The 72,089-nt window shown below is 33.0% G+C and overlaps 3 protein-coding genes across 3 annotated transcripts; all 3 read left to right on the forward strand.

The window, feature by feature from the left end:
• Nucleotides 1-986: 986 nt before the first annotated feature.
• LOC110648865 (putative caffeoyl-CoA O-methyltransferase At1g67980) lies at nt 987-2,665 on the forward strand. The gene is made up of 4 exons (XM_058140924.1): nt 987-1,435; nt 1,544-1,688; nt 1,778-1,963; nt 2,085-2,665. Exons 3-4 carry the CDS (start codon nt 1,810-1,812, stop codon nt 2,360-2,362), a joined length of 432 nt encoding a protein of 143 aa, XP_057996907.1. The 5' UTR covers nt 987-1,435; nt 1,544-1,688; nt 1,778-1,809; the 3' UTR covers nt 2,363-2,665.
• Nucleotides 2,666-17,761: 15,096 nt separating this feature from the next.
• LOC110648862 (alpha,alpha-trehalose-phosphate synthase [UDP-forming] 6) lies at nt 17,762-22,771 on the forward strand. Its single transcript, XM_021803223.2, has 4 exons — nt 17,762-18,007; nt 18,565-20,676; nt 20,754-21,027; nt 22,259-22,771. The coding sequence occupies exons 2-4, from the start codon at nt 18,674-18,676 to the stop codon at nt 22,544-22,546; spliced, it is 2,565 nt and encodes an 854-aa protein (XP_021658915.2). The 5' UTR covers nt 17,762-18,007; nt 18,565-18,673; the 3' UTR covers nt 22,547-22,771.
• A 25,585-nt stretch (nt 22,772-48,356) lies between these two features.
• Nucleotides 48,357-53,053, forward strand: LOC110653709 (MACPF domain-containing protein At1g14780). The gene is made up of 8 exons (XM_021809461.2): nt 48,357-48,747; nt 48,842-49,083; nt 50,488-50,680; nt 50,787-50,861; nt 51,132-51,315; nt 51,712-51,881; nt 51,978-52,042; nt 52,243-53,053. The coding sequence occupies exons 1-8, from the start codon at nt 48,511-48,513 to the stop codon at nt 52,862-52,864; spliced, it is 1,788 nt and encodes a 595-aa protein (XP_021665153.2). The 5' UTR covers nt 48,357-48,510; the 3' UTR covers nt 52,865-53,053.
• The last annotated feature ends 19,036 nt before the right edge of the window (nt 53,054-72,089 follow it).

Genomic DNA, 72,089 nt, shown 5'->3' on the forward strand with positions numbered 1-72,089 from the left:
AGCTGACTCCAAATTCTTGAAATAAAAACATAGTTAAATTGAATGGAGTTGAATTCTATTAGACACTAAGTTCATATTAATATTTAAAATTTATAAATCCTTTAATACTATTTCCCCTTGCGTCATTTTAACTCTCCCCTTCCTTTTCTTACTTCTCCCTCTAATAACTAATCACATTTTCATATTAGATTCGGATTTTTTTTATGTTAAACATAACCAAACCATCTTAAAGGGTTTCTGTTTAAATTTATAAACTAGTCAAACTAGTTTATAAGTTTTAAAAATAGGTTAACCCATATGTTTATAATAATATTTGAGCTTAAAAGTTAAGTTTATAAGCTAAAAAAAATAAGTTGAAGGACTCATCTTTTCATTTTGATGTTCACAAGCTAGTTAAACCAAGTATTTTATTATATTATTTTCATTTGATTTTTAACATTTAATCATAAATCTTATTTAATATCATTTTTAGTCATTTTAATAATAAATGTGCTTATAATAAGTTATTTTTTATTAAATATATTAATTTCTTATTAGTTATTTATAAGTACTTTAATCAAACATGTATTTGTTTAAAATTTTAAATGTTTATAAATTCAAATTAGCTTAACTTGATAAGTAATTTTTCATAAGTTATGTCAAATACCCTCTTAATTACCCCTTTCTTATTTTATCTCGATGTGTTATAAGTACTCTCTAACAAATGTAATTATTCTTAATTTTTTTTATTTTTATGTTGCCAAACATTCACATTGAGTTCAATTCGACATTGCGCATAAATTTAGAGGGAATTTAAATTTTATGCTTAATGTTATAATTATTTCATTTAAAAAGAAAGAATGTTATAATCAAATGGGATGATGGGTCTATTTTGGTTGTTTAGTCCTTTTCATCAGCAATAAAAAAAAAATTGTATCACTATAATAAATTATTATATTGGTCTATTTATACTTTGTAGCTCTTCTCTAAAACTATGTCCATAAGCATATGCCCCGACGACAATTCCCAAGATTTGTGTGTGATTTCTGAAGGCACGACTGAATTAGGCATGGCGCTTTTGCCTCCAAAAGGGATCCTCAAGAGCGAAGCTCTAAAGAAGGTTAGCCTTTTTTTAATTATGCATTGCCTACACAATTAATTAATCCAACCAATAATCAATCTTATCCTTCTTGCATGTAACAACCAGGATTATATTTCTTTCATTTTTCATAAATGCTCAATTGATGAAGAATTTTGCATAGATCAGTAGAGTTAATCTCCTAACGGGATCTTTAAAAAGAATAATTGAGATTAAGGAGTCGTTTGATCGATATTTAGAACGGATTAAAATTTTGAAAATTTTGTGACGGTACATATTTGAAACTAGCGTATATCTTAGAGAGCATAAGGAACTCAAAAATCTGCGAGAAGCTACAGTGGACAAGTATGGCAACAAGTAAGTACCATTTATGGTTCATAATTAATGCAAAAAATTATTTATTATTTAAATAGAAAATTAACTAGCTAAATTTTACAAATTAATGTATGGGATTTTGAATTGCAGGAGCGAGATATGTGTTCCGGTTGATGAAGCGCAATTCCTATCAATGCTTGTAAAAATTATGAACGCCAAGAGGACATTAGAGACTGGTGTTTTTACAGGCTATTCACTCCTTTATACTGCACTTGCATTGCCTGATGATGGCTTGGTTTGTTCTCTTACTTCCCATAGGATAATATCCTTTTTTTTTAAGGGATAATAACTAGTTTTGGACTAAGAAACTTGAATCTTTTGCAGTACTTTGATGACAGTGCTCCATTAGTTAGATCATGAGCTGTTGTGAACAGGTAATCGCAATAGACATAAATCAAGAAGCTTATGAAGTTGGATTACCATTCATCCGCCAGGCAGGTGTGGAGCACAAAATCAACTTCATTAAATCAAATGCCATTTTCGCGTTGAGCCAAATGTTGAACAATGCAAGTGTTTTCATGAGCAAAATTTTAAAAGATGATTCAGCAAGCTTGTGCGTACGTGTTTAATTACCTTATTATGGGATTTTGTTTGTTCTGGGATTGATCGATACTGCAGGATGATAATATAGCACAATTTGACATGGCATTCGTTGATGCTGACAAATCTGGCTGCAAGCAATACCATGAACAGTTGTTGAAACTAGTTAAGGTTGGAGGTATAATAGTTTGTGATAACACCTTATGGTTTGGATTTGTTGCTCAAGAAGAAGATGCAGTACCGGAACATCTAAGGAAGACAAGAAAGGTCATACTGGAGATCAATCAATTTCTGGCTTCTGATCCTCGAGTTGATCTCTCACAAGTTTCCATCGGTGATGGGATTACGTTATGTAGGCGTCTTTATTGAGAAATAATGTGTATTGATAATATAATATTTTTAACAGAGTTGTTGTGGCTAGAATATGATGTTTGACTACCATCATGGACTTATTAATAATTTTCCCCCTTCAATTTCTTTTACTAGTTTGCCATGTTGTGATGATGTTAACTGCTTTGCTGATTTAAGGTTTCTATTCATGTTACAGTGGTTTAATTGGGGTATTGTTTATGGCAGGTGTGATGCTTTTGCATTTTCTTCTGCTTATGTTGCTGCTGAATAATGCAACAAGTTTATTTTGGAGTTGTATTTATGATCTGTTCTACTAAATTGGCTTTCCTAACTCAGAATTGCAATCTTGGCTCTAGGAGAAATGACTTATCTGCTTAAAAACAAAATGCATGAGAGATATTAGTCATTTTCATATCTTAAAATTTTAATTGTAAGCACTAATGGGTTTTCATTCAATAGTTTTGAAGTTATTTTTTAAAATTGTAAGATTTTGAATTTAAATTTTAGTGGAGATAAATAAAAAAAAATAAAATAAAAAATTTAAATATGAATGCATTCTATTATTATTTAGTTTAAAATAAAGTAAGTATTACCTTATTATGAAAAATAAGATAATTTAATAAAATTTTACAATTTATGTTATTTAATTTTCGTAAAATGATGCTTTTTCTCTATAAAATTATCAATTATAGAAAATTTATTAACTTGACAGAAAAAATAAAATATATTGACATAAAAGGATATATATAATATTATTTAATAATGTTAAAATATTATAAATAAAATTAAACAACATATGTTTATTTAGTATTTTATATTTAATATATATTATTTTAAATAAAAAATTTAAGATGTTATGAAAAACATGATAATTTAAAATATTGAAAAAATTTTATTTTTTTCATTGAATTAATAAAATTTTTCGTAATTGATTATTTTATAAAAAATAGTATCATTTTATAAAAAACGTAATGGGTTAAATTTTAAAATTTTTATTTTCTATAACAAAGTAATATTTATATTATGGCATGCACATAAATTTAAATATACATACAATCGCACAATTACACAATATAAAAAAAAAGAGAAAAATAATAATACAAAATTTAAAACAAGAGAAAAAAAAGTTTTACGACGATGAAAAAAGCAAAATATAATAATTCGTAACTCTTAAACTCTAGCTCCAGCCATAATCACAAATTTCACTTTTCTATTCTAATTAAATCAAGTTACAATTTAAATCTATAAAAATATATTTAAAATTTAAGTCACATAAAAAATAATAATTTAATTTGTTTTAACTCAAGTAATACACCTGAAATATGATAAGTCATTAATTGATCGTTAAAGAGGGAATAATAAAAATCAGAAATGTGGCATAGATTTGTTCATTTGTTGATGTTGGGCCCAAGTCAATTGGGCTGTACTGCTTAGCACACAAAAATGAAAATCAAGAACGTATTGTCTTGTTTTTTCATGAGTCTCATGAGGGTAAAAAAATTATTTTGTGGAGAGTGAAGTAAATGAATTTTTTTTTTAATTTTTAAAAAAATTGAGATAAAATAAATTAATTTCTTGAAAACTTGAAATTTTTGAATAAAACTAGCTAATTTATAGATTCTAGAAGATGAAATTTTGATGATATCCAACAGCTTTTTAGTTTGAAGATATTTAGTGCTGTCCATTTAGATTAATTTAAGCAAAGAAATTATAACCATTAACCATTGATTTGTTGAGAAAATAAATATGGTGAATTCCTTGTTCTTCTCATGATTTTAAATCTGCTTCATATTCTTGGTCAATAATTTGAAATTCCTTGCTCTTCCTTGTTCTTCTTATGATTTTAAACCTGCTTCATACTCCTTTGTAATTCTTGGTCAATAATTTAAAATTGAGAATTTGAATAATTTAAATATCCTATTTTTTTCTATTTGATTGGAATTATATATTTTATTTATTTTACTTTAATTTGCTTACATATACACAAGTTTGCAGATAATATTGAAAATTCTAAGCAAGATAAGACCTTAATTAATTGAAAGCATCATCATCATCATTATTATTATGCAACAATTTTTTTTTTTAATTACATGACCAATAAATTGAAGACATTTTCAATCAAAATCATGGACAATGGAAACCCAATTAGCATCAACTATAAAAAGGTCGATATGAAGGTATAATGAGTGGACAGTGACTCTCTTCTTATAGTAAAATATGCAATTAATTCATGGTTTCAGCTCAAGTTGATCTGCCCTCTGACATTGGAGAAGCTATTATCTTTAAATAAAATAAAATTATCAATCGACCACTGTGCATTTGCCACCCCCCATCCATCTAATCCATCCCCAATTGTTAATTAAATTAAATCTAACTTTCTGTGATAGCACTTGATTGCTAGTTAACACCACGCTGCCTCCCCACCAATTACATTCATTCAATTATTTGAAACACAAATTTCCTAAATGAGTACACTTCTCAATTTTGATGGTTTTATGGCTGCTGGTTTTGGGTTCACCACTATTTAGTGGTGATGAAGGTCACAGTATTAAATTTTAATTAAAAAAAATAATTTATTAAAATTAAATAATTAATTTTTAGTATTATTTTAATTAAATCTATGTAACACCCTTGATTTTTTTATATATTATTATTGGGCTTCGTGTAGGTATCCTCAATTCGCGGAAATTCGACAGTTGTCCGGATCTGTGAATTTCCGGCCAGACAGACCAGCTACCGGAAAAGTCTCCGAATTGGATCGAGGTTTTAGCTACCCCACCATTGTCAGGCATCCCGAGCGCGTTCCCGAAGTCGGAATCGGCAAAGGTAAACCCGAACCTTGCTTTTTCGTAATTTTCTAGTGCTTAAATAGGATTAAAAATCCATAAAATATTCGTGGTAGCTTAGAAAATTACGATTCTTTTTGCAATAGCTTAGTAATATTTCTAAGGACCGCGGAGCAAAGTTTTATAATTTTTAGAGCTTGTTTGGGCAGTTTTTGCAAAAATGATCAATAATAAGGACTAAATTGAAATTTTGCGTATTGTGATGGATGACTGATTTGATGGGCCCAGGAGGGGCTGTGTGATATGATTGAACTGTTGATATATGGATTGTGAGTATAGAAGTGTGTTTTGAACCCTTTTGCAGCTTGGGTAGGTCCTAGGTATAGGGGAGACTCTGCCGGATTTTCGGCATGACTTAGGACGTGTTGGGTCTTTTCTTGATTTGTATTGAGTCATTTGTATTAAATGATTGTAAGAAAATTGTCGTGAGCAGATGACCTTCTTCCTCCGCCCAGCCGCCTCAGTGACCACCGTCAAGTCTGTGAGTAAAATATTAATTTTAATTATAATTTCGATATTATTATATATTCAGCATGCCCATGCATCACTTATATGCATATATTTATGTAGTTAAACTCTAGGCACGATTTATGATGCATTGATAACTGTTAAAGTGCCATGATGTTGTTGTGGTAATTTAGAGCAGTGTGCGTGCGTTGGCGTGCGTGTGATGAGGTGTGGACTATGGATAGGACGGGTAGTCACGGCTTGAGTTCTTCGCTGGGACCCGATCCTTCGAGGGGTAGTCACGGCTTGAGTTCTTCAGGGACCCTGGATTTGGTTTATTAAGCGAATGTCCGCTTGAGTTCTTCACGGCACGAGTTGGATTTAAGAGAGTCAGTATAGGGATCGGCTCCCATATGTTATGATTGATGCTACGAGTGCGTGAGTGCTCCAAATTACCTTTTGATGTTATGATGTGAAAATGATGTTGATGTTGCATTTCACTCTACAGGTGCATTAGTTTTAGATAGTTATAGAGATTATGGTTAAAATTGATATTTTACTCTCTGAGTCGACGCTCACTCTGTTCAATATTTTTTTCAGCACAGGAGGATTTTATTTTTAGTTAACCTGCTTTTCTCCTTCGCAGGTTGTTTATCAATATTTGTGTAATTTTATTTACTCCTAGAATTTCCGCATGTGTTAGAAGTATTTATTTGATTATGGTCTGTAATATTATTATCATGTTGGACCTGTAAACGTATAATGATATGTATGTTTGATGGATTGGATGAGGGAGCTGAGCTCCCATTTATTTTTATGAGGATATGAGTATGTGGAGAGTGAGCTGAGCTCCCCAATTGAGTATTTATTGTGTTTACAGGTCGGGTGAGTCGAAAACTCCCCGTTGGAAAGTCCATTTTATGGCCGGACTCTGTCCGTTTGTTTTCTTGATACTGGGCCTAAATGGGCCTTAGAGTTGGGTTAATGAACAGTTAGGCTTACTACGGGCCTCGGGGGCTTTAGGCTGGCCTAGGTCCTAGTGCCGGTCCGGCCCATAGGTTGGGTCGTGACAAATGTGGTATCAGAGCCAGGTTCCAGATTCTTAGGGAATGTTCATCTAAAGTGTTGGGAAGAGTCTACTAGGAGTCACATGCGGAGTATAGGATTCTGTTTCGTCTTTTCCTGTAATTCTTTGTTTCTAGATTCTACGTTATACCTCGGGAAATATAAGATTACCTCAGTTAGTGTCTTGATTTTCGTGGAGTACATAGAAACATGAAATAGATTTAGCAAACTTATTGAGATCTACCTTGGAAATACGTACTCCAAGAAATGTTATATTTTTGTCAGTATGGGTTTAAATGGTGTGCCCATTTCGTGTAAGACACGAGTACATAAAAGTGAGTCTTAAAAGTACAGTTGCCCTAGATAAGGATGAGGATACCACTACTGGCAGTCATCAGTAGATGACCCAGTCAGAATAAGATTGTGATAATAGAAGATTCAAGAGAGATAAGAAATTAGGAGACCTAGTCTGTCAGGACGTATCGTAGTAACTATACAATATTCTCGATGTCTGCTCTGTAAGCTGCGATTACGATGCAAACATGAGATTATTGTGTAGAGCTGCGTGCATCCCGTGGTGCTCCATAATGAGGGTGTTTGAGATGGCTTCGTTTTGGTACAGTTATGCGAGCGAGTTCTATATTTGCAGAGGAGTTGGGAACTCTGGCTAAGAGTTTAGAGTTAGAATATTGAAAGGTCACGGTTGGGTGATAACTAGAGTCGATGACTCGATTACCCAGACGAGCTAGAGTTACATCAAGAGTTGCCATCGGACTGAGGTTTGGACTAGTTGCAAAGTAAAGGTGACACTTATAGAGTGAGAATAGTATACCTTGTGTGTATCAAGATGGAATAAAGTACAACTCTACTACCTAGAGAAGGTCGAAACTATGAATTGATGATTTATAGAGCTATGATATGATAAAAGAGTCATTAACTTGACATGGTTACGGCAAGGTGGTAGATGTAGTACCTTTGTTGCGACAAGTTAGGATATAGTCCTATCTTTTGAGAATGGATCGAAGGTTATTCGATAATGATGACTTATGGAATAGTGTCCCAGATGGGACTGTAGAGTGTGGTAGAGAGTACTTGGCTCGGGTATCCTGGAGAGGATACAAGTTCATTATAGGAATCATATATAATCAGATCACGATGGATGTAAATCCTTTGAATTGGATGACGGGTTTGGGTGCGAAATCTTAAGTTTTGGAATTGAGTAAACATGGAAAATAATAATAATAATAATAATAAAATAATAATAAATAAAATTACTGAGAATCGGTTCTCGAGGTAGTAAGGGTATTATGTAAGCTAAAGGATAAGAATAGAGATCATACAATAAAAGTATGATCAGTAATTTCTTGAGTTCCTTTCTAATTTCAAATTATTCAAAACAATAGTATAATCTAATTATAATAGTGTTAAGAGTAATAAATTAGCGAAGATAAATCACAGAAGGCCAATGGATAAAGAAAGTGCATAATGAAAGTTTGGGCAATTGATTGCAGATGCAATATAATCTAAATGCTAGTAGAAGTACTAGCAAGAGATGACAAAGGACCAAATCTGAGTATAACAGACATATGATAACGCGATAGAGACTCTGAAAGATATAGTTAGCAAGTACAGCTATTATGTTAGGAAGAAGAATGGAACCAAGGATAGAATAGTCAAGTTCTATTTTGGGTAAGACAAAGGAAATAAATGAAAGGACAACCTAAAGAGCGCATAATAAAAGGAACAAAGTTAAGATATAGGATAGGCTAAGTGTTATTCTTGGCAAGGAGAATGACAAGGATGGAAAACCCAAAATGGGACCACATTAGTGAGAAAAGTGATGGAGGTATGGAATACAATAATAATGAGTAAATGTTAGAAGGTGTGCGATGGTATTGCGGACTACCTAAATAGGTATAGAAAGATAATTTAGTAAGCGATAAGTTGAATAAAAGTCAGTCTAAGGGATCAAATAGGTATGATGAGAGGAAAAGAATGATAGATAATGACACATAGGTTTTAGGTTAGACTTTTGAGATAGTGAGAAGGTAGTTAGAGGTTCGTTATGAATGTCAGGCAAACATTTTTAGTGTGATCAACAGAATCACTTTGTAGTGAAGCAATAACGACAGGACAATAGTAGTGGTAGAACGAAAAGTGACAAGTCTGGATGGTTGTAAATCACTAGAAAGTTCAAGGATCAAATTAATGACCCTAGATAAGGGTGGAATTAGTGTTGAAAGAATCTATTAGCGAGAGAAATCTTTCAGGATTCAACAAGGGTTAAGGGCACAATATAAACGATGATAGATATGAATCATAGGTCGAGTATAAGTAAAGTTAATAAATTATAAAATATTATGTCAGGAAGGACGATGGTACAGTAAAGGGTTCATGCAGATGATACCTTATAGGTAGAGCACAATTGTGCTAGGAGATGATGAAATTTGAAGAGAGACTAAGAAACATAGGTTAAACGTTATTATATGGACAATCGGGCGTAGTTGAATATAGAGGATATTTTTCTTTCTTTTCAAGTTTAGCTCGTGTTTTGATTCGAGCGTTATATAAGGAGCAGATCGAGGCAAGGAGACCTAGTTATTTGAGATTTTGATAGGCACCAAATCATATAAAATTTCATGATATGAGAATGACAGTAAGTACATACCTAGTGTTAAGTATGAAAGGACGATCAGAGTAATGACAGGAGTTAAATTGAGTTAGCTACTAAGGCTTGCGACTGTTTTAAACTATGAGCTAGATGAAGTACTATTTATGGATGAGTTTCAATAGATGAAATTTTTGTTGATGGGTAATTTGAGGTTGAAGTTTAGAAAGCTATGAGCAGTATATATGATTATATTAAGGAGAATGAACACGTGAAGTATCTTGTTTGGAATTAAGGCATGACACATATTTCCTAAAGCCGTGTTAGTTCAGATGGAACTTATAGTTTATGGGGCTCATATTCATCCAGGATAAGCAATTTCCTACTAAGGCTGATAGGGAATGATAATGTTCTGATAGTTAAGTTGGAAAAAAGGGGATACAAGAAAAAAAATTTTTTTTCTATGGGTAATTATAAGTGTTACATAAGGTGAAGAATGTGCTGGTAGGAGTAAATCATAGGGTTAGAATTCTTGAAGTAATGAAACTAGTATTCAAGATAAGACTAAGAAATAAAAAGAAAGTTAAAGTTGATGATGGGATAGATATCTTTGAAGGAAAAGGTGTAAGGATGAGATAGGACTAAAATTAAGGAATAAGTACAGCAGGTTGAAAAGATACAAAAAATACCAAAAATAGGAAAAGGAAAGTGGATAAGATGCAAAGGACAGGAAGAGAGCTCGATAGAGTCAGTTATAATGACGAGGATAAGGAGTGTCTAACCACTGCCCCTGTGTTAACACTACCTATGAGCGGTGAAGGATATACAGTGTCTTGTGGCGCCTCGAGTTGGCCTAGGGTGTGTTTTGATGCGGAATGGAAAAGTAGTGGCTTATGCTTCAAGGCGGTGAAGAGGCATGGCGTAACTATCCCACCCATGATTTGGAAATGGCGGTTGTAGTCTTTGCACTAAAAATCTGGAGACACTACCTGTATGGTGAAGTGTGCGAGATATACACCGACCATAAGAGTTTGAAGTACATCTTCCAACAGAGGGATTTAAACTTGAGACAGAGGAGATGGATGGAGCTTCTGGAAGACTATGATTGCCCCATCTAGTACCACCATGGGAAGGCCAATGTAGTAGCAGATGCTTTAAGCAGAAAATCTTCTGGCAGTTTGGCGCACATTTCAGCAGAGAAGAGACCGTTGATTCAGAAAGTACATGAGTTGATGGATCAAGGTTTAATCCTAGATCTTTCAGATGAGGGGGTCTTGTTGGCTCATTTTTCAGTGAGGCCAGACTTGCGAGATATAGTTAGAGTTTCCCAACATAGAGACCAACAATTAATGAAGATCATAGAAAGAGTAAGAGTACAGCAGGGTGAAGGTGGTGAGTTTGGATTTGCCAATGATGGCGCCCTAGTGCAAGGTTCTAGGATATGTGTGCCCAATGTGGACAACCTCAGGAATGATATCATGCGAGAGGCACACTACACACTGTACAGTGTCCACCCAGGTTCCACCAAGATGTACCATGATATGAAAGATAGCTATTGGTGGAATGGCATGAAGAGACATAGCAGACTTTGTGTCCAAGTGCTTGACTTGTCAGAAGGTGAAGTTTGAACACTAGATAACGTCAGGGAAGCTGCAAGAGCTCCCTATCCCAGAATGGAAGTGGGAAATGATCACTATGGATTTTGTGACTGGGTTGCCTCGTACCACATGAGGATATGATTCGATATGGGTAATTGTAGACCGCTTGACCAAATTAGCTCACTTCTTACCTGTAAAGACTACATACTATGTGGCACAGTATGCCCGGCTCTACATTCGAGAAATAGTCAGATTGCATGGAGTTTCGGCTTCCATAATATTTGACAGAGGGCCCCAGTTCACTTCTCGGTTTTGGAGAAAGTTGCAGGAGGCACTTGGCACACAGTTGAACTTTAGTACGGCTTTCCACCCTCGCATGCATGGATCCGAAAGGACAATCCAAACATCGGAAGACATGCTTCGCATGAGTGTTTTGGATTTTGGAGGTCAATGGGATGATCAGCTAGCTTTGGTGGAGTTTGCCTACAACAACAGTTATCACTCCAGCATAGGAATGGCACCCTATGAGGCACTATATGGAAGAAAGTGTAGGTCTCCTCTGTGTTGGACAGAAATGGGAGAAGCGAAGGTGCATGATGTAGACCTAGTGCAGTACACTTCAAAGATAGTTCCTTTAATCAGGGAACGATTGAAAACTTTTCAAAGAGGCGTAAGAGTTATGCACTGCACGGAGGGATATGGAGTTTGCAGAGGCTATGTATTCTGAAGGTTTCTCCGATGAAGGAGTCATGAGATTTGGAAAGAAGGGCAAGTTGGCACCTCCGTATATTGGACCTTTGAGGTTACCGATAGAGTTGGAGCAGCTTGCTCACCGGTTGAGCTACCACCCAACCTCTCTCACGTTCATCCCGTGTTTCACATCTCCATGCTCAGGAAATACATTCCCGATCCTTCTCATGTACTGCAGCCGGATGTGATAGAGCTAAAAGAGAACTTGACATTTGAGGAGCAGCCTGTAGCCATTGTGAACTACCAAGTGAGACAGTTGAGATCAAAACAGATCCCTATGGTTAAGGTTTTGTGGAGGAGTCGATCGGTGGAAGAGTGCACTGGGAGTTAGAACGGACATGCGTGCAAGTACCCTTTATCTGCTCAATGTATAATCATGTGCTTTATTCACCTTGTGTAAAATTCGAGGACGAATTTTCTGTAAGGGGGAAGAATGTAACACCCTTGATTTTTATATATTATTATTGGGCTTCGTAGGTATCCTCAATTCGGAAATTCGACGGTTGTCCTGGATGCGTGAATTTTTCGCCGCACAAACCAGCTACCGGAAAATTCTACTAATTGGATCGAGGTTTTAGCTACCCCACCATTGTCAGGCATCCCGAGCGCGTTCCCGAAGTCGGAATCGGCAAAGGTAAACCCGAACCTTGCTTTTTCGTAATTTTCTAGTGCTTAAATAGGATTAAAAATCCATAAAATATTCATGGTAGCTTAGAAAATTACGATTCTTTTTGAAATAGCTTAGTAATATTTCTAAGGACCGCGGAGCAAAGTTTTATAATTTTTAGAGCTTGTTTGGGCAGTTTTTGCAAAAATGATCAATAATAAAGACTAAATTGAAATTTTGCGTATTGTGATGGATGACTGATTTGATGGGCCCAGGAGGGGCTGTGTGATATGATTGAACTGTTGATATATGGATTGTGAGTATAGAAGTGTGTTTTGAACCCTTTTGCAGGTTGGGTAGGTCCTAGGTATAGGGGAGACTCTGCCGGATTTTCGGCATGACTTAGGACGTGTTGGGTCTTTTCTTGATTTGTATTGAGTCATTTGTATTAAATGATTGTAATAAAATTGTCAGGTGAGCCAGGACAGCCTTCTTCCTCCGCCCAGCCGTCTCAGTGACCACCGTCAAGTCTGTGAGTAAAATATTAATTTTAATTATAATTTCGATATTATTATATATTCAGCATGCCCATGCATCACTTATATGCATATATTTATGTAGTTAAACTCTAGGCACGATTTATGATGCATTGATAACTGTTAAAGTGCCATGATGTTGTTGTGGTAATTTGGAGCAGTGTGCGTGCGTTGGCGTGCGTGTGATGAGGTGTGGACTATGGATAGGACGGGTAGTCACGGCTTGAGTTCTTCGCTGGGACCCGATCCTTCGAGGGGTAGTCACGGCTTGAGTTCTTCGCTGGGACCCTCGATTTGGTTTATTAAGCGAATGTCCGGCTTGAGTTCTTCACGGCACCAAAGTTGGATTTAAGAGAGGCGTATAGGATCGGCTCCCATATGTTATGATTGATGCTACGAGTGCGTGAGTGCTCCAAATTACCTTTTTGATGTTATGATGTGAAAATGATGTTGATGTTGCATTTCACTCTACAGGGTGCATTAGTTTTAGATAGTTATAGAGATTATGGTTAAAATTGATATTTTACTCTCTGAGTCGAACGCTCACTCCTGTTCAATATTTTTTTTCAGGCTACAGGAGGATTTTATTTTTAGTTAACCTGCTTTTCTCCTTCGCAGGTTGTTTATCAATATTTGTGTAATTTTATTTACTCCTAGAATTTCCTCATGTGTTAGAAGTATTTATTTGATTATGGTCTGTAATATTATTATCATGTTGGACCTGTAAACGTATAATGATATGTATGTTTGATGGATTGGATGAGGGAGCTGAGCTCCCATTTATTTTTATGAGGATATGAGTATGTGGAGAGTGAGCTGAGCTCCCCAATTGAGTATTTATTGTGTTTACAGGTCGGGTGAGTCGAAAACTCCCCGTTGGAAAGTCCATTTTATGGCCGGACTCTGTCCGTTTGTTTTCTTGATACTGGGCCTAAATGGGCCTTAGAGTTGGGTTAATGAACAGTTAGGCTTACTACGGGCCTCGGGGGCTTTAGGCTGGCCCAGGTCCTAGTGCCGGTCCGGCCCATAGGTTGGGTCGTGACAATCTAATTTAACAAATTTCCATAAATCAATAAAATGAAATTTATCTTGAGTAATTTGTATTTTTTTTCATTTTTAATAAAAATTAATGTATTCGTATAACTTTTGAAATTATATTATTGTAAAAAAAAAAAAAACCCTTCATTGATTAAAGGGTCAGGAATTCCCAAGAAATAATACTAATGCTTAAGAGTTTATTAATTATTAAATCTATATTGCTATAAAAAATGATGGGTCTAAGTTGATATGGATTACGTATATCCATATTAAGCAAAGAAATCGAAGGTGAATTTAATCCAACAGAATTTATATGTCTCTTCCAAGGGAATCGTTATTCTTTAATTTCTCACCTCAAATAAGAAAGTATGGAAATTTATTTAGATGCCATTAATTTACCGTATCTTTTTTTTTTTACTAAAAATTTTTTGGTGAGAAATTTTTAAATAAATTTATTTTATAATAATATTATAAATTTTAATTATTTTTCATATTTATATAATTATAATTAATGATTTAATTAATTAAAATTGAAATATTATAATATTTTTAGTAAAAATTATTGTATGTTGTTAAATATAAATTTAAGTCCACAAAAATGGAAGGCAAAATAAAATAAAGTTTAACAAGGTTGGTGAGCTGTGAGCCTCTTTTGGATAGTCTGATTGGTGCAGGAGAAAAAAGAGTGTACATTTTTGTGTAAACAAAAAGGACCTATAAAAGGAAGTCAAGTATTGCAACAAAATATCAATATCATATAAAGCAACTTTTCTCAAGAAAAGTCAGCAGTGAGAATTCTTCAATGATGTGTTCAATATAACGAGCATATTTAATATGACTTTACAAGCCAATTCGGACAAAGATTATAAGCATCATATATAAATAAGTATCTTAAATATAAAAAAAAATATATAAATATATTAAAAATGAATTATTATTTATTTATTTATTATAATTAATATAATTAAATTAATTATCTTTATATTATTTATAAATGAAAGAAAATTTACAAATAGTAGCAGAATAAAAATTCATTATATCAGTGGTTAACTATATTAATTATTATATAATAATCAACTAATCACTCTTTTTTAAAAAATATTAAAAATACATGTGACAGGATAAGACATCATTATACTTAAATTATTACATTTTTAAAATTATATAAATAAAATTAAATATAAAATATCTTTTTTAATCTCTAAAATTTATTTTACTACCTAAACTTCTAACTCCTAACATTATATATAATTATTCTTTCATCAGTCAGGTTATGTAAGCTAATAAGTTAAAATTGTCATGATTTATATAAAAATAAATAAAAAATTAATGGTAAGTTGTTATGCGTGAATTTTTTATATTTTGTAATAATTTTATCTTTTATAAAATAAATTTTATTTTATAAATAATCACATTTAAATGATAAAGAAAAAATTTCTTTCAATAATAAATAAATTAAAGCGAAATAATAATAATAATAATAGAAAGCACTTTTTTATGTCCTTTTAAATGTTACCCAATACGTAACTATGCTGCCCCATCCGTTCGATTGAATGGGTACTTTAATCCAACGGTCACAATGCGTCTATGCATAGCATTCACCATGTACAGCCGCCACGACTGACAAATCCAGATTTTAAAACCTCACCTTTTTTCAGACAATTGTTTACTGTGACTGTGAGAAAGCCGTCGCCGGCTCAGCATCGCCGTTGTTCGAGTTTCGTTCGTCGTTTTCTTTAAATCCAAGCAAAAAATGAAGAGGATTACACGCGTCGTTTTATAGGAGCATCCACGTGTATCGGTATATGCTCCCACATAGTTATTCGTGCTTATCCACTTTAATTAAATTATTATTATTTTTTAATTATTTTGATTAGTTTCTCGTCGATTTTTTTATAATCCTACATGTGGCTCAGTGGGTCCCGCATCGATTTCGTGGCGGATAAGTCAATGTGACATCCAGCTATTGTTGTTTTGGAGCTGTGCTCTGGACTCCAAGCCTTAGCCAACTGTTTCGGCCGATACTATTGTTCGTATTGGTTGTTATAACACCGATACATACTGCTTCGGCTACAATCATCGTCGACCATGCGTTTCCCTCTGCTTGTCTTGAATAGAAGCAAGGGCTATTCTGCCGCTGAATCGCTGATGACTATGAAGCTCATGCAAACTAAATGCTGATGACTATGAAGCTCATGCAAACTAAAACCCAGAATAATCTATTCATCATCGAAACACATGATCTCAAAACACAATTCCAACTTATTTTCTTTTTTTTTTTTTTTCCTCAATTTGTTGGAAAGCCAAATAGAAACACATCAGAGAGCCAAACAGAAATGCATCCACGAGGCGGGAGCTTTGGCATCGGGTGACTCGCAAAAATAGAAGTCGTCTTTGACGGCGATATTGTCAATGGTAGTGTTGATGGTAGTAGTGTAGGCCATAATGTCCAGAAGCCTTCGAACTGGAGCTATGGCTTGGGGGGGCAGATTTTCTTCTACCTTAGTAAAGACAGCGATGGCCAGAGCCCAGGGGCTTTGCACACAGTGATGATGACAGCGTGACGCAAAACACACTCCGAACGACAAATGCAAAAGCAAAATTCGATATGTTAAAGTACTTTTTTAACGAAATTAATTGAATAGAATCAAAAGTCGAAGTTTTTTCTTAATAATACTAATTGCATCAAATTGTTTTAACCAAAAACGAAACTAAATAATTGAGAATATCTTTTACTTCATAAAATTTATTTAATTTATGAATAAAATTTATTTATAATTAAATTTTTTTATTTGATATATTTTATATTAAAATTGAAATTTATTTAAATAAAATAAATTTTATATTTAAAATAAATAAAATAAAATAATATATAATAAAAATAATTTTATTATTTAAAACAAATATAAGTTTAAGTTTTAAATTCATTTGAAAATTCTGATAATTTAATAAAATTTAATTTAATTATAATAAATTTTATGAAATTTGATTATTACAAAATTTAAATAAATTTTTATTTAAATTAAATATTAAAATTTTAAATTTATAAAAAAATTTAATAAAATTTTATGAAATTTATTTATATTAAATACTACTTTAATATTATCTTAATTGTTATAATTTAAAATATAAAATATATAATAAAATTTAATATTAAATTTATAATCCACATGTTTTTATCTTCATCAACAGTGAATTTATTTATATCTATAATAGTTTTAAATTAAATATATATTAATATATTTTTTAATCTAAAATATTTATATACATTGGAATCGATTGAATCTAGTAAAGATTTTTCAATTTGATTCGGATGTAATTGGTACGGGTGGACAAACAGCGATTCTTACGAGATGCAGCAAAATAAGTATATATATATATATAGAGAGAGAGAGAAAAACCTAAATTTCGAAAGGCAATTACAGAAATATGAAAAAGAAAAAAAAAAGGAAGGGGCTTGAAAAATGAAAATAGAAACATCCGTCCGGTAAATCGGGTCAACCGAGACACGAATCTCGCTGCAATCCCTGTGATCTTGAAATGCTGCCAAAGGAGCTCGGATTTTTTGACAGGTACGCCTAGGAAAACCCTGTAAGAGCAAATAATATTAAGCACGGTATTTACCTCTAGACAGCTAATTTCAGACAAAAGCTCTCTCTTATCTGTGGGCCCCACTTCGTCCGCATGATGTCTTATGGCGGACGCACCTAAGGACAAAGAATAAGAACCAGAAACACTCTTTCGGTGTTTCTCCATTGCATTTTTCCTCCACTAATAGCCGTTGGATCTACCCTTTTTGTAATCACATCCAACGCTCAGCTTTACTTATCAGCTTCTCCACGTCTCTTGTTCTTTTTTTTTTTTAATTTTTTTTATATATTTGCTAAATTTGAAAGTAAAGTTCCAATTTTTTATATCATTATCATTCCTTCTCTCTTAGTTTGGCAGTGTGTTTATAAGGGCGGAGATGAGATAGATTCAATTGGAGAGCTAACAGAAAAAAGCCACCAAATTTTTTATCCTTTTCCCACCTGAAAGAAAAAGGAAAAGAAAAAAAAAAAAATCCTAGCTTTAGCTGCTTAGATTTTTTTTCTTTTTGGCTTGGGTAAAATCAGATTTGCATGCTACCGTGCAAAAAAGAAAATGGAATTCAATTTTCAAGAACCTGGTAATTTCTTGAACTATTCTTGATTTTATTATCATTTTTATTTTGGGTGGTCTCTGTTTAAATTTAAGCTTGGTTGGTCACTTTCTTTTTTTATTTTTTATTCTTTCACTTCAGTCTCCTCCTTTTTTTTTCCCTTTAATTTATCAAATAGTGCAAGTGTTGTAACAATCTCTAGTGGGGATATCTGGTTGTTGCTGCAGTATATTTTCTTTAGCTCAATAATCTTGAATCTATTCCATTCCTTTATTTCTCTCTCCTTTTTAATCTTGATAGCTAGAAGCTTCCTGGTTCTATCCAATCCTTTGTATGATTCATTTCTATCTATGTACACTGAAATTTCCCTTCCCTTTTCACTTCCTTTTTCATCTGGTTTTCTCTCTTCTTTGTTTTTTTTTACATTGAAGTAGCTAGCTCTTTCTTGTTTTAGAGCAACTTAGCGACCTTGTTTGAGTAAATCGTAAAAAGGGTATCCTCTGATTTGTATCTCGCAGTAGTTGTTGTTCTTAATTTCTTGGTTTACAAGATCTTAGTAACTTACAAGCTTAAATTTTGTAAAGGGTTGTCTTCCAGTGCGGAAGATTTTGTTTAAATGAGAGATTTATTGCTCACTGTCAAACAAAGAGCATAAAATTAGCTAGATTTCGTTGCAAAAACTGACAAAAGGAAATGGTGTCGAGGTCATACTCAAATCTTTTGGAGCTCGCCTCTGGGGAGTCTCCATCGTTTGGCCGCATGAGCCGGCGAATCCCGCGGATTATGACGGTGGCTGGCATAATTTCGGACCTAGATGATGACCCGTCGGAGAGTGTATGCTCTGATCCATCATCTTCTTCGGTCCTGAAAGACCGAATAATTATTGTAGCCAATCAGCTGCCAATAAGGGCACAGCGAAAATCGGATGGTAGTAAGTCTTGGATTTTCACATGGGATGAGAATTCACTTCTTCTTCAATTGAAAGATGGATTAGGGGATGATGAAATTGAAGTTATTTATGTTGGTTGTTTGAGAGAAGAAATTCACCCTAGTGAACAAGATGAGGTCTCGCAGATACTTTTGGAGACCTTCAAATGTGTGCCTACATTTCTTCCCCCGGATCTTTTTAGCAGGTTCTATCATGGGTTCTGTAAGCAACAGTTGTGGCCTTTGTTCCATTATATGTTGCCTTTGTCACCTGACCTTGGTGGTAGGTTTAATCGTTCACTATGGCAAGCATATGTATCAGCAAATAAGATTTTTGCTGATAGGATTATGGAGGTGATTAACCCAGAAGATGATTTTGTATGGGTGCATGACTATCATCTTATGGTGCTGCCAACTTTCCTTAGGAAGAGGTTTAATAGGGTGAAACTTGGATTTTTCCTCCATAGCCCCTTCCCTTCATCAGAGATTTATAAGACATTGCCTATCAGAGAAGAGCTTCTGCGAGCCCTATTGAATTCAGATTTGATTGGGTTTCATACTTTTGACTATGCAAGGCATTTCTTGTCTTGCTGTAGTAGAATGCTTGGTCTTACATATGAATCCAAGAGGGGTTACATAGGCCTTGAGTATTGTGGTAGGACTGTAAGCATCAAAATTCTGCCAGTTGGTATTCATATGGGTCAGCTTCAGTCAGTGCTGAGGCTTCCAGAGACTGAAGCAAAGGTTGTGGAGCTCATTAAGCAGTTCGGTGATCAGGGCCGGACAATGTTGCTAGGAGTGGATGATATGGATATTTTTAAGGGTATAAGTTTGAAGTTGCTGGCAATGGAACAGTTGCTTGTGCAGCATCCAGAATGGCGAGGCAAGGTAGTGTTGGTGCAGATAGCAAATCCTGCAAGGGGCAAAGGAAAAGATGTGAAAGAAGTCCAGGCTGAGACTTACTCCACTGTGAAGAGGATCAATGAAACATTTGGGAAGCCTGGATATGATCCTGTCATCTTAATTGATGCACCACTCAAGTTTTATGAAAAAGTGGCATATTATGTTGTTGCTGAGTGCTGTTTGGTCACTGCAGTAAGGGATGGAATGAATCTCATACCTTATGAATACATTATTAGTCGTCAAGGGAATGAGCAATTGGATAAGGTGTTGAGACTAGAACCCTCTATTCTGAAGAAGAGCATGTTGGTTATTTCTGAGTTTATTGGCTGTTCCCCATCTTTGAGTGGAGCCATTCGAGTAAACCCCTGGAATATTGATGCAGTGGCCGATGCAATGGACTGCGCCCTGGAGATGGCTGAGCCAGAAAAACAACTTCGACATGACAAGCATTACAAATATGTTAGTACTCATGATGTTGGTTATTGGGCGCGTAGTTTTCTTCAGGATTTGGAGAGGACGTGTCGTGATCATTCAAGGAGGAGATGCTGGGGTATCGGATTCGGATTAAGCTTCAGAGTTGTGGCACTAGATCCAAACTTTAGGAAGCTTTCAATGGAGCACATTGTATCAGCTTACAAGAGGAACACAACTAGGGCAATTCTTCTGGACTATGATGGTACTCTAATGCCTCAGGCATCGATTGATAAGAGTCCATCTCCCAAGTCAATTGACATCCTAAATGGCTTGTGCACAGATAAGAACAACATGGTTTTCCTTGTTAGTGCTAGAAGCCGCAAGACACTCACTGAATGGTTTTCTCAGTGTGAGAAGCTAGGATTAGCTGCAGAGCATGGATACTTCCTAAGGTAAATTGGTCTGAATTTGAAATATTATTGGGTTTGTAACATGGTTTAACTTGAAATTGATGATCATATGGCTCCAGGTTGACAAGAGATGCAGAATGGGAAACATGCGTTCCTGTAACAGACACTGCTTGGAAGCAAATTGCAGAACCTGTGATGCAGCTTTATACAGAAACAACTGATGGGTCCACTATTGAGGACAAGGAAACTGCACTAGTATGGTGTTATGAGGATGCGGATCCTGATTTTGGTTCATGCCAAGCTAAAGAACTTCTTGATCATCTTGAAAGTGTTTTGGCTAATGAACCTGTAACAGTCAAGAGTGGACAAAATACAGTGGAGGTTAAACCTCAGGTTTACATCAAAAATCCTTTCTTATGTTGTAATGCTGATTTCAATTTTCCCTACTTGCTACAATTTATCATACTAATAATTGAATTAAGATCATGTCCATTGAATCTGTGGATAGGTTATTTGGTAGGTGTGCTATTGTGATGACTTGGGTTATATTGAAGTACAATCATTGGACAGTTTTTAATAATGATCATAATGACAAAAGACACAGACCCATGAGAAGCATTCATGTAAATTCCATCCCACTTTGATTTGGTCTGCTTGAACCAAGTTTTTATTGATTTATATTACCAGTATTGTGAGAGTTAAGGGTGGCAGCATCACCATTCTGGCAGGCAAATATCTGCCCGTCTATCTACTTCTAGATATCATATTTGAATGGCAGACTTCAATTTTAATAAAGGAACGGAACAAAGAAAGTTACTGGATTCTGAAATGTATTCTATTGCACTTATATAAATCCAGGAGAAGTTGAAAGCAATGCATGTTAGGCCTCTTTTTAGTAATTGTGTTGTTAATAATTTACAGTGTGTTACTTGAACAGACACACATGCAGATTAGAAATAGAGAGAGAAAAATGAACGCAAGAATTTTATGTGGTTTGGAAATCAATGTCAGTTGACAGTCACCTGCCCTTTTCACTATATGAGAATGAGAATATTACAGCTCTCTTTATATTTACTTAATCCTTATGCATTCAGGATTCCTAAATATAAATAGGAATTACATGAGGGGCATTTTGCCCCTTGTCAAGGAATTCCTCCCCTTTGGCAGGGGCCTTAGAAACAGTAAATTTCCCTTGAGCAAATACAGGCCATAACTAAACATAGTGTTCATACGGACGAGTGTAGTGTACTAGAAATGGGTAGTATAAAACAACAACAACAACAATAATAACAAAGCCTTAATCCCAAACTAGTCGGGGTTGGTTATATGGATCATTTTTTTGTCATCCAGCTCAGAAATAGGGTCATTCATCTCAGAAATAGGTAACATACTTGCATTTAAAAAGAGCCAAGAAATGGATAAAAGCGTGCATTTAATTGTTTAGTTTAGTTTCACATGACCAGTTTGCCATTCCTATTTTTAATGGAATTGTCTTGACTCCCTTTTGAACCCGCTGCATGGTCAGAAGAATTCACAACTCAACCTAGATAGAAGAACACTGATCTGAGTTATAAGCTTAAAATTTGGCAAACAGCTTTTAATGAGCTTGTATTTATGCATGCAGGGTGTAAGCAAAGGGCTTGTGGCTAAACGCCTACTTTCCTCAATGCAAGAAAGGGGAATATCACCAGATTTTGTTTTATGCATCGGAGATGACCGTTCAGATGAAGATATGTTTGAGGTAATTACCAGTTCCATGGCAGGTCCATCAATTGCTCCAAGGGCAGAAGTATTTGCATGCACTGTTGGTCGAAAACCCAGCAAGGCTAAATATTATCTTGATGATACCGCAGAAATTGTTAGGCTGATGCAAGGTTTGGCGTCGGTTTCAGAACAAACAGTTACCGTGTAAGCTGAGTGAAAGGCGTACTCTCTTGTTTTCTCTGTAAATTTAAGCATGTAGGTTGATCTACATAGTTTTTGCTATCTTTTCCCGCTTTTCTTTCATGTACAAATCGTCATAGTGTTACTTTAGAGAAGCTGTGGAAGCAGAAACACTTTTTTCCCCTCTTTCTTTATTTCTTATTGCATTTGACCTCTTTGTAGTGCAGTTGTAAATATATGTTTGTGCCATAAATCTTGAGCTTGTTGAACTGCAGTAATCTCTAGATTAATGTTCTTGGAAAAGCTACCTGTTCAAAATGTATCCCTGTGATGTTATGCTTCTGCCCGCTCAAGCTCTTCTGGCTATGTTCTTGGTTGCGGTTAGTACTTTTGGTTCACAGCAGGACAAAGGAAGGAAAGGGTAGATAAACCATCTAGTCCAATTATGTTATTTGTCGTATTTATGCTTGATTTTTCTCTCAGCAAGTTTTCTTGGTGGGAATTCGGCGCCTGTGTAGATTCTGGTGCAAGTGCTGTAAATTGTCTTTATGCAAAATTTTGTACGTCTACTGGTATGCCCTATAAGATTGTTGTTTTGTGCAATTGACTTGCTTCTTGTTGGGTTAGGCTTTGTCCCTTTTCATAGTTCACATATGTTTCTTTCTGAAATTTGTCGTTTTTGTGACATTGGCTTTGACAAAAACTATTTGGCATTAGTCTTTGTTCAATCATGGATTAATGAGAGGTTAGGCACTTTGTTAACCATCCAAAGTGGAATGCTGTATTGTCTTTCAGCATTTGTCGTCCTCATTTAAAATTAGTAATTCCTTGTTTCATACACATAGTTTGGATTGGCAGGAATTATGAACTCAGTCCATTTTTGTACTGGTGGGATCAAATCCCCATCTCAGGAATGGTGAACAATCAGAACACAAGCTAAGCTTAATTCCTTTCAGTAAATGAAAGCATATTACTCAAATTTAGTAGTAAAGTATAATCTTAGAGATTCTAACATTATATAATATTCAATCTAAAACTCAAATTTATAAATAGATTTTCAAGAATAAATTTGTTGTTTATAAAAAATTAATATTTTAATAAATATTGAATAGAGTTTAAATATGAGAAAAGACAACCTATTGAATTGAAATTGATTTTCTGCGCGTCGATTTTTTTTTTTGGACAGTGAATTTCAGTTAAATTGATTTACTTAATTCTTAGTGTATATATTTACTTAATTCTTAAAATATATAGACTTTAAGAATCTTTAGTCCAATGGTAAAGGGCTCATTCGATTTGTGGTTAGAGGTACCCCATACAAGTCCCAAGTTGCAAAATTGTGTAAGTTTATTGGTTTGGTCCAAGAAACTTCACAGCGGCCCTTTTCCTTTGGGCAGCGGCAACAAAAATTTTCATGGAAAACAAATGTTGTCTCTGAATTGCTTACTTTTTAGACTTCTTTCTTTTTTTTTTTTCAATAAAAACTGCTGTTAATATTTTTTTAAATATATTAATTGAAAGATAATAATTTAAAATATTTTAATTATAAAAACTCTAAAATAATAAAATTAAATTACTTCTTTTAAATAATATCTAAAATAATTTTTTTTTGAAAGTGATGCTGCAAAATTTTTATGTTCTCTTGATTTATCCGTTTGTTAAATTAATTAATTTATTTTATGAAAAATAATTTATATATAAAAAGTATTTTTTATGAAAAATATTTTTTATTATTTGATTATCACGTCAAACTAATAATATGTATATATTATGCATATATAAATATTTTTATATTTTAAAAAGATTTTTCAAATTTAAAAAATGATATTTTTTTTTAAATAAGAATTTTTTTAAAAAAAATAATTTAATTTTCCTTTAAACAAGAAAAATTTTCATTGACCTATGTTTTTAATACTTAAATGCTAAAAAATATATAAAAATAATTTTTTAAAAAATATTTTATGTGCAAGGCTAGTTGTACTTTGCAATGTTTATTGCCTGCTGCAAGTTACCTAATTTTTCTTTCTTCATCTTCTTTTTCCGCCCAGAATTAGCGGAGGGGATACACCCAAATTAAAATTCAAGTCCTGGAGGGCTAATCAATGCTGAAGAGTTCGTTAACAGTTTTAGAGATGGCAACCGATTTTTGTAGGTATTTAATTTAATTAAATTTTAATAAAATAAATTTAAATAATATATAATTAATTTAAAATATATTTATATTTAAAATTTAATATATATTATAGTTTCACATTGAGTTTAGATTATATATATTGAATACTTATTATCTGAATTAATTTATATAAATATTTAATTAGATATAAAATATATATTTTTTTATAATAATATTTATAAATTTTTATATATTTTATTTTATATAAAATAAAATTAAAATATTTTATAGAATTATTAATTTTTAAAATATAAATTATTTTTATATAAAATTTTAATTAAAATATATAAAATTAAATAAATTTAAATATTTTTTAAATAATAATAATAATAATATTTAATAATTAAAAATAAATTTTAATTAATTTTAAAATTAATTTAAATTTAAATTTAGGTAGCGTGAGTTTTATAAATATCTCTATCCATCGCCAGTTTCAAAGGTTCACATTCCAAGGTTCACATCTGTTGAAAAAACATTGGGAAAGTTTCTGTGAACACACAACAACCGCGTATCACATAATTGCTTGGTCTAAAGCATTTCGGCTTAGGTCAGTAGTCCTCCAAAATGAAAATTATTGAGACCATGACCCTGTCTTTTCTCTGATCGATCAACGCCTAGAAGATTGCTGCACATATTCAATGGTCACCACGTTAATTATTGGAGACCACAACTTGACTTCCACTTATTCTTCTTGATAGAAGAATATGAAATCAAACCAGAAGGCCATGATCGAAACGTAGATACAACGAAATGCAATTAAATTGGTCTATAAAAATTAATGCAAGGTCAGTTTCACCATTTCAGCACGCTAGACTAATTTCTCTATCCAGGACATATCCTTAAAATGATTGGTTGATCAGCTTTCGTCTGGGTGTCACATGCAGTACTCGTCCTTCTATTCAACCTGCGAGGTGAGAATCCTAAGTGTAAACGCTTAGTAAAAAAGTCCTGGATTCTTTGCCAAGTTCATGACATTATATTAATCCTTCACATGAAAATTCGCGTGGGGTAGAGTATGTCAACACATGAACATCGGTGTCTATGCTAAAACAAAAAGATAAATTAAACAAAGCGATTAAAGAAGTAGAAATTCTAACTCGTAACTGTTTATTTCAGACGTTCAGTGTCTCTATTAGTTTTATTCTTTTCGTTACTTCTAGGATGTGTCCAACTTTTGTTTGTACTCGTTTGGTCGAAAGACAAGTTTAAAAAAAAAAAAAAAAAAAAAAAAAAAAAAATATATATATATATATATATATATATATATATATATATATATATAAATAATAATAATAATTTGTTGGTCCTGAGTTTTCTATTTGTTTGTTTCGACATTAGTGACGATTTTTACTTTTTATTTGCTATTAAATATATATTTTTTTACTAACTTTTACATATTAAAATTAAATTTTCAAAAGGACAGCTTTTTTCTTCAATGTGAATAAGTGATGCAGCCATGAGTTTCAAATATCTAGTTAGATAGTCTATTTAATTTGTAAACAAACAACATAGTGAGATCTGTGGTTTATTGATTAGTTATTCTGATACTCAAATTAATAATGTGGATTGAGAGTCTCACGACCTGATCCTACGGGCTGGACTGTCACTTGGATTTGGATCAGCATAAAGCTCTCAAATCTCGTAATAAGTTTAACTGTTTATTAGCTCAACCTTCAAGCCCATATACAAGCCCATTTCAAGAAAATAACTTGACAGAGTCTTATTATAATTTGGATCATCCAACGGAGAGTTTTTACCTTGCTTGACCTATAGTCACATAATACATATATTCAAGGAGCTCAGCTCACCCTTACCATTCCCAACATAGCAATATAAATCAAATGGGAGCTCAGCTCCCTCACCCAAGGTGAACATTCATCCACACATTCACACATACATAGATTAATAAGTTTACAATTCCAAAATAAATATTCTTTTACAGTCCCATATCAAATAAAATATTTCTAATATATGCAGAGATCTAGATTTCAAAATAAACAACACGGAATACGGAAATAGCAACTAATAGACCTGCGAGGAAGAAAACAAGTTAATGATAAAGAAAAGTCCTCCTGTAACCTGGAAAAATAAGATAAACAGGAGTGAGCGTTCGACTCATAGAGTAAGTTATTGATTTTACATATAATTTCCATAACTATCTAATATTAATACATCTCTAAGGATAAAATGCAGCATAGATTAACAATTTCAAATAATTTCAACAATACCCGTACAAAGAATAATTTGGAACACTCACACACCCGTGTGTCACACCAGTATAAATACAATATGATAGTTGATCTCTTATACAATGCTCTTAATCCAAGACTTGCTAGCGAGATCAACTCGAGCCGGACTTTCTCTTACAATCCAAGTGCCAGGGTCAGCAAGATTAACTCAAAGCTGTACTCACCTCGACTTATCACAAAGGAACCGGGCCCCGAGCGAGACTTGCTCAAGCCGATTGCCCGTCCTACCCATATCCACCATCGATATACTATATGCACACCAACACACGCATACGGCTCCAAATTACCCCAGGCAACACCCACATCAAACCATCAAGTAAAGATGCAACACAAAGCGTGCCTATAGTAGCTAATACATATATCTATAAGCGATGCATGGACATGCTGTGACATATAATAACAAAAAAATAAAATTATAAATAAAATCAATATCTACTCACAGTACTTCATAAGTCACTGCGGCGGTTAGGCGGAGAAGGAAGGCTGGCCCGACTCACCTAAACAATTACATTACAAACTGATCAATATTTACTTAAAATAAAACTTTAAAAGAGTCAAAGACAACCTAGGTTTTACTGAAAATTCAGAAGAATTTCCCTTGTAAAAGGGCTCAAATAACACTTCTAAATCATACACCTCAATCCATATCCCATCAATATCATATGGTCCCTTTTAAGCCCTCCAAAACAGGTAAAACTCATATTTTACACATAAAATAATTATTTAAAAATTCGAGGTGTTACATTCTTCCCCCCTTATAAAAAATTCGTCCTCGAATTTTACATAAGGCAGAACAATGACACAGAGTCACATATCAAATAAATATGGATACTTGCTACGCATATCCCGCTCTAACTCCTAAGTGCATTCCTCCACAGATTGACTCCTCAACTGTCAAATTCTTATTTAACTCCACTGTATCTAGTTGTAGCAGATGAGAAGGATCAGGAACATGTTTCCTAAGTATAGAAATATAGAATACTAGGTGGACATGAGAAAGATTTGGTGGTAACTCCAGCCAGTAAGCAACTGCTCCCACCCTGTCTGTAATCTCAAAAGGCCCTATATATCGGGGTGCCAGCTTGCCCTTCTTCCCAAATCTCATAATTCCCTTCATAGGGGAGACCTTCAGAAATACATAGCCGCCCACTGCAAACTCTACATCTTTTTGCCTAGGATCTGTGTAGCTCTTCTGCTTGCTGAAGGCTGTTTTTAATCACTCCTTGATCAAAGGGACCATCTTTAAAGTGTACTGCACCAGGTCTACATCATGTACCTTTACCTCTCCAACTTCTGTCCAACATAGAGGGGACCTATACTTCCTGGCATATAGCGCCTCATAAGATGCCATCCCGATGCTAGAATGATAGCTATTATTATAAGTAAACTCTATCAATGGTAGCTGATCATCTTATTGACCTCCAAAATCTAGGACACACATATGAAGCATATCCTCTAGTGTCTGAATTGTTCTTTTACACTGCCCATCTGTTTGAGGGTGAAAGGCTGTACCAAAGTTTAACTGTGTGCCAAGTGCCTCTTGTAGCTTTTTCCAAAATCGATAAGTGAACTGGGGTCCCCTGTAAGATATTATGGAAGCAAGAACTCCATGTAATCTGACTATTTCACGAATATAGAGCCTAGCATATTGGGCAATAGAGTAGGTGGTCCGTGTAACACCCCCTATTTGCATGGCCTGGTATATTTTACTGTTCTAGTGATTGGTGTCGATCCGAACAATTAAGGGGATTAGAACCACATCTAAGACACCTAGATAAGCCCTGAACTCAAATAATTAGTGATTGATAGATAGGTAAGTATAAATAAGAAAAACAAAGCATAAGAAGTTAAATGAGCCGGAGAGTCACAACAATGAGTGACCTTCCCGAGAAATGACTGCGAGGTCAGTCTAAACCCTAATTTCAAATCAGAAATTGTGATGCCGCGGTCCTTAGAACTATTACGAACACAGTGGAAAAGAGAAATCACAGAAAAGAATGGTTAAGCAGGTCAAATAATTAGGTCAAGTATCCGGAAGAAATATTGAATAACTTGCAAACCGGATTGAACCAGTGAGGGACAATTTAGTCAATTTACCCTTAGAGCTGACTCCTGACCTAACTGTCCAATAAAATTAGAGAAACGAAAATTTCAGAATTGAGAATTAAATTAAAGAAACTATTGAAAAATAAAAGAAAAAGAAAAAAAAAGAAATTGAAAAAGCTTTATTGCATCATATGGATGACATCATTCGTGATGTCAAAATTAATTTTATTTTCCCACCAATTTTGACCAAGTCAAAATATGTATAAAATACATAAAAATACACAAAAAATTAAAAACAAAAACTATTCACTCTCTCTCCCTATCCAGCTGGCCGAATGTGCCCAGCCCTCACAACCATTGATGGCCACCATTGATGAAGGAATCAAGCTTGCATAATTTGATTCTAGCTTTCCCAATTGAACCCTAAACCCTAAAAAGCTTCTAATCTACACTAGAGAAGGAGATTGAAGATGAAAGAAAGAAGAAAAGAGGGGAGAAATTGAATGATTGAAGTTCAAAGTAAAGGTAAGCAATTTAATTTGAAATTTTAGTTTGATGCACATGTATTAAGTTAATTTAACTTAGATTGTCACTTAAATTTAAACAAAAACAACTATGAGGGGGAATAATATGGAATTCAGCCAGCCATAGGTGGGGTTTGAATTGAATAAATTTGATGCATTTGAATGATTGTTTAGGTTGAATTATGTATGTAGACCATGGATATACACTTTGATTTCATTAGATTTTAAACTTATGTAATTAGGGTTCTTGAACATTTTGAAAATTTGGGAAAAATTGGTGAAATTGGTCAATTGATGCAATTGACCTGAGTTAAGTTGAGAAATGGTCAATTGGGACTATTTGTGGTGTGTGTAAATTGGTAGAACCAAATTGTAATTCGGATTGGTTAGTGTTCATATTCTGACAGGTTGACCTAGGTCCATTTCAGAGACCAAAATTGAAAATTTATCAACACAATTGGTGTGAGGCCAATTTGGGATGAAAACAGACACATAATGACACATTTTTCATTTAGAAACTATGCCCAGAAAATGACCATAAAATAGTGAACAATTAGGTCAAACCCGGGTGTAGTGCACTGCTACTGTACCAAAATGACTAAATGAACAGTGTGTCTGTTCATTTAGCCATAACTTGTGCTATATAGGTCCAAATGACCTGATTTTTGTGGCATTGGAAAGGTATGACATAGCACTACAACTTTTATGGAGAAAACCAACTCAAATTCTGTCCATAACCCAGCTATTTTGCCACCCAAAATTAATGGTCCAAAACTGTCAGAACCAAAGTAGGTGCCCAGAAATCTGGGTTAGACCAATCCAGCCAGCCATGTTCAAATGGTCATAACTTGGGCTACAAAACTCCAAATGGAGTGATTCAAAAAGAGAATTAAAACTAAGACAATAAGGAACAAGTTTTATGAAGAACACTTTGTCAAATTCTCACAGTAACATGACAAATGGAATAGTACAAAATAGGACATCAAATCTAAAAATTTTAAAATTGTACCTAAGAGATCTAAAATTTGAAGAAACAATAAAAACTAACAAATTTGGCACCCAAAATGTAGTATGTGGGTGAAATTAAAATTCTCATACCTATTAAGCATAAGAAAGTCAACATTTTGACTTGAATAGTACCATGAATAGCAATCCCGAAATGAAAATTTTCAAGAGCGTTAGTTTAAGTTTATTGGGGCTAGAATTGAGTATATATATGAATTAATTATTGGATTTATTGTGAGATAAGGTACTGAAACACTGTTAATTGTGTGTTTTAGCTGAAAAAGACTCGGAAGGGACAAAAAACTAAGTCAAGGCCTAGAGGCGACTCATATCAGGTCTGTGCACAATAATTCTTGTTTAAATATTTTATTCTTGAAAATTTGACTTCTGTGTTAATTATGAATTGTGATGCCATTTATGATTGTGAATATGACTTTGGAAATTGCCCAGATTTCTCATAAATTATTTGAATAAATTGTTTTGAATTGATTTTGTATTCACACTTAGCATGACAGTACCACATTATTCCTCATCCATTTATGGGGTTGAGATCGTTTATTTTCCTCCCTCTCTAGCTTACTAGTTGAGGTCGAAATCGGATGAGTACTCATTAGCTAGCTAGCCACCTCCCTCATTGATTTCGATTAGTGAGATTGTAGATTGCTTTGTCATGGTGTACAACACGGTATTGATCGAAAATTTTGTGTCATAGCTTAAGTTATGTATGAATTAGCAACACTGTATTTATTAAATTGTTTAATCAAAACTGTGCTATAACGAGCTTTGAAAAATTGTGAAATGTGATTGTAAGATTTTTGAATTATGAATTGTTCATAAATATTTTATATTATGCATTTTACATTTTATTGTGCACCACTGAGTATTTTTATACTTAGCGATAGCTTCTTTTGCTATCGCAGATAGATTCTTTTGCTGTCGCAGATAGAGACAAGGAAAAAGCAACAGAGTAAGCTGCTGATTGTGGGGACTACCCAGAGACTTTTGTACGGGTATTTGATTATACCCTTATAACTTCTTGATGTAAATAATTTTATAGTCATATGTACTTTTGTAATTGAGCAGTTGTACAGTTAATATATAATACTATTGTCTTTTGTATCTTTATGTCTGTAAATCTAACTACAAATGTAAATTTCTTATTTTGAATGCATTGTGCATAGCTTAATTTGAACTATTTGAGATAAAATTTTATTTTGAATTGTGGAGAAGGATGAGAATTGTGTTGATTTGAGTTTTGGTGGTTGAATTGGTGAAGTGTATTATTATAGGGAGTGTATTTTCTACAGGTAAAATTTTTGGTTTTTGCAAATACTGCCGGCACTCTGTCGAAATTTTTTCAAAATTTGAGGAAAAATAAAAATGGACAAAAATTTTAACTAGCTTTTAATCTTCAGCTAAATATTTTTAATTCCTACAAAAAATGCTCACCACTTCTAAAAGGTAAGTAATTAGTTTTTAAATCCTTTGTAGTGTACTTAGTGAGTTATCGGTAGGTGAAGTTCGGTAGTTCATTAGGTATTCTACGGGATCATGTTATGCCTTACAGAGGGGTAAGGTGTGACAGTCCGTACAGTTAAGAAATGAGCTGACTTGGTCAAATGATCCACAATCACCCATATCGAGTCATATCCATATGTGGTATGAGGCAACCCAATCATGAAATCCATAGTAATCATTTCCCACTTTTACTCCAAAATGGAAATCTCCTGTAACTTCCCTGATGGCCTTTGATATTCAAACATCACCTTCTAACAAGTCAAGCACTTGGACACAAAATCTGCTATGTCTCTCTTCATGCCATTCTATCAATACCTATCCTTCACATCATAGTATATCTTAGTGGAGCCTGGGTAGACATTATAGGGCATGTAGTGTGCCTCTTGCATGATCTCAGCTCTAAGGTTGTCCATGTCTGGCACACATATCTTGGAGCCTTGCATAAGAGCACCATCTGCACCAAACCCAAACTCACAGTTTTCTTCCTGCTGTACCATTCCTACAATTCTCATTAATTGTGGGTCCCTGTGCTGGGAAACCCTGATCCTATCTCACAGGTCTAGCCTTACCCTAAAATGTGCTAAGAGTGCACCTGTATTTGTTATATCTAAGACCAGTCCTTGATCCATCAATTCATGCAACTCCTGAATCAATGGCCTCCTTTCTGTTGCTATACGGGCCAAACTGCCTGATGATTTTTTGGCTTAAAGAATCTATCACTACACTTTCCTTTCCAAGATGGCATTGAATGGTGCAGTCATAATCCTTCAGAAGTTCCATCCATCTCCTCTGCCTCAGATTTAAGTCTCTTTTGTTGAAAAATATACTTCAAGTTTTTATGGTCAGTGTATATCTCACATACTTCACCATAGAAATAGTGCCTCCAAATCTTTAATGCAAACACTATAGTTGTCATCTTTAGATCATGAGTGGGGTAGTTCTACTTGTGCCTCTTTAGCTGTCTTGAAGCATAAGCCACTACTTTTTCGTATTGCATTAAAACATACCCCAGCCCAACTCTGGAAGTATCACAGTACACTGTATATCCTTCTCCACTCACAGGCAACATCAATATAGGTGCTGTAGTTAGACATTCATTAGACTAACTCCTGTCAATCTTATGTAACTAGTCATGTAGAGTTCCATTCAGTGCCAAGTGTATCCTATACTATCTATTAACATTGGAAAGTGAACTAGGTTTCTTCTCCTATATGACAAAAGTGTTTGTATTCCCTAATAACCTAGTTAACGCGACCTTATCATTTCCCACTCCTTCTCTAGAATGGAAGTATCTTGACTTCTTTCGAAAGCTTCTTATTATGTAACACTCTCACTGTAGCAATTCCGCACATTCTACTGTTCCAGTGACCAGTGTTGGTTTGGACAGCTAGAACGTTTGAAAAAATATTTAGACTAGAGTGAGGAGTCATAAATAACTCAAATAAATATAAGAAAAATTAAGAAAAAATTTTAGAAATAAAATACAACCAAGTTAAATGAGTCAGTGCCCTAGCGATGTATAACCCAGTGGGAAGTTGCGGTCTTCACAACTAGAAGCCCTAAACCCAGGAGAAAATTCGTGAAATAATTTTTGGGACTCCAGAGAAGAGTCATTGAGGTTTCTATGGCATTAGAATGCAAAGAAAAGGTTTAGAAAAATTTTTCGATCAATACAGACGATTTTGGCTCAATAAGCCAAACGGAGGGCATTTTGGTCATTTCGTCTTCAGAGATGATTTTTGGCCGACTTGTCCAGTTAAGTAAATAATTATTATGATCTAAAATATGAATAAATATTACTAAAAATTAAATTAAAATTGAGTAGAAAAGAAAAGAAAAGAAAATGAATTAAAATTGCAATTTTGACCTCATGCTTATGTCACTAAGCACTCCCACCCAATCACCACTTGACAAAATAAATAAAAGAGATAAAAATGAGTAAAATGAGAAAACATTCAGAATTTGGTTCCTTTCCCAACCTGGCATTTTCCCATTTCTCTCAATTCTCTCTTAAAATACTCCATTAAAGCACATACCAAAAGCTTGAAAATTTGGTCTTCCACCATGATTTCTTTCTGAAATCATTAAAAAAACCCTAGATGGAAGCTTGAATTGCATGAAGCACTCAAGAAAACACAAGAAATTGGAGGCTTAGAAGAAAGCAAAATTCTGCCAAGGTGGGTTCAACTAGGGGAAGTGGAGTTTGATGGAACTAAAGGGTGATTGAAGGTTGAGTGAAGCTAAGGAACAAGGTTAGTGCTATCAATTCCTTTGGATTTAAAGTTGCACCAAATTGATTTAGGTTTTGCTAAATTGGGAATTTAATGTTATGTTGATAAATTAATGTGTTGAGATTAATTATGGAGTATTTAAAGTGTATTGAATGTGATTGAAGTTGGTAGTAGTGTGGAATGGGGGGTATTGGAAGTGTTGTGTTCATACAGGATTTTCTGGACTTTGAGTTCAGTGCCTAAATGTGACCATAAGTAGAGTTAGGTTACTATAATTGGTGTGAGACCAATTGGACATTAAACTTAGGACATAATGACATATTTTTGGTAAAGAAACCATGCCCAGAAAACCAACTTAGGATAACCTAAAAACTACCACAATTCGAGTGACTAACATGCTATCCCTGGAAAATAACCAAATGAACAGTGTTTGTTCAAATGGTCATAACTCAGTGTAGAAAAGTTCAATTGATCTGAAATTTTACCAGCAGAAATCTGAGACATATCCCTACAACTTTCATGAAGAACATAAATCCAAATTTTGACCATAACCTAGTCAAATTGCCAACCAAACTTAGGTCACCAAATCTGGCAGAACCAAATTGCCCAGAAATTCTGGGTGCAGATCAATTTGGCCAGTTATGGTAAAATGGCCATAACTTGAGCTACAAAACTCCAAATGGAGTGATTCAAAAAAATAAATGTAACTAGACACAATAAGGAACAACTTTCATGAAGATAATTTTGTCAAATTCCTACTGTACAAATGACCAATGGAACAGTAAACCTAGGGTATGAAATCTGAAAATTTTGAATAATATAAGATAAGCTTTGAAATGGTATTGAAAATCAATACCAACAAAAATAAAATGCAAAATGTGGTATCTTGGTAAACTTATGTTCAATAAATTTATTATGTATTAAAAAGTCAATAATTTGAGTGAATAGTAATGTGAATAGTAATACAAATACACAAAGTGTAAGAACTAAATTGGTAGAGGAAATTAAGGTATGAAATTTGAAATCCATGAAATGTTCATAGATTACTTTGAAAAGAAATAGTAATATACCTAAATGACTTAATGAATATTTAAGTTATGTGAATATATAGTTAAGATTTATATTCTCATTACTAGTAGGTCTAATAAAACATGAGTGATACCACTTGAATATGAAATGAAATTAACCTAGATGGATTGTTGAGACTTATACTCCCAACACTAATGGAGTTCTTAATATATTAGCAATATAACTTGAAGTATGAAATGTACTTTACATGAATAGATTTTTGAATGAATAAATATGATAAAAGTGTCATTTGGGATTTAGGTTCCCATCAAGAGAGAAAGGAAAGATGTTTTGAAAGTGAATGGTACATGAGATTAAATGGATATGAATTGTAATTAGTATGAATATTACGATGAATGCATAAATTACCTAGAAATGTGAATTTGGAAATTATGTTCCCATTATAAACAAAATTAGAATGCTATAAAAAATATAAACAAAAAATATAGTGAAATGATGAAACATATAAACTCTTAATGGTACTATGTGCCCATGTATTGCTTAGACACGTATGTGAGATTGGATAGATTGGCATGCCAATAGGGTATTGTTTTAGTAGTACTGCGAAATGCTTTATGCCTGTATTCATGGCTTTATGCCCATATAGATCATATTATGTATTTTGTACATTATAATTAGTTATTATTTGTAATGTAAACTATAAATTGTATGTTGAAATATAGATTATGGAACTGTAATTAATTTGTAGATTATGTAAATTATGAATTTATATAATTAGTCTGTAAATCAAGTAAATTAATGAAACTTGAGAACTTATATATATAAATTGTGCATGAATGGAAATACATGGAAATGAATATGAAGTTGAGATATATGAATGAGATGTGAATTACGAGATGGTTATGAGAATAATTGTTGAGATTTTTATTGTAAAATATTATTGAAAATTTCAAGTAGGTGAATAGTGAAGTACGCCAATTGATAATAAAATAGGAGAAATGCTGCTGATTTCTTCGTTTAAAAATAATTGATATTAAAATATAACGAGATCAAATTATTAAAGAAATAAAGTAAGATAAGATAGAGTGCTCCGGCACCGAATGTAGCACACTTTGCTCGGCTACACTGTAGTCGGGTGAGGGGTGTCACAGCCTTGCCCAACTATTTCTCTGATAATGGGGCAATTACTTTCTATGTGTTTGGATTTCTGGTGAGACTGGGTTTCCTTAGCTTGTATGACTGCTTCATTGTTGTCACAGTGAAGTGGAACTACTGACTCAATGGAAGGAACTACTACAAGTTCTGTCACGAACTTCTTTATCCAAACAGCTTCCTTTGCAGCATCTAATGCAAAAATATACTCTGCCTCTGTAGTAGAATCTGCAGTCATACTTTGTTTGAAACTCTTCCAACTGACTGCACCTCCATTAAAAATAAACACATACCTAGAGGTAGACTTTCTATCATCGATATCTGATTGAAAATCAGAATTCGTATAACCATCCAATTGCAAGTCTCTACCTCCATATATCAAGATTAAATCCTTAGTTCTTCTCAAGCACTTAAGGATATTCTTGACAGCTATCCAGTGTTCCAAACCTGGATTGGATTGATACCTGCTAGTTAAACTAACAGCATATGTGATATCCAGCCTAGTACACAATATTGCATGCATCAAACTTCCAATAGCCGAAGCATATGGAATCCTGGCCATTTTATCTCTTTCTTCAGGTGTCTTTGGACATCTCTTTAGAAAGGTGGATACCATGTCTCACTTGTAATAATCCTCTCTTGGAATCAAGCATGTTAAACCTCTTTAATACCTTTTCAAAGTATAGACTTTGAGATAAACCAATTATTCTTTTCTCTCTATCTCTATAAATGCGAATCCCAAGAATATAGGTTGTCTCCCCTAAGTCTTTCATGTAGAATGTATTTGACAACTATACCTTTATAGTTGTCAACATACCTGTGTTATTACCCATCAACAAAATATCATCCACATATAATACAAGGAAAGTGACAGCACTATCACTAACCTTCTTATATACACATGGCTCATCCTCATTTTTTATAAAACCAAATGAATTAATTGCTTCATCAAAACGGATGTTCCAACTCCTCGAAGCTTGCTTCAACCCATAAATAGATCGCTTTAGCTTGCATACTTTGGAACTATCTTGGGATTCAAAACCCCTAGGTTGGTCCATGAAAATATTTTCTTCAATGTATCCATTAAGAAAAGCTGTTTTGACATCCATCTGCCAAATCTCATAATCATAGTATGTAGCTATTGCTAATAAAATTCTAATTGATTTAAGCATGACAACAAGTGAGAAAGTCTCCTCATAGTCGATTCCTTGCCTTTGGCAAAACCCTTTCACTACTAGCCTTGCCTTATAGGTCTCTACCTTTCCATCAGAACCAATTTTCTTCTTGAAATCCCATTTGTTCCCTATAGGTACAATACCTTCAGGTGGGTCAACAAGATCCCAAACTTGATTCTTATACATAGAATTAATCTCAGATTTCATATCATCAATCCATTTTGAAGAGTCTATATCTGATATAGCTTCTTCATAGGTAACTTCTTCATGAGTAGACAACTCTTGTTCTTTTTCATGAAGGAAACTATATCTCACTGGTGGGTGAGATACCCTGGTTGTTCTACAAGGAATAGTTGTAGATGTTTCATTAATAGGTGTAGGTTGACTAGATGGATCTATATCCATCTGATCTGTTGGTTGATCAGAATTCTCCAATTCTAACTCTATTTGCCTTCCTATGCCTCTTTCTTGAACAAACTGTTGTTCATGAAATGTGGCATCTCTACTTATCACGACCTTTTGTGATGTAGGCAAATAAAAATAGTATCCAAAACTATCTTTTGGATATCCAAAAAATCGATCCTTTTCTAATCTGGTTTTCAATTTATCAGTGTTCAGCTTTTTGATAAAAGCTGGACAACCCCAAATCTTAACATGCTTAAGACTTGGTTTTCTTCCATGCCATATCTCATAAGGTGTGGAAGAAACTGATTTTGATAGAATCCTATTCAGAATATGCAAAGCTGATTCTAATGCAAATCCCCAAAAGGAGATTGGCATATCATATAGCTCATCATATTACGTACCATATCCAATAGGGTACGATTTCTCCTTTCAGATACACCATTCAGCTGTGGTGTTCCTGGAGGAGTCAGCTGGAAAATAATGTCGTGCTCTCTCAAGTATTCATCAAATTCAGTACTCAAGTATTCACCTCCACGATCTGATCGAAGAGCTTTAATACTCTTTCCTGTTTGATTTTCTACTTCAGATTTAAATTCTTTGAACTTTTCAAAGGATTCATGTTTGTATTTTATCAAATATACATACCCAAACCTTAATTTATCATCAGTAAATGTAATAAAATAATGAAAACCGCTTCTAGCCATTTCTTTAAATGGACCACATACATCACTATGTATTAGCTCCAAAATATTTTCAGCTCTTAGCCCTTGTCCAACAAAGGGTAGTCTAGTCATTTTGCCCTGAAGGTAAGATTCACAAGTTGGAGTAGGCTCAGAGCCTAATGAAGATAAAATCCCCATTTTCTCCAGTTTTGTAATCCTATCTTCTGCAACATGACCTAACCTTAAGTGCCAAATATATTTTGAACTTGAGTTGATTTTCACCATGGCATTGCATTCTTTTAGATTGCTATACTCTGGGTAGTTCCCTTTCCAGTGCCCATCTCGCTGGCAGTGGAAACACTTTCCTTTGCCTCTATCAGCTTTAGTCTTCCCTTTCTGTTTAGCTATTTTCTTGGAATGACTAGGAATCTGAGGTTTCTTTTTCTTATTGCCCTTCTTATTATTGGACTTTCCAGCAGAAGAAGATGCAACCAAAGCTACCTCTTTTCCTTTATTGCCCGGCATATTCTTTTGGGCAATAACCAGCATGTTGAGTAAACTAGCATGTTGAGTAAACCAGCCAAGGTGCATTCCTGCTTAGTCATATGGAAATTTATTACAAAATTCTCAAACGACTCAAGAAGGGACTGAAGGATGAAATCCGTTTGCAGTTGGAAATCCATATTAAAGTCAAGATGTTCCAGCTGCTCAATCAGCCAAATTATCCTGTGGACATGATCCCCAATATTCTGTCTCTCTAACATTCTCAGGCGGAATAGCTGTCTATATATCTCATACCTAACATTCCTGCTGTGCTCACCATACAACTCTAGGTGAAGGAGGATCTCACTCGCACTTTGCATGTTCTCATGCTGCTTCTGTAACTCATTACTCATGGAAGCAAGCATATAACACTTAACTCTCATATGATGCTCCTTCCACTTGTCCAAAGTTTCATGTTCCTCTTGAGTGGCCTCGAGAGGTAAGGGACCAGGAACATTTGAATCTAGAACATATCCTATATGTTCAAGGTTCAGGACAAGTTTCAAATTTCTTAGCCAATTAGATAGATTAGGTCCTGTCAACCTATTTCAATCAAGTATGCTTGCAAGGATATTGGATGGTGGTGGTTGTTCTATGCTCATTATTATCAAAAAATTAACTGTAGAAAATAACTAGATTAATTAGTAAATGTATCATGTATTTAACTAAAATGATTATGGTCTTTTAATCAAATTGGTCCTCCCACTAACTTAGTGAATCCTACACTTCCAAAGTAGAAAACAGAAATCCTAGTTGGATGGATTTCTAGTGGGTGATTGAATTTTTATAATTTTATTGATCATCTTCAGGTACATCCATTATTGGAATTACAATAAACTATAAGTGAGTAACTCATTGCCTATCACATCTCATGTGAGATTCAATCCTTCACCTAGCCCCTAATGCTCAAAATCTCAAGTACATCAATTATTGACTTATCTTGCATTAGTTAAATTGATCCCATTGAGCCAGTAATTATACAAATAATTTTAATGTCCTCAGGTACATCCAATATTAGCCACTAAACCATTTACATATTTACAACATCTCATGCTTAACAATTATTCTTAAGAAAATCTCTTAAATTAATTACATCTTATACAAGTATTTAAAATTTCTTAAAATAATTGCCTCAGTGGAGGGCCCATGTTATAATAACTTTAATTATACCATTTCCAACTTAATCATTTGTTTGAATGATTCTGTGGTCGTCCTAATTACTATTAAGGTCTCACTTTGCAAATTATCCAATTAGTAAGCATATATCATATACTTTCATGCATTCCCATTCGTCTCATGCATTCATGTATAAACAGTAAATATGATATGATCATGGACTTTCTAAGGGATTCAATTCTGAGCCACCAAGAGTTGAATCAGGGCATTCCTAGGTGCATCTCATTCATTCATTTTACAAGAGTTGCTGAAGGAGTATATAATCAACACTTGATCTTGAATTCCTCTCACTAGTCCCACAAATGCTCTTGACCTCCTTGATCTTCTTGCAATTCAATTACATAGTAATCCTTGGCATACCAAGGCGAATTTACAAGAACTAAATAAATGAAATTACAATCCAAAAATATTACAACCTTTATAATATATGCCCAAAATAAATTAATTAATTTAAAACCCAAAAAAACATAAAAGAAATAAATCCAATCACATTGGTCTTTTATTATCCATGATCATCCATTATGCATATCACAATTTAACAATTAAATAAAACATACATACTTAAATTAAATTGAATATCTCATATTCAACTTAAAAATTCAGATTTGAATATGGTTCAAACAAATTTAAAAATTCAGATTTGAATCTCATTCAAACAAATTTAAAAATTCAGATTTGAATCACATTCAAATAACTTTTAAAATTCATATTTGAATCACATTCAAACAATTTTAAAAATTCATATTTGAATCACATTTAATCAACTTTAAAAATTCAGATTTGAATCACATTCAAATAACTTTTAAAATTCAGATTTAAATCACATTCAAACAACTTTAAAAATTCAGATTTGAATCAAAATTTAATTGTGTGATTAAAACACCTAATTAAACATTTTAATTAGTCATAGGATGAACCTTAGATCATACAACAATTGTAGATTCAAAAACCAAACCTTGCGCGCACCATTGGAGACCACAAAGTGTGCGCACCATTGGTGTTCATCACCATGCCGCCACTTTTCCTTTGCCACCAGCAATGGATCTATTATCTCATGATCAAACCACACAATTAAATCATATAATCAACGATCTAAATGGAAAATATAGTGGCTCTGATACCAATTGAAAGAGCAGAAGCATGAAAAACGCAAGTTTATGTCATTGAATTCAAAATTTTTCCACCTAGGGTCACATGCATCATGCAAGATTCATTTTTATCTATTTGATTTCAAAGATAAACATCATATTAAAAATCTTTTAATATATTTTGGATCTAGATTTTCCATTTAAGATTTTAGAATTAATCAGATTAATTCATTAGAACCCTATATTAGATCAAGAACAAGTGCACTAATCTTTTGATGCACTGCAGTGTGTTTGGCATCTTTGGGATGCGCCTTAGGACACTAGGTGTTGTCCCTCTAGCTTGTCCACACTAAGATCACCAATGGCAGCCCTTGAACAGCTTCTAAAGCTTTTCGAATCAATTAGAAAATCAAGTTTTGCCTTTTGAGAGACTACAGATGTAAACAGGACACTAGAAACGATTTCTAGTATTTTTAATTCAAGAGATTGTTGTCTAATCTCTTTGAAATGATGAGAGATGAAGCAGAAGAGAGGATGAGGCACTCAAAGGTGGCGGCACCAAAGAAGAACAGCAACTTATGTTTTTGTTCTTTCATCCTTACACTTATATAGCTAGGTCACTACTTAAAACCCTTACCACATGTTACCATTTGATTAGCTCTAGGTTTAATTGACCCAATCACATTGTGCCAAGTGTCAAACTTATATTTAATCTTGATTTTGATCATCTTACATGATTAAAAGACATATGGCAAGTTTATGTATAATGCCATGTGTCACTATCTCATGGTGCCATATGTCACCCTGTGAAATGACCAAAATACCCTTGTTTCTTAATTTTGGGTTCTCAACCCAAAATAATTATTTCTCTTCTTCTAATCAATTTATATCAAATATAAATTAATTAATTAATCTCTATTAATTAAATTCTCATAATTAAATTTATATTTAAACACTTTAAATATATATTTAACTTATACTATACATCTAATAACCTAGATTTGGTTTCAAGCCATGTTAGGGACTTTGCAATCTAATTGCAAACCAAACCCATTTAATTAATCAATTAAACTCTTTAATTAATTAATTAAATCATATTTAATTTGGTGATTACTTGTGTATATGTATGACTCACTAGGCTCATCACTAATTGGCAATGAGACATGATATCAACTCTTAATATCATCAGAACTCTTTCTTGCCATAAATGATTTCTCTAAATCATTTTATGCAGCTCATAGACTATGGTTAACACCTAGCATAGCATGCCATAGCCACCCAATCAGTAATAAGGTTTACCTTAAATGAATCTATAATCATATGTTACCATGCATTAGAATCTCTCTGTTACAAAATCTCAATTCGAGCTGGAGTCATGGTTTATGTCAAACCCCATTTGCTATAAATATTATGTTCTCTTTTAATTCCAGTTCTTGATTAAAAATATTTTCTCATAAGAAACTCTTTTTTTATTAAATCTATCTGTCCTGACCAGGAACTTGAAACATCAAGAATAATTAAATGAACATAGAATTTTATCCTTATTTACTTAGAGGAATAGATTCCATCTTGATCAACACCTACCTCCATATATAACTAGTAGGAGCCAACACATGCCCATATATACCCATACACAGTACAAGTATGAAAACAGTATCAAACTCAAACCACCTATATACAAGATAACTGTACTATCTCAGGTCTAAAAATTATATGCACTGATATGATTTATGACAATATATTAACAAGAGTAAACTCCATGTGCTTGTCATAAATGTCACTGGTTCGGTCTACTTATCATATATAAGTACCTATCATGTTTGTTATATGGCATGAGATTCACCATTCCATCTTATTTACATCTCATATAAATAACTTGGGAACAAACATGATTATTATTTTTCTGGATAAGTCATGTCCTTATTGTGAAGTATCCTCGATTGTGAACCTATTTATGATACTTTGTGCTAGAAATACTGTCACTCATATTCTTAACAACTTAAGAATAAAATTTCTAACAAAATATCAATGGACATTTTCTATTACACATAAATATATTATATAAACGGAAAAGTGAAAATACCTTTTATTAATAAAAATATGTACAAGATACATACTAAATGATATGCTCTAGGGCATACTACTAACAATAACAAATAAATTTTAATTGAAAAAACATAAATCTTAATTTATAAACTGAAATTAAGATAGCTATTAGATTAACAATGAAATAGGGGGAGAAAATTTTAACCTATTAGATGAGTCATAAACTTTAAAAATAAAACTAATTTTAATATCTCGACTATTGACGGTTATCTTGATTATTCATAGATGTACTATAACAAATAAGGAATCAATTTATTTTTTTAAATTATATATATATATATATATAAACTGATTTTTTAAATTAAAAATGTATTTTTATAAATAAAACGTTAATTAACACTTTTTTTTGTTAAAATAAATCTTGATGATAAAAAGTATTTTTATTTATCGACTTCAGAAAAATTTTTTATCTGAATTAGCCACTCATCATGACTTGAGCTCACATAGACTATTGACCAAACAATTGGGACTGGACTGGACCTAACTAATTTTCTAAAAGTCAGCTTTTTTTATTGATGGTTCACTAAAGCTCTTTTACATATATATATATATATATATATATATATATATATATATATATATATATATGCTTTTTGATTGGGTCTTACAAATTCTGCCACTCAATTTGCTGATGTCCTCATTAATGAATATTATAACCCATTAATCCAAAATCTAGGAAATTTTTAGAGTTGAGATTTAGATTTTTAAAATAATGTATTTATTTATAATTTTTTTTAAATAAAATAAAATTTTTAAAAATTTTAAAACTTTCACCTATTTTTAATTCATTAGATTAATAAAATACTTTCTCGCTCTATTCAAACATACTTTTAATTCAGCAATTGAATAGCAAATTCTAGAAATGGTTTAGTGAGGATTATTGAATTGGATCAATAATGGCCGCCTCTAAAAGAAATGGGTCACTAGACTTGGGTCAACTAACATGGTATATCTCAGAGTGAGCTATTGTTTATTTATTCATTTATTTTGTTTTCTTGGTAAAAATAAGAAAAGGGTCTAGAAGAGCATCCAACTATGAATAAACAAACAAACAAACGTAGAAAATACGGGCAAGATTATACCACAACAAAGAAGATAAACTTATTTTTTTAATGGAATTAGAGAATTAATTATATATCTTGATTTTTTATATTCGAGTCCGTACATGAGAAATTCTGTTTGAGGTTATGGAGTCTTATAGGCAAGTTGTTTCAACTGGCCTAGTCTAGTTTCACTTAGAGATTGAAGGTTTATTATTGATATAATAAAGTACTTTATCAACGAATTTAAATTAATTGATAATTAATAAATTGAGACATAAAAAGAATAGGCGTTCAAATTAGCAATATATTCGATATCTGTTGTTGATAAATAATTTGTTACTAATTTATGAGATATAAAAAAAATTAGATGTATAAATTATCAATAAATTTTAAATTTGTTGGTAATTTAAAAATCATAAAAAAATATTTAGATTATTAATAGATTATAAAATTCGATGGTAACGTGCTAATGAATTTTGAAATTTATTGATAAAAAATCCCAAATTTCTTTTTTAGAAGTCTATCTTTTTTTTTTTTTAATTATCTACATATTTAAATCTATTAATAAATTTCAAAGAGAAAATTTAGCTTTTATTTTTTAAAAGCTTACTTTTTTTTAATTATTAACAGATTTTAAAATTCATTAATAACTGTCGGAAGGAAATTTATTTATATAGCAATATATTTCAAATTCGTTGCTAATCTATATATTGTTTGTGCATAAATATTTACAAACATCACATTTACTTTTTTTTCGTTTCATTTATTTAATTATTTTTTTTCTTTTCTATTTCAATTTTTCTTCTTCTCTCTCTTATTCCTTGTTTCTTTTTTTTTTTCTCTCATTTCCCTTTTTTTCCTCTTTTCTTTCATCATTTTTCTTTTATTTTCTCTCATTTTCTTTCCCTTTCTATGATCACTTTATTTTATGTTATCTTATTATTCTTCTTTTTTTTTTCTTTCACTTCGTTCATCATTTTATTCTCTTTTCTCTCATTTGTTTATCTTTTCTCTAATTTCCATTCTTTTTTCAATCATTTTTTCCATTTTTTTCCATTTAACTTCTAATTTTTGTCTTATAATTTCCATTCCCATTAATATAATTTCCCCTTATTTCATATGCTCATCTTAATTTTCATCCCTTTTCAAATACCACTTTTTCTCATATTATAATTTATTTATAATAATTATTAGTAATAAAATAATATCATATTCATAATAATAAACTAATCTTAGAGAAAAAAAATAAAGAAATACAAAAAATAAAATTTATTATTTTAATTGAAAATAGTTTTTTCTTTTGCTTTTTAAATTTACCAATAGATTGTAAATCCGCTTATAAATTTGTCGACGGATTGTAATATTTAATTTTTTAAATTTATTTATTTTTTTACTGATTTACTAATAGATTTCAAATTCGTTAACAAAAAATTATCGACGAGCTAGGTTGACTACAGTGGATGAAACTCATTGATAATCCTAAATATCCTTGTAGTGTATTATTTATCTAATAGAGTTAGGTTTGAGTCTCACTCTCTCTATCTCCCTACTAAAAAAAAAAAATTTCAACTCAATTAGCCGAGTGGTACAAGAATCGTTTTCTAAACTATGAAGTTTCAAATTTGAGTCATAATTATGGCAAAACAAAAAATTTTCAACTCAACAGTTTTAAATCATTTCATTTTGTGTATGATACATAATAATAATATATTTAAAAATAAATTATAACATTAATGATTATTTAATATTTTAAAGAAAGGTTTACTTAGAAATTTTTTATAGTGGAAAAGTTAGTGTTAATTTAGAGTTTCTATTATAATTTTTCACGAATAATATAATAGTGAAACTCTCGTTTGATTTGTTAACAATGAGTCAATATCAATTAAACATGATAATTTAATTGATAATTATATAAATTTTAAGATTTAATTATAAAAATTGATAAATTTTAATTTTTTTTACAATTAACCCAATAATTAATATATATAGTTATTATGAATTATCGATCATCATTTCCTATGTAGTACCTATCAATTATTACTAAAAAATGAATACGATAATAAAGTAACAAAAAACTGGCCATTACATAAATAATTTAATACATATAATAAAAATTGAAGATATTTTTATTCTATTATTGAATTTGCAGTTTGTAGTTAAATGTATATCTTAAATTAGCTAGTTGTTTATGGTTAAGCATTTGTCTTGTAATTAACTCAATATATTAGAAATTCAAATTTTAAAATTGATCTATCAATATATTTTTCTTAATTTGAATAAGAAAATTCAGAGCCTCCACCAGATTATAAGTGACCATAATTATAACCATTCACCAGGGAATTTTTGCTCACGTGAGATAATTTTGGAATAAGCCAGGTTAGTCACGTGAGAGATTTACGAAGCTTAATGTGTTGACGTGATTCTCAACCAGAATTGGGCCACGGCATCTGGTTTTAGGAATATATATTATTGCCAGTTTGACTCTAAAGATTAGTTGTTACCACAGCAATTAATGATGAAATTAAGAATAATAATATAATATAATATAATATAATATAATAACATATTTTCCATCATTTGATTATCCCAGCAGTCCAATTGGTACAATTTTCTTGTCAATTAATATAATTGTTGAAGACCAAAGCACACGGAAAGATATAATTCTTTTTATAAAATTCAACACGTTTAGCTGATTAAGAAAATGATTAGACTTAATTAAATAAAATAATCAATTAATTAATTTCAAAATTTTCTGGAAACTTATTACTAGAGAATTTGCAACAAATTCTATGGGACCACTATTATATATTTTATCAACATTTAAGGGATCATATATGCAAATCCCACTGCTTATGGATTTCATGTTTTTATAATCAATTATTTAAATAATAATTAAAAAAGCTGGACATCCATATATATAATTACTATAATTAATATTATCTTATTAAATACAAAAATATAAGGTATTTCCATCACTACTATAAATAAATTTTTTCTTTAATAAATTAAATAATTATTCACATAAATAAAATTTAAACATGGTATCTGCTTAATTTTTTCATTTATTTTTTTTATTTCTCTACAATTATAAAAAAAAAAACTCACTGATTTTATTCTTTGTTCACATTAAAATAAATCTTTCTAAGTTTTATTGATGCGAATGCGTAATATATATTTTCAATTAATTTTTGATATATTGTCTCTTTTTTTTTAAATTTTATTTTTTTATATAAATTCTAAATTATGATTTTACAAAATTACTTTTTTCTTTAAAAATGGAGGGCTAACTTGTTATTTTAACGTAATAATCCTAATTCATTGAAAAATTTGCAGAGCATCCAATGTCCAAACAATGGACCACAATACATTTATTAATTGTTAAGGTAAGAAAAAAATATAAAATACTAAATTAAAATTGTGATTTTTTTTATATAAATAGCAATTATATAAAAATTCAAGGATATGATGGAGTTTTTTTTTTTTTTTTGTAAAATACAGAAATTATGGTGTTCAATTTATTATGGAAATAATTATCTATAAGATGGAAAGATACTAATTTTTTTGAAATAATTATTAAAATTGCATTTAAAAAGTTCCTGCATTAGCTATTTTAATTATTAAAATAGACCCATCATTTTCTTTTAATATAAAAGAAAGTAAATAGAAATGGAACGAAACTTCCCTTATCCACACTGCTGAATGAATGGGAACGCAAAAATACAATTTGACGTTCTCCTTATTTCACTTTCTTCCTCTGACTATATTTAATATATATCTCTGAGCTCTCCATCGTTTTTATCATCAACGCACCCAACTCTGGAAGAAACAGGAAATAAAGGGAGAGATCAAAATACAGGGCTGGCAGGGATGAGCAATGGAATAGTAGAGATGGCTCTCAGCAGCCTAGGCAAAGGATTTGATTTAACATCTGATTTTCGTCTCAAGTACTGTAAAGGCAAAGAAAGATTAGTTCAGCTCAATGAAGCAGAAAAAAGAGAGCTCTTGGTCCCTAGTTTTGGAGCTGTGAAAGACGTATCCATTGATATCAAGTGTGATAAAGGTGATCGAGTTCGATATCAATCCGATATCCTAGAGTTTCAACAGGTACAACTCTTTGTTTTTGTTCTTGATATCCTCGTAGAATTAAAGTAGTTTGGGTATTGAAAATCCATGAATAGTGAATAATTAATTATTGCAGATGTCTGAGCTTTTCAACCAGAAATCTTCTGTGCCTGGAAAAATCCCATCAGGGATGTTTAATGCTATGTTTGGATTTGAAGGAGGTGGTTGGGCAGCTGATGCAGAGAACACTAAATATTTAGGACTTGATGGCTACTTCATTGTTCTATTTGATGTTCATATTGATCGATATCCGCTAATTCTCTCCGATGAATTCCTTAAGGCAGTTCCATCCTCATGGGATCCTTGCGCCCTTGCCAGGTATCACATAATAAGCTCATGCATACCATTCTTATTCTCATCATGGAAATTCTTGCTTAAAATTGGTCTATCACAAACTTAAAATATAATGTGTACAATGAGACTCACGTATAAAATAGACGAAATTTATATATTTGTGCCTTGACTCTATTATAAATCAGCCTAATGAGTTTTTCCTCCTATTAATTTCTGCTTGCTGTTGCTTCTAGGCTTTTCCATTTTTGCTTAAATTTATAAAAAAAAAAAAATTGCAATGCAAAACTTGACTTGTTCATAGGCAGGGATGGAGGAGGACTTGTCAATTGTCATACAATTGATAAGTTGAATGGTTTGATATCTCTTCTAATTAGTAGAAATTCCTCAATTAGTGATGCAATTAGCTACCAAACAAGTGCACAATACACTAAAATTTGCTGGAGAGTACTTAGATATTGTCAAAGTCCATCCGTTGAGAATATCAAAATTAATTAAATTTACTCATAATTAATGAGTAATGCCTTCCATTAAATGGAAAAACTGTTCATGTAGAAGAGACTCCTTGCTATTGACTAAAAAGAAAATTTGCGTTAGAAAATTTCAAATAATATATTAATTTTTATTTATTTATTTATAATTTTTTATTTATATCTTTTATAAAACAGTAGTTCAGTATCAATAGAAACAGTCATTTCATCATCATAGTGATTGACTTATGCAAAAGAAAAAAAGTAGATTAATTAGCTAAATTAGTTGCCTAGACTATATATGCAGACCAAGTCATACATAAAGTTATCCCTTTCAAGTTATGTGCACTTGATCAAAGCCTAACCTGCTAATTTGTTGCTGCTATTTATAAATTGCCATTTTATTTTTTTTTTATTTTTCAAAAGAAACTATGCAAACTGCAATTCCTTGTTTGACTAGTTAATACTTCATGAGTGGAGTCCATGTGTTAGCTCAACTTGAAGTAAAAAATATCGGCTGCATTAAAAGGAAAAAAATAGTGATATAAGTTCATATGATGCAGAAGTGTGAAATTTGCTTATCTATTTTTGCACCTTGATTTGAAAGTATCATTGGTCACAAAGGTCGAGGAATTTGTTGATGATTTTTACATATAAAATATGTTTGAACTTTGACATGGCCAATTGATAATTCAATTCCAATGTTCCTTTGCATTGACTAGTTTAGGGTGGCTGTGGAAAACTGTTAGGTAAAATTATAGAATTATGGAGAAGGGAAGGAGAAAGAGGCATGATGATAGGATCCAGGTATTGAAATTATGTGGGTATTTTTCCATGTCCTGGTTGGAAAAATTGATCAGAATTTATATTGGTAGGTTGGTTTGGTAAGCAAAATTGAACAAGCAACTAAACTTGATGAACAACTACAGTTGATGTCATCAAATTTATAATTTTTTGACAGGTTGATTGAAAAATATGGAACTCATATTATTGTGGGGTTGAGCATAGGAGGCCAAGACGTGATCCTAGTCAGGCAAGATAGATCTTCCAACTTGGGTCCATCTGAGCTCAAGAAACACTTGTACGACCTTGGAGACCAATTATTTACAGGGACATGCAATTTTTCAGCTAACTCTAAATACCATAAGAAAAAGGTACTTAGTACAACCCCCTCCCAGTACCCCTAAAGAATAAAGACTTTTAATTACTATATTAATTAAATGTTCTAATTAATTAATTGATCAATTCTTTTAATTGCAGGCACCAAAGGCATTCAATGTCTTTGATCCACAACCTGCTACCTTCAATAGCTTCTCATCCATGAGTGCAAAAGATGTAGGTTCCATCCTTGCAAAAGAAATCTTGGTTTGTGTAAATAATAATTCTAGTTCTCATAATATCACTAAGCCAATTAAGATCATTGGTTATTTATTTATTTATCATATATAACTTCTAAAAGAAATGGGCAAGAGTGATCTTCTAGTTATTGTAGAATATAAACTTGACAGGATTTTTATTGTATAGACTCGTTTCATTATAAGCTTAAGACATAAAGTCATAGATTCAATTCCCAAAACTGACATTGAAGTAGTGGTGTAATTGCAGGGAATCACGGTGATATGTACAAAGAGGGGTGGAGATTTATCAGCAAGTAGTCACTGCGAGTGGCTCCCGACTGTTCCAACGAACCCAGATGCTATTCACTATAATTTCATACCTATAACTTCTCTCCTCAAAGGTGCTCCTGGCAAAGGTTTCTTATCACACGCTATCAACCTTTATCTTCGATGTAAGTTTTCCATTTTCTCTACCAAATTATATAAATAGAATTACTTGCAAGAGTGGAAAAAAAATTGAAAATGAAAATTTCCAATTTAAGAAGTTAGGACAGTCCATTTTTTGATAAAAATCAAAATTAAACAAAACAAAAATAATTAAATTATGATCATTTCTAATTCTGATTTTCCTAAAAAGAGAAAATTTTACGTGTTTTTGGCTCTAGCAATAATCTTGGAATAAATAAATAGTTTTTGTGTAAGACTCAATATATAGTTCAAAAAATTAGAACATTGATGAAATATGAGTATGTATAAGAACAGTTAAATGTTCTCAATTAATCCACTCTCTTTTCTTTTATCTTCTTCATTAAGTGTTTTGTAATCTTTAAAATTTTATGTGATTGCAGACAAGCCTCCTATATCTGATCTACAATACTTTCTTGAGTTCCAATCTCACAAGATTTGGGCTCCTATTCACAATGACCTCCCTCTAGGTCCTACTACAAATATGGCAAGTCATTCACCAGCTCTCCACCTCAACTTCATGGGTCCCAAATTATATGTAAATACTACTCAGGTATTCCCCAAACCTGTAGAAAATCATTTTTATTTTTTCCTTCCCTGCCAATTCATAGCCAAAGGATCTAATACAAATATAGCTATGAACCATCAGGTTACGGCAGGAAAAAGACCGGTAACTGGAATGAGGTTCTATCTTGAAGGCATGAAGGGCAACAGGTATATTAAATTTCATTACATAGTTATTAATGAGTTTTAATTTAGTGGCGTTGGAATTGCACTCTAAAGCTTAACTAAGTAAACCCAAAAAAAAAAAAAAAAAATAAAATAAAATAAAATTCACAAACTAACTATAATTAAGAGGATTAGGCCTAGCTATGCCATTTTATATACTGAGCATATGCATATGCTTGATTCAGGTTAGCGATACACCTCCAACATCTATCGAATACTCCAACTATGCTTGAAAACAAGATAGATGAGACGCAGCTGTGGAGGGGATCAGAAGAAAGCAATAACGAAGGATTCATTGAACCTGTTTCTATGAAAATGTTCTCCCATATATGCACAGCATCTGTGAAATACAACCCAAGATGGAGTAGTAGAAGAGAAGATGCAGCCTACATTGTTACAGGAGCTCAACTTCACGTAAAGAAACACGACTCAAAGAATGTCCTCCATCTTCGGTTACTCTACTCCAAGGTTTCGGATTCTATTGTAGCACAATCAAGATGGGTTCAAGTCTCCTCTGAATATTCACAAAAGTCTTCAGGCCTATTCTCCGCCCTTAGCACATCGATATCAGGAAATCCAGCAAAAGAGAAACTACAGGCAGTGGTTGTGGATTCTAGTGTGTTCCCATCAGGACCTCCAGTGCCAGTGCAAACGCAGAAGCTTTTGAAGTTTGTGGACATGTCACAGCTGATAAGAGGCCCACAGGATAGCCCTGGACATTGGTTAGTGACTGGGGCTAAGCTGGACTTGGATAGAGGGAAAATTTGCCTGCAGGTTAAGTTCTCCCTGTTAAGTATCTGTTCATGAAACAGAATTTTGCTAATGCACTACCCTGATTTTATTTTATTATTTTTTTCTAATATATAATATAGGCTAATTCTCAATGCCATACCCATAGAATTGTGTACATAGGCTGGTGGCTTTGAGATTAGTTTTGCAAATTATTTCGTTCTTATAAAGGCATATATATCAGAATGTTTTGGTCAATTAATTAAATGAGATTAGCTTTAACGGACGATAACTCAATGCCATTATAAATTTTTTTGCGAAATTATTTAAATAAAAAAATAATTCTAAATTTGCATCTATTGAGCTTGCAAAAACAACTCGTTATTTGAACCAGAAATTGAACTAAATGACACTTTTTTTAGAAAAGCACTGCGGAAAGTATCATTACTTGAATTTAATTTCCATTAATAAAATTATTTAAATTGCATTTGATTTTAATAAAAATATTATTATGATTAAATTTTATACACTAATTAAATGAGCTATTTATTGCATCGAGGGCAGTAATTAATTGTGGCTGTGGCCATGGAGTTTCAAGGAAGGCATCCACTTACCAAGGTGAATCGTTTTCTCATAAACCTCCATGATTTTGGAAAAAAAAAAAAAAAAAAAACCTTTTTGATGGGCGCCTTTATGTTGCCGAGATATTTTGGCTACTCGTAAAGTATCTGTTGTTTTGTTTAAATGAAGCGCTGATGCATGTCCCGATTTGTGTAGTTGCGGCCCCCAAGCTAATGGTAAGGAAAATTCTTCTTGTGCTTACCTTGCTACCAAATAATGTATAATTATGACAAGTTTGAAAAAGTAACATCATTGTGTGCGACTTACAACTTCTTCATGTTTTCACCTGAATGTTTAGGAACAGAGAATGAAGTCAGAGAGTCTTTGCAACTGCGCTGCAAAAAGTTCCATTCAATAATCAAATAGCCATTGTTAATACGCAAGATAAGACATTCTGTTTCCTGGGAGTGGCAAATGCTCGTTGGTTGCGTTTGGGTTCTTAAATTTGTTTATTGCAATGCTGTTTAACTTTGTTGAACCTTTTGCAAAGGATCGTATCAATTGGTGCATAAGCCTTGTGCTCATGCTCATGGGTTCACTACTTGGGATACTTTGCATCTACCTGCAGGCAAATGCCCAAATGGGAAACAGATTCACCTCCATGTTTGGTGGAGTACAGCTATTACAAGAACTCTTCCCTTTGTTTGGAAGGGAATTGGAGAGAAATTAAACAAGTGAAATAAAGAGAAAAGAAAAGAAAAAAAAATTAATTTATTTTCTATTGTTTAGATAGATTATTAGAATAGGAAAGAAATAAAAATTCTCTTAAAAAAAAAAGAGAGGAAATAATTATTATATCATTTTTTTTTCTTATGTCTATTACATTGTAGAAGGACATTTTAGCACATTACTATAAATTTCTCTCCATTTCTCTCTATTTCCCATCAATTTAGAGAGAAATAGTGTGGGTTAATTACAAAGAAGAGGAGAAATTTCATTTCTCCTCATTTCTTCTTATTTCTCTTCCTTTCTCTCTTTTACTTAATGTCCAAACAAAGGAATGAAAAGAAATCAATTTTTTTTTTCTTTTCTCTTCTCTCCATTTCCCTCAATCCAAACAAAGTTTATAGGTTAGAGCTAGAGAGGCGAAATGAAATAGACGTGCTGTGATAATGGTTTAGTTAGAACAATGAGCTCCCAACCCTCTTCCTTGCGAAACCTCTCCCGTAAACCCTCATCTTCCACACACCCTAAACTCAACCATGCTCGGAACTCTAGACAGACTCACCCTGTTTCTATTATTCAGAGTATATACTTTGAGAACTTCCCCTCAGGCTGGGATGCTAGGTCGCTATGGTGTTCTTTTTCTCAGTTAGGAAGAATAGATAATATTTACATCCCAAACAAACTCAGTCATAAGGGTAGACGCTTTGGGTTCATTTGCACATCATCGAATGGTTTTTATAGACTTTTGAATGCGATTAATGGAATACGGATTGGTTCATACAACCTACGGGCCTTTAAGTCAAGATATGGTAGAGGCAAGGCAGAGACGGGAAAGGTTAATGATACAAAGGAGAATAGACAGCTTCCTCGGCAACGAGTGGGTGCAAAAGGAGAACAAGCAAAGAAAAGGCCTCCTCCTATTCAGAAGAAAGTTTATAGGAAAAAGTCTCCTCCTACATTCCATAAAAATGTTCAAAAAAATATGAATGAAACCAGAACTGAGAAGGGAGTAGAGAAGGGTGTTGGGGAACTTTTTGATATTTGCCAAGGCAGGCCAAAGGATGGGGATGCTTTTCTAAGCTATATCATGAGTGGCCACTAAACATTGCCTAAAGAGCTAAAAAAGGAGAACATGGATTAGTTAGCAAGATGTGCAGTGGCTACGGTACTGAATGTTCATAATATTGCTAATATGGAGGAATAAATGATTAAGGAAGGTATTTTTTCAATTTCAGTGATACCAATGGGAAGTGATACTGTTCTTTTTATCTTTAAAGATCCAGAGTTCATGAGCAGTTTCATTGATTCCTCATCACTTAGTGATTGGTTCTCAAATATTAACCCTTGGAATGAGGTATTTACTTCTTAGAAAAGGCTAGTTTGGTTGAGGTTATTTGGTGTTCCTCCAAACTTATGATCTGAGCACTTTGTTAGATGGATCGGGGGGATGTGTTGGACCTTTAAAAATCCTCTTACACAAAAGAAATCACAGTTGAGTTTTACGAGAATATTATTATTAACAGATTCTTCTTCTGCTAGCGCTAAAACTATTGCTGTTGATGTTGAGAAAACTAGATTTCATGTTTTAATGGTTGAAGAGTGTTGCAGTAACAATGATTTTATTAGATCTTGTTATAACCAGAATGGCTTTAAGGAGCATAAAGCTGATATGGAAAATAGTCCTAATGAAGATGTTAGCAGTAGTTCTAGGCGAGCTAGCATATCTAACGAATTTGGGCTGTCAAATGCTTACCAGGAAGATGGAATTAAAGGTGATGCAATGCCTCCTTTCTCAAATTAGCAAACTCCATGTGAACCTTCACTACATCTTATAAGGTGCCCATTGGATGCCTCTCCCATTAGTGGTGATACTCGAGATAGCCACCCATGCAGCCGCTAACTCTCAATAAATGGGGCATTGAAATTTCCTTCTCATCATTGTAATGCAGGAGCTCAGAGTGATGACGCTTCAAAGAATGTCGATTTTTCCAATACCATAGTGGACGGGTGTTGTGCTTTTGAATTACAAATGCGGCCTTTGAGGCCCATACCACTGGTACAGGTATCGACACTTAATATTGAAGAATTTGAAAGTACACAAATGTTGCCAGCTTTCCCTCCTCCATGTGATGACATTTTTATTTCAGTGATGAACCCATCTAGGCCATGTTCCCCATCTGGGCTGATTTTTGTAGACCTTGTTCGAACCTCCTCTCTAACTAGTCTAAGATTATTGTCTGAGCCTGAAGAAAATGATGAGAAAGAAAGCCCAAGTATTAATAGTAATCTTCCTCTTTCCCACTTTAAGGCTTCAAGACTTATCAAACAACGATCAAAGGCTCGTAGACATTTAATTGATATATTGGATCTTTACCCCAAGCTGCGTCATGGCGGTAAGGTTCGTAGTAAAGAATTGTTTAAAAAGTCTTTCATAGCCTCAGATAGTGAGATTAAAAGGATGAATAATATTCTTCGGGAAGCTTTGCTTACTCATTTGTTTGTTCCATTAGAATCAGAAATTACTAATGTGGATGTGTCTCTCTTGCCAGAAGCTGAAGCTGCTCTTACTATCCAAGATGGAAAAGAGTTTGGCTTTATCTATGAAGGGGATGAAAGTTTATTAGTTAAGCATCTGACGCATGGAATCAACAATGACATTTCTCTATGTGAGCAAGAGAATTGAGGCTTCTTTTAATAAAATTTCTTATTTGTTGCTCTTTTATTTTTTTAGTTTTCAGCTTTGTTCAGTCTTTGTTGATTCTTAAAGATGTTTAGTATTTTAGCATGTAATGTGAAGGGTTGTGGGGGTGCTCATAAGAAATCCATTTTGTGTAAATTAATTCTGAAGCATAAGGTGGATTTGGTGGGGTTACTTGAAACAAAGTGTGGGGCTATTAGTCTTTCATCTGTTAGGCAAATATGTGGTATGAGTAACGTAGGGTGTGTTTCTGTGGATTCAGATGGTTCTTCTGGAGGGTTTTTATTGCTTTGGAACAAAGATTCTTTTTTAGTTTCTTAAGTGAATGCTTTCAACGTTGGATATTGATTAGAAGGTTATTTTCTATGAATAATTTTTCTACAACTATTTCTCTTATTTATGCTCCTTATGGTGAGAATGAACAGGCAATATTATGGGATGAGATTCTCCAAGTACTCAATTCAAAATCAAGGCCTTTGTTGTTAATTGTGGACTTCAATCAAGTATTAGATCTTGCTAATAGGAAAAATGGGTTTTTCTCTGTGTCAAGTATGAATACTTTCAGCTCTTCTGTTAATAATTTGGCTTTGGTAGATGTAGCACTTTCAGGGAAAAGGTTTACATGGTGCAACACACTCTTAATGAGTTGAATTAATAGGCCCTTATCTCTCATCATTGGTTATCTTCCTTTCCAAGAATTCGGCTAATGGCCCTTCCTAGAGGGTCTTCAAATCATAATCCCATTCTTCTCTATGAGGATCAACAGGATTGGGGGACTAAACCATTTCAGTTCTTGGATGCCTGGTGGACCTGGCCTGGATTTTTTGACATCATTAGGTCTTTCTGGGAAGAATTTTCTGCCGCTAATAGTGGATCATCTCTTCCTTACAAATTGAAACTTCTTCGTCAAAGGCTTAAGGAATGGAATGACAATGTCTTTGGTAATGCTGATGCTACTCTTAAAAATATTCTAAAATCTCTCAATGACTTGGAAAATTGAGCTGAGGAGCAAGATCTCTCCTCTTCTGAAGTGTGTGCAATTCAGAAGTTGAATAGGGAAAACATATTTGGTCCTCTCGTTGCGGAAGTATTTAGAGACAAAAATCTCGAATGCCTTGGTGCAAGTTAGGGGATTGTAACACACGTTTCTTTTAAGCTCAATGCTCAAATCGATGGAGGAAGAATAGCATTTTGCTTGTTATGGAGAATTATTGCCCTCTTACTAATTTATTTTCTAATGAGCAAGCTATTATTAGCCATTTTAAAGCTCGATTTTGCAAAATTCATGATTTCTATGGCTATGTCCTTGACCTGCCTTTCTCTCATATAAGTCCTACTGATGCTGTTATGCTTGAGGCACCCTTTTCTCTTGATGAAATTAAATCGGTAGTTTGGCTTTGTGATTCCACTAAAGCTCCTAGCCCTGACGGTGCTAATTTCAATTTTTATAAAAAGGCCTGGTTACTTATAAAAGATGATTAGCTACATCTCTTTAATGAATTTCATGCTACTGCAATTTTACCATCTTCTATTCATTCTTCCTTTATAACACTTGTTCCAAAGCTTTCGGGGGCATTGAGAGTTCAAGATTATCGCCCAATCAGTCTGATTCATGGGGTTTATAAAATAGTTGCAAAGGTATTGGCTCTTAAGCTGAAATTGGTCCTGCAAAAAATTATCAGTTATCATCAAAGTGCTTTTGTAAGTGGCAGGCAAATTCTTGATTGTTTTCTAATTGCCTTGAAAATCTTAGAATATCACAAGAAGAAGAGCAGGGGTTGTTTCCTTTTTAAAGTAGACTTTGAGAAGGCATTTGACTCAGTTCTGTGGAGGCATCTTCACTATACTATGTTTGGGATGGGATTTGGTGCAAAGTGGAGGTCTTGGATTTTGCATTGTGTAACCAATGCCAAAGTTTCAATCTTGTTGAATGGAAGTCTTATGGAAGAATTGGGCAATGGTCTTCATCAGGGCGATCCATTATCGCCATTTATTTTTATAATGGCTATAGAACCCTTATGTTTTGTTGAGAGCAGTGAGATTTTTCCTAGATACTTAGGAGCTTAGTTCTTGCTGTCATTTTGTCTATTTTTAATGTTATTTTGTTTATTTTGCTGTAAATCAGTTGGCATGTTAGTCAACTTGTGTTAGGTTCAAATATACTCCTTAAATTGGGGAATGTAACCATGCTTCACCATATTTTTGTTACTTTAGTAGTTGGAGCAGGTCTGTTATGTACCAAAAAGTGTAAGACTTCTAATATATGAAAAAGATTAATGAAGTCTCTCTTACGCAGCTGCTGAGAGAAGTTTATAAGAAGAATCACTTTCTTCTATGTTTTTTTCTAGCAATTTTCAGTTCAGAAATTGCAACAAATGGTATCAGAGCTCCTTATGATCTTTAAGGGCTTGAAAAAGAGAGAAAACAAGTAAGAATTCCCTGCGCTAAAAAAAAAAAAAAACCTTAAACACTAGAGCTGAGAGTGATGGCTTCAAGTGGATATTCTGCTCCACCTCCTCCTGTATTTTCTGGAGAACGTTACTCTATTTGGGCTGTCAAGATGAAGGCTTATCTTAAAGCTTTTGATATGTGGGAAGTGACTGAAACAGGTAGGCAACCAGGACTTTTGAGGGAGGATCCTACTCTTGCATAGATAAAAGCTCATAGTAAGGAGTGTGCTAAAGGTTTTAAGGCCTTGTCATGCATTCATGCTTCTGTTTTTGAGGTGATTTTCACAAGAATTATGGCATGTGAGACAGCAAAGGAAGCTTGAGATTTACTTAAAGCTGAGTTTTAAGGAAGTGCACTCTCAAAGCAAATGTTAGTGCTGAATTTGAGGAGGGAATTTGAGGTTTTAAAGATGAAAGAATCTGAAACTCTTAAAGAGTATATAGATAGATTAATGACTGTGATCAACAAAATTAAGTTGTTGGGTGAAGATTTATTAGATAAAAGGGTTGTGGAGAAAGTTCTTGTCAGCCTACCTGACAGATTTGAACCCAAAATCTCATCTTTGGAAGATTCAAAGGATTTGAGCAAGATCACCTTACCTGAACTTATAAATTCCTTGCAAGCCATTGAGCAAAGAAAAATTATTAGAGAAGAAGATGCTTCTAAGGAAGCATTTGTTGTTAAACAGAAAGGAAAGCAAGTAATGGAGGTTAAGAAAGATTTAAAAGAGAGAGACAACAAAGGGAAGCAACCTGAAAGTGGAAGTGAAGCTGTCAAGAAGGGCAGATTTCCACCTTGTCCTACTTGTAAAAGAACAAATCATCTGGAGAAGGATTGTTGGCAAAAGAATCGTGTAAAGCCTATACAATGTCACTATTGCAAAAAATATGGCCACATTTCAAGAGATTGCAGATTCAAGCAAAGTAAAGCTCAACAACCCACTCAACAAGCAAATTTCCTAATGATCAGTGTAGGCAGCAAGATGATCATTTATTCATGGCTTCACAGTCACTTAAACAAGTAGACAAACTCACATGGATCATTGATAGTGGTTGTACAAGTCACATGGCCAAAAATAAGGATCTTTTTACTTCTCTAGACAAATCAGTGAGAACTAAAGTGAAGCTTGGTAATGGAGAGATGGTCCAGGTTGAAGGCAAAGGTACCATTGCTATGCAGACTAGAAAAGGTACCAAATATATTTCTGATGTTCTCTTCATTCCAAGTTTAGATCAAAATCTATTAAGTGTGGCACAAATGTTGAAAAAGGGATACTCTCTTCTGTTTAAAATCTTTGGTTCCATATTCGCGATTTTGAAAATTGTGAAGTTGCTAAGGTTAAAATGGTTGAAAATAGTTTTCCATTAGTATCTGAAAGCTTGAATCAGCATGTTTATAGTTCAGAGGTTAATGAAACTGTGGCATAAGAGATATGGGCATTTTAATCTTGCTTCTCTGAAGTTTATGCAAACTCATAGTATGGTGAGGGATATTCCTACTATAAGTGTCAGTGGTGAGATTTGTGATAGTTGTTAGTATGGTAAGCTTCATAAGCAATCTTTTCCAAGTGATTCAATGTGGAGAGCCAAAGAGAAATTAGAGCTAGTGCACACTGATGTTTGTGGCCCTATGAGTGTGCCCTCCCTGAGTCAAAATAAGTATTTCATCTTATTTATAGATGATTTAACTAGAATGACTTGGGTGTATTTCATTAGGAGCAAAGCACAAGTATTCAGTGTGTTCAAAAAATTCAAAGCCTTAGTTGAAAAGAAAAGTGGATGTACAATTAAGATCTTGAGGTCAGATAATGGCAAAGAATATACCTCTGTTGAATTTGAAAAATTTTGTGAAGAGGCTGGAATAGTTCACCATTTGACTGTACCTTACTCACCACAGCAGAATAGTGTTTCGGAGAGGAAAAATAGAACCATTGTTGAAATGGCCAGGTGTATGTTGAAGGAGAAGGAGCTTCCAAAAGAGTTCTAGGCTGAGGCTATTTATACAACAACTTATTTATTAAACAGGCTGCCTACAAGGTCAGTTGATGAAACGACACCTATAGAAGCTTGGTTTGGGTCAAAACCCTCTGCTAAGCATCTAAAAGTATTTGGTTCAATCTGTTATATGCATGTTCCTGCTGTTAAAAGAAGTAAACTTGATGACAAGGCTGACCTAGGCATTTTCTTGGGGTATGCAGCTCAATCCAAAGGTCATAGACTCTACAATGTAAAAACAAAAAAAATAGTGATATGTAAAGATGTTCAATTTGATAAGGATGCTCTTTGGAACTGGAATGAGCAGATGATTATGAAGAAGTATATCTCAATTCACAAGGAAAGCTCTTCTAGCAATGAAGAAGGAAGGCCAGTTGAATCTGATGTCAGTCAAGAAATGGATTATGAAGATAATGAAAGGGTGCAGAAGACCAAGCCGCTGTTTGAAATCTATGAGAGGTGTAATCTAGTTTTTGCTGAGCCAATCAACTATCAAGAAGCTTCTCAGTTCATAGAATGGAGGCAAGCAATGGATGCAGAGATTGATGCAATTGAGAGGAATCAAACCTGGGAACTCACTTCAAAACAAAAAGAAAAAAATTTAATTGGTTTGAAGTGGATTTTTAGAACCAAGCTTAATCCTGATGGATCAATTTTCAAACACAAGGCTAAACTAGTTGTGAAAGGCTATGCACAACAGCCTGGAGTTGATTTTGGAGACACATTTGCTCTTGTTGCTAGACATGACACCATCAGGTTGTTATTAGCTATGTCAGCTCAAATGGGATGGAAAGTGTTTCATTTAGATGTGAAATCTGCATTTCTAAATGGAATACTGATTGAGGAAATCTATGTGAGTCAACCTAAGGGTTATGAAGTGTTGGGGCAAGAAGATAAGGTGTACAAGCTTGAGAAAGCATTATATGGGCTGAAACAAGCTCCTAGAGCCTGGTATTCAAGAATAGACACACACTTGATTCATCATGGATTCAGGAGGAGTGAAAATGAAGCTACTTTGTATGTTAAAACCTGTGATGATGGGAAACAATTGATAGTATCCTTATATATGGATGATATGCTTGTAACGGGTAGTGATTTTCAATTGTTAAAAGAATTTAAGCAGCATATGCAATCTGAATTTGAAAAGTCAGATTTGGGATTGATGACTTTTTTTTTGGGGATGGAGATTCATCAGTCAAATGAGGGCACTTTTATTTCACAAAGAAAATATGCTCTTGATATCTTGAAAAAATTCAAGATGGATCAATGCAAATCAGTAGCAGCTCCACTTGTGGTAAATGAGAAATTAAGCAAGAATTATGGGATTGAAAAGGCTGAAGCAACAGAATATAGAAGTTTAATGGGAAGTTTATTGTATCTTACAGCCACAAGACCTGACTTGATGTATTCTGCAAGTCTATTGTCTAGATTTATGTATTCACCAAGTTTGGGTCACCTTGCTGCTGCAAAAAGAGTTTTGAGATATTTAAAAGGCACAGCAGACCATGGGATTTGGTATCTGAAAGGTGAAGACCTAAAGCTAGAGGGATATGTAGACAGAATCGGGCGGAGTTGTATGGATGATATGAGAAGCACTTCAGTGCGTGTTCTCATTGGGATCAGTCCATTTTCATGGAATTCAAAGAAGTAAGAGGTGGTAGCTCAATCTATCGCAGAGGTGAATACATCTCTGCTGCTAACTACCAATTTGGCTTCAAAGTCTTTGAAGGATTTGGCAAATGAGCAAGTTGAACCTACTATTATTTGGTGTGACAATAAGTCTGCCATTGCAATTGCAAGTAATCCAATTCAACATGGAAGGACTAAGCATATTAAAGTGAAGTTTCATTTCTTGCGAGAAGCTGAAAAAAACTGTGAAATCAAGTTACTGCACTACAAATCCGATGAGCAACTTGCTGATGTTTTGACCAAGGCTCTTCCTAAGAGCAAATTTGCATAAATGAAGAAAAAGCTTGGAGTATCAAGGAAAATTCTCAAGGAGGAGTGTTGAGAGCATTGAGATTTTTCGTAGATACTTAGGAGCTTAGTTCTTGCTGTCATTTTGTCTATTTTTAATGTTATTTTGTTTATTTTACTGTAAATCAGTTGGCATGTTAGTCAACTTGTGTTAGGTTCAAATCTACTCCTTAAATTGGAGAATGTAACCATGCTTCACCATGTTTTTGTTACTTTAGTAGTTAGAGCAGGTCTGTTATGTACCAAAAAGTGTAAGACTTCTAACATATGAAAAAGATTAATGAAGTCTCTCTTACGCAGCTGCTGAGAGAAGTTTATAAGAAGAATCACTTTCTTCTCTATTTTTTTTCTAGCAATTTTCAGTTCAAAAATTGCAACATGTTTGTTGATTTGGGCAGCTTATACTTCAGGAAAATTGGAAAGGGTTTCAATTGGAGATGGTAATGTAGTTATCACTCATCAGCAATTTACTGATGACACTCTCTTTTTTACTCCACCTAATTTGGATTATGTAATTGAAATTTCTAGAATCTTAAGGTGCCTTGAGTTGATGTCTGGGCTTAGTGTGAGTTTCCATAAGAGTTTACTGTATGGCATTAATGTCAGTGACTCTTACGTTTAGTTAGCTATAAAATTGAGTTGTTGCAAGGTGGGCAAATTCTGCACTCATTATTTTGCCTTTTCCATTTGGGAGTAGATGCAAGAAAGTATTGTACCTGGTTGCCAGTAATTCACAAAATTGAAGAAAGGCTTTCTTTTTAGAAGGGAAAATTACTTTCAATGGATGGTAGGCTTGTTTTAATTAAGTCATGCCTCTATAGCATGCTTATTTACTATTTGTCCATCTTCAAAATCCCGAAGTAAGTAGCCCAAAGAATTGAGAAGTTGATGTGTTCTTTCTTCTGGTCAAGTCGTGCATCCTCACAAAATCTTCATTTGGTTAATTGGTGCACCTACTATAAGCAAAAGTTAATCGGGGTCTAGGCATCAAGGACATCCTACTCCACAACCAAGCCTTACTTTTTAAGTGGCTTTGGCATTTTGTTCACTCTCATGACTCTGTATGGGTGCGGACACTACAATCATAATATAATTTTCAGTCTGAATGTAGAATTTCATTAGCTATGGGCAATTACATCTCCTCTCTATGGAGCAACATTCAAGCTTCAATTAAATCTGTAGATTTTAATTTTCTTGCTCTTGAGCAAATTCAGTTTGTTATTGGTAATGGATGCATAATTCAATTTTGGCATGACAAGTGGGTTTCAAACTTGGCTCTCAAATTTTCTTTCAGTAGGTTATTTAATCTCTCATTGAATCAAGATGTTGTGGTTAATGATATTGGTTCTTGGGTTAATGGCAATTGGGTGTGGAATTTTTCATGGCATCATAATTTATATGACTGGAAAACTCATTTATTGGTAGAACTTCTGGCTCTTCTTAGTTCTATACAGCCTTGTTCTTCTAGTGTGGATAAATTAATTTGGCAGCCTGCGAAGAATGGAGCTTTTCAGTTAAATCATTTAATAACTGCCTTCTTAGAGCTTCATTTGAATCGTCTGATTGTTTTTCCAAATGTTTGGTTAGGACTTACCCCCCCTAAAGTTGAAATCTTGACCTGGTTGTCTTGCCATGAGAGGTTCTGTTCCAAGGATTGGTTGTGTCATCTTGGCATAATTCCCTTTTCTCAAAATGTTTGCCTGAGGTGCAATAAGGAAGTAGAAATAGTTTCACATATATTCCTTTCATGTAGCTTTTGTTGGTCTGTATGGTGCTGGTTTTTAAAGTGGTGGGGAATTTATTCTTGTGTTTCTAACTCAGTTGCATTACTTTTTCTTGAATGGAGATCAGTGGTTCTTAGAAAATTTCAAACAAAGTTTTGGACTTCTCTCTTTTTTGCAATTCTATGGCCGTTAAGGATTTTCAGGAACCAAAAAGTTTTTGAAGATAAAGACTCTTTTATAACTGATATTTATAGCATCATTCTATATTGAGTTTCAATTTGGTTGAAGGCTTTGGACCCAAGCTTTCCTTACACTGGTCAAGAATGATTACTTCATCCATCTTCTATCAAGCTTTGGTCTAATCCACCAACAGTTTGACTTGTAGTATCTTGGAGTCCACCTAATCTCAATTATCTCAAATGGAATGTAAACGGCTCATCCTTAGGGAAGCCTGGTCCATGTGCCATTGGTGGCATGTTGTGCAATTCATTTGATGCTTTTCTTTGTATGTTTTCTTGCCTTGCAGGTGTGGAGGATTCAAACTCAGCTGAATTTTTAGCTATTGAGAAGGCCTTTTCAATTTTGTCAGCAAGAGTGGACATTTGGTCCTCTTCTCTTGGTATCACAATTGAATCAGATTCCAAGGTTGCGGTTTTATGGGTGGTTCAGAATCAAAATTTGGTCCCTTGGCGGTTATATGGTACCTACAATTCAATTTGTAGCAAAATGGGAATTTTACCTTTTGTTACAGTTATCTATTCTTCAAGGAAAACCAATTTCATAGCTGATACATTGGGAAAATAGGGCATTCATCGTAGTGAAGATTTTATTGCTTGGTTGTGGCGCCCCTTTGATTTTTGTTGATTTTGGATTACTTTTCTGGAGTTTGGCATCCCCTTCTTTTGTATTTGATACGCATCTGTCTTGCTGATAATGGTTCTATCTTTCATGAGATTTTTGAGTATTTATGCAGCTGTTTTCATGTCATTTTGTTCAAGTTGCAGGTCAGCTATGTTTAGTTGTATTTCATTTAGCTTTATTTAGGTTTCGGATCTGTTTGCATCATTTTTTTTGGACCTTCTGGGTTGTTCTTAGTTTTGCTCTTAGATTGTTTATTTTGTCTTTTTCAGGTTTTTTTCACTTAGCATGATACATCTTAGTTTGGGTGTGTTGGGGTTGGCCTGGGTTAGTTAGATTTTCCTATGCTAAGTTTTTCCTAGATTTCCTAATTAATAAAAATTTTGCTTGTAAAAAAAAAAGGAGGTTTATAGGTACAAAAGTTAAGCTAGTGCATTTAGTTTACGCCTTAAAAGTGTCATTCAACATTCATTACTCATCCCTGAATGTTTATATGAAAATTTAGAAATTTTTTTGCCTAGATTAGGTCCACATGGTAGACTAAGTCTAAATAAGAATTTCCTGAAAATTTATACATACTAATAAACTCAGTCAATGGTGTAGCTTAAAAGGAAGTTCTGCATTAAGAATCTTGAATTTTTTTTCTATGAGAAAATCGAAATGCCAATTATTCATCTTCTTTTTGTGGGGACTCGTTATAGTCTGGTTCTGTTGAATAATAATATCAAGCACACACACAGAATAAACAAAAGACAATCAAAAAATAAAGAACATAGATTTTATGTGGTTTAGCAATGAGCCTATGTCCGTGGAGCTACTACAATCTTTTACTACGAGAAAAAAATTCAGCAATATATCATTTTAGCGTTTCCTATATATATAGCTGGCTGGCATCATTGGTACCCAAAATACAATGATGTCTCTACCCATAATAATAATGCCCTGACTAAAAAAAATACCGTACCCTCCATGCACAGCGTCCCCTCCATTTTGGGCTTTTAGTGTTCAGTAATACTCTTGATATGCGCCACTTTAACTCAATAGGTTATACATTTTAATTAACCAGAATGTGCAAAGAAACTGTCTAAGGCACAGAGCAAAAACCAGTATGATCTTTTAAGTCATATATGGTCAGGTTTACAGGTCTATGTTAAATCCACAATATCTGGTAGGGGTGAGCATTCAGTTCAAACCGAACCGAATCAAACCGAATCGAATTAAATTATGAAAACTAAATTACATATTTTAGAAACTGAACCAAACCAAAATGGATGAAAAATTGAATCGAATTGAACCATTCTATTTTGATTCTGTTCAGTTCAAACCAATCGATTTTGATTTTTTTATTAATTTTAAATTTAGACTTGATTTTTAAGTTATTTGATCTAATTTTGACTTTGGTTTAAACCTAATAAACATTAATCAATGAGATTAAATAATTTATATATATATAATTAAATATAATTCATAAATTCCTCATAAAAATAAACCAATTCAAAAATCAGTTCGGTTTGATTTGATTCGATTTGAATATATAAAATTACTATTCGATTCGATTCGGTTTAATCGATTTTTGAATCCTCAAAATAAAACCGAACCAAAATAACCGAAATTTTTATAATATAAAATCGAACCGAATAGATTAAATTTTAAAACCGAACTGATTGAACCGAATTAACTCAGTTCGATTCGATTTTTCAGTTCAAACCAAAATCTGCTCACCCCTAATATCTGGTGCAAGTTTATATATCAACCCAGATGAGTACTAACATGAAGCATTAATGATTTCAACAATACATATCGACTCAAAAATGGCCTTTCCCTTCAACATTCAACACTTCCTTGATCCAATAGGGCATGGCATTAACCTTTATGTAAATGGAATAACCATCCATGTGTTTCATTGTTTGGATTCTTTTCTTATCCAGAATGTATACTTCTAATGACTTTGGCAGTCAAAACCATCAAATTTGCATTGCGGAATTGTTCGAGTTAAGTTAGCATAGACAATTCTCATTTCTCGGGGGTAAATTGCAATTGTGACATCTGATGTGTTATTTTGACCCATTTTTTCCAGAGACAAATGGTTAGTGTTTTAAAGGGAAAGATTAATGAGGTGATTGCTGCGAAGTTGGAATTCAACTATCTTCCCATTGCTTTGAGTAAATTTCATCTCGCAAATTTGGGATGTTCAGTTGGACCAAACACCATTTTTTTACGTTTAAGATTTACTAGAATTTATCAAACAATAATATCAACTGCAGTGCTTTGCATCTTAAATTCTAGAATTCTAAGTTTTCTTTAGTGATCAAGCAATGAATGACTTCAACACTCTGTTTACCTCTCTCCCACAAGAAAGGTTGTATTTCACAGTAGGGTTGCCTGGTTCTTTCTATGACAGATTGCTTCCCAAGTCCTCTCGCCATTTTGTGCATTACTCTATAGCACTCCACTGGCCATCTAAGGTGCCAGAAGAGTTGTTGGAGAGTATTCTTATACATGTAACAAAAAGGGTTCACTACACAAATGCTCCAAATGAAGTAGTCAATGCTTATTCATCTAAATTTTCCAAGGACATTGGAAAATTTTCTGAATGATATATCTGAAGAACTTGTGACTGGGGGGATGATGACAATTGTTACACTAGGTATCCCCAATGGAATGCCTTTTTCTAAGTTACCTAATTGCTTGCTATTTGAATGCATGGTGTTCAGCATTTTGGATAAAGGTGAAAGAGTTAAGGTGATGATCAACTTATATTTTCAAGAGTTATTTTTATGTGGCTTGAATTTTGGATATGTTTTTGTGAATCCGAATTGTGTTCCGACCTGAAAGTTTCGCGTTATGACCTGGTTAGGATAAAAAGTGAGGTCTGTGGTGATATGGACCAATATAAATATTATAATATTTTACCATTTGCATTAGAGTTGTGAGCTGTTCAGAAAAAACACTGGGATTAGGATTTGAGAATTTTGACTGATTGTATATTATTCTTTTCATTATAGTGAAACTTTTTCTCTCATCTTGGCCGTAGACGTGAACCTTACAGTCGAATCATGTAAATTCTGTATTATTATTTTCTTTTTCCTATACTATGTGATTATGCGATTGTGTGTGCGCATTAAATTTGTGTGTTTGCTAATATCAAGATTAGCCTTGCTATATATAACAATTTATATTTGTAATTATTTTAGTATTTTAGACAAAATTGGGGTTTTTGATTCAGTTTTAGAAGTCTGTCTAGGAAGAATGTAACGGATTTAAGTATTTTGTTATTAATAACATTACAAATAGATATGATTATTAGGTGGTAATAGTATTAGCTTACTTTGAAAGAGTCGACAGCTTATTATGCTAGATGGGCATGGATAAATTTTAATAATTGTCCCTGAACTTATATAGTTGTAACACTACAGTCCTTTAACTTTAAAATGTAACATAAAACCCCATAAACTTTCAAATTTTGCATAGTAAAATCTCTCTGATTTTTAATTACTGATTTTTCAGTTAGAAACTGATGTGAATAGCTTTCGCATGACGCTTAGTCAATATTTCTCTCTCCTCTATTATGCAAAGTGTAAAATTATTCTCTTTATGCATAAAAAATTATTCTGTCTATAGAGAGAAAAATGATTCAATTTACACATAGCTTGAGAAAGAAAAGAGAAATACTGACTAAACTCCATGTTGAAACTGTCGAGGTCAGTGTCTAACAGAAAAACTGGTAATTGGAGGTTAGAGGGGTTTTACTGTGTAAAATTTAAAAGTTAATGGGATTTTATGTTATATTTTTAAGTTAAGGGATTATAATGTTACAACTAGATAAGTTCAGAAATAATTGTCAAAATTTATCCGGATGGGCACCTACATTAGTTACTGGTTGGATAATGCGGGATGGCAAATCTCATTTGAACTTGCTTGTAGTTTTCTCTGAACTCTGCTCGAGACATGCATATGATTCATGTATTCTTGCCACATAAATCTAGATAGTTTCTCGGATGGTAATTATCGTAACAAGAAATAATATGCAAATTGGAAACCTAAACAAATTTGTATTATTTCATAGCTAATGATTAGTCTTTCTTTAGGATATCATAATTTTTCTTTTTGTGACTGATAAAATAAATCACTTACATATTATGATAATTTATCTCTATCATAAAGTATATAAAAATTTCTCTAAAAGCTGTCACGTGACACTTTTTAAAGAGAACTTAGCTTGCTAATTAATATTATCATATTATTCTTTTGATTTTTTTCTTTAATCAATTATGTTGAATTTATAATTTTAAAAAATAAAAGAATAAATTGCATTAAATAACTATTATTTTTATTTTTACAATCATTATTAGCGATGAATTAATTAAAAATGGATTTTTTTTAATTTTTAATTTGTTTCTAATCAAATTAAAAATAAATAACTTCATTTTAAAAGTGAAAAAAAAAATTAAACTTTTTTTTTTTTAATAGCGTGTATAAGGAGTTCCTTATGTTTCTAGGAAAACTATATCAATATAGTTTCAAGTTATCCTCTTTTATTGGCAGATAAAATGGGGACATGGCTCAACTACTAAGAAATAATTTGAATGGATCATTTTGGGCCAATAACTTAAATCCAAAAGTTATTTAAGCTAGTTGAATTTGGTGTATTATAATTAGCATTAGAGTCATCTTAGTCAGAAAATTATGTGAATTTGATAGATCTGTACAAAAAGGTTATTCATGAGTAAAGATAGGATAGAACCACTCGAGGCACCCATGAATAATAATATCCAAAAATCTGATTTCAACTTAGCAATTATATCTAGTATAGTGCAATAATATTAGTACAACATCAATACTGAAATAAACATGCTGTAAAATTAAGGGAGATCGTAACATCTCACATTGATTTAAAAAAAATGGTTAATGGGTTTATATGGCCAAAAACGTAACTGCCCAAAAATAATGAGGATTAGCGATTTTGGACCGATGATTTAAGACTTAGAAGTTATTTGGTTCAGATGGTATTTGTGTTGTTAAAGTGTGTGGCTACAACTTATCTTTAACCACGGGTAATCTTTCTTCACAAACTTATCAATTATGCACAATTTTCTAATTTAGTTTGATTTTGATAATAAAACTAACCCAATCCACTAAGTCCCTAAATTTAACTAGTAGAGATGGCAATGGTAATGATATTAAGGAAATTTACCTTACTCCCAAAATTCATGTATTATTGCTTGAATAATACCCAAACTTATTTAACTTTATATATTTTAATTAACTAATTTTTTTTCTTGACATGAGTTGCATATTATTTTATAATTAAAATTTTTATATATAATATTTTATATATCATATATTATATGAAAATTCTATTAAATTGTAGAGTTTTTAGAATGATTATAATATATTATAATAATGACTTGCGAATAAGTTATGTAGTTAGTACTAATAGGATTTCTCACACATGTAAAATTTCTTTTAGAATAACTAGGATTAAAATTTAAATTTATATATTTCATATTATTGTCTCTTGTAGCAACCCAAAAGGGGATCAATGAGTGTTAATTAAAAAATTTGAAGGATAGGTAGAGATTTTTAAGGGAGAGTGCTCAACACAAACACTTTCAAGGTAGATTAGTAGCACTTTAATTGTTTATTATCATCAAAACATGTATTAAGACGCCTTGGTCCAACACAAATATTTTAATAAAGTAATAAATTTTAATAATTAATTAAAAATAAACTTTTATGACACTTTTAATTTCAATTCAAATCGGATATATAATTTTATAAAATATTTAAATTTTATTTATTTTAAAAAAATATAAAAACATATAAATGTTATTATAAAAAATTTTTATTTTATATATATAATTACAATGAAATTGGTGCATTCCCCACTAATTGTTTCTTTTTAATGTGTGTTTAACTAGCTTGCCCCGTTACTCCACACAGCGGTCCCTTTATATGCCTTTAGGCCAAAGGTGACAAAAGCAACGGAAGATCAATGTCATAAATCTCATATTTATTAATGCAACTTGGAAGTAACTCCTCAAGAATTCCATATTGATTACATATGAATTATGCAAATTAAATCAAATATAATAATTTTTTTTTCAATCAATATTGTGGTCCTTAAAGTTGATAGTGACAATTGATTGGTTATATTCTAACTAATTATTCTATACTAATAAGAACAACAACATCAATAATAATAATAATAATAATAATAATAATAATAATAATAATAATAATAATAATAATAATAATGTTATGAATTAGGGTAATTAATTCAACTGTATATATTTAAGAATGTCCTTTTCAAT

The sequence above is a fragment of the Hevea brasiliensis genome, chromosome 18 (genome assembly GCF_030052815.1).
Source record: "Hevea brasiliensis isolate MT/VB/25A 57/8 chromosome 18, ASM3005281v1, whole genome shotgun sequence".
NCBI classification, from domain to species: domain Eukaryota; kingdom Viridiplantae; phylum Streptophyta; class Magnoliopsida; order Malpighiales; family Euphorbiaceae; genus Hevea; species Hevea brasiliensis.

Bases quoted from the DNA above. Each gene is read 5' to 3' on its own strand.
- LOC110648865 (XM_058140924.1), top strand. From the start codon at position 1,810: ATGAGCTGTTGTGAACAGGTAATCGCAATAGACATAAATCAAGAAGCT. The intron at 1,964-2,084 runs GTGTTTTCATGA...ATGATAATATAG, and splicing joins CCAAATGTTGAACAATGCAA to CACAATTTGACATGGCATTC.
- LOC110648862 (XM_021803223.2), top strand. From the start codon at position 18,674: ATGGTGTCGAGGTCATACTCAAATCTTTTGGAGCTCGCCTCTGGGGAG. The intron at 20,677-20,753 runs GTAAATTGGTCT...ATATGGCTCCAG, and splicing joins GAGCATGGATACTTCCTAAG to GTTGACAAGAGATGCAGAAT. The intron at 21,028-22,258 runs GTTTACATCAAA...TTATGCATGCAG, and splicing joins CAGTGGAGGTTAAACCTCAG to GGTGTAAGCAAAGGGCTTGT.
- LOC110653709 (XM_021809461.2), top strand. From the start codon at position 48,511: ATGAGCAATGGAATAGTAGAGATGGCTCTCAGCAGCCTAGGCAAAGGA. The intron at 50,681-50,786 runs GTACTTAGTACA...TTTTAATTGCAG, and splicing joins CTAAATACCATAAGAAAAAG to GCACCAAAGGCATTCAATGT. The intron at 52,043-52,242 runs GTATATTAAATT...TGCTTGATTCAG, and splicing joins GAAGGCATGAAGGGCAACAG to GTTAGCGATACACCTCCAAC.